General features: G+C 41.1%; 2 protein-coding genes across 3 annotated transcripts; both read left to right on the top strand.

Moving 5' to 3' along the window:
• The first annotated feature begins 33,649 nt into the window (after window positions 1-33,649).
• LOC147887526 (RmlC-like cupins superfamily protein) lies at window positions 33,650-37,317 on the top strand. The gene is made up of 7 exons (XM_087394177.1): window positions 33,650-34,010; window positions 34,098-34,147; window positions 34,708-34,746; window positions 34,833-34,861; window positions 35,003-35,065; window positions 36,417-36,520; window positions 36,601-37,317. Exons 1-7 carry the CDS (start codon window positions 33,694-33,696, stop codon window positions 37,097-37,099), a joined length of 1,101 nt encoding a protein of 366 aa, XP_087250303.1. The 5' UTR covers window positions 33,650-33,693; the 3' UTR covers window positions 37,100-37,317.
• Window positions 37,318-41,492: 4,175 nt separating this feature from the next.
• On the top strand, window positions 41,493-57,058 carry CTF7 (protein). 2 transcript variants are annotated; one of them, XM_087394696.1, is made up of 7 exons: window positions 41,493-41,839; window positions 42,061-42,156; window positions 42,813-43,146; window positions 43,881-43,976; window positions 45,970-46,044; window positions 56,053-56,552; window positions 56,679-57,058. In XM_087394696.1, exons 1-7 carry the CDS (start codon window positions 41,574-41,576, stop codon window positions 56,800-56,802), a joined length of 1,491 nt encoding a protein of 496 aa, XP_087250822.1. In that variant the 5' UTR covers window positions 41,493-41,573; the 3' UTR covers window positions 56,803-57,058. The 2 variants fall into 2 exon arrangements, with proteins under 2 accessions (XP_087250822.1, XP_087250821.1); XM_087394695.1 differs by having other exon boundaries at window positions 56,026-56,552.
• Window positions 57,059-72,089: the final 15,031 nt, after the last annotated feature.

Raw genomic sequence — 72,089 nt, 5'->3', positions numbered from 1 at the left:
GGGCAGTATATGCTGCGAGAAAGGGCGAAGCCATCGGTGTCTTTATTTTTCAGATTCGAGGCCATTTCGGGGCCCGCTGTTTTGAAGGCGGAAGTTCTTTGCAGGCACTCAGAAAAAGGCCCTGTTTTTGCTGTGTAACCACTGCTCGGCTGGTCGATGGAAAGTTACCGCAGAAATTGCATCGTATGCCTGTGTGCAGAGATATTAGAAGTTGCAGAATCATGCTTGTTGCCTGTTGATGCAAAATCATCACTAGAAAGTGACTGTGTGGTCAAATACCACTTTCGTCAGTTTTGCAGATCTGCCTGTGTGAGGCAAAAGTTGTGTTTTTCGCAGTGACAAACTATTTTGCAGTGTTCTGTAATGGCGTCTGATTCTCTTTCGCAGATTGTCACTGAAAAGCTTGACAAGAACAACTTCCAGGCATGGAAGTTTAGAATGACGAATTTCCTTATGGGAAAAGGCTATTGGGAGTTCATTATAGGAAATGAAGAGGAACCAGTTCTTCTTAATGTTCCCAATCAATAGGAAATGCAGGCATTTAAAGGATGGCATGAGAGAGCCAGAAAAGTTATGTATTGGCTGTCTAACAGTATTTCAGATTCTATGATTGTGCATATTCATAATGCAAGTACGCCAAAGGAGGCATGGGACACTTTGGCAAAAATGTACAGCACAAATACACAAGCCAGGAAAATGCAACTCAAACAGGAGTTGCACAATGTGTAGAGAGAAAATTTGAGCATAAATGACTACCACATGAAGTTGAAGAAAATTGCAGATGCACTTGCTTCCATTGGGTCACCAGTGGAAGATGATGATCTGGTTTCTGTGACCTTGAATGGTCTAGGAAAGGATTATGCACAGTTCCGGACATCCATTGCCGTCCGTGAAAATTTTCTTGATTTTGAAGAGTTGTTTGCTCTTCTAATTTCTGAAGAGCAGAGAAATGGGGGTGCATCTTCTTTAGGAGGAACTTCAAAAGAAACTGTCTTCTACTCAAATGCTGGAAGAGGTAGAGGTAGAGGTAGAGGTAGAGGAGGCCGATCTGCAGGCCGTGGTAGAAATCAGAATATGCAGCAAACTCAAGAAAACCAGTCCTATGGAGGAGGACGTGGTAATTCTAGAGGCAGGGGGAGCCAAAGAGGCCGTGGTGGATGGCAGAGAGGCCAAAATGCAAACAGCAATGTTGAATGCTACTACTGTGGTAAAATGGGACATATGGCTAAATACTGCTACAAAAAGCAGAATGACATTATGAATGGAAAATTGCAGCAAGGCAATTATGCATCTTCTAGTAGACAGGGGGATGACAGAAATTAGCATCTATTTATGGTACAGCATATGACCAATTCTATGACAAGTGCAGAAGAACGAAATGATGTGTGGTATGTTGACTCAAGTGCGTCAAACCACATGACAGGTCATGCAGAATGGATGCAAGATGCAAGGAAAATGGAAAAACCAAGATTTGTGGAGACTGGTGATGATACTGCACATCCTATTGTGCAGATTGGTAAAATTCAGTTGTCTATGCAGGATAGGAAAAAGAAATACCTATCTGATGTATTTCATGTCCTGAACATCACCAAGAACCTGGTTTCTATTGGTCAAATGGTTGAGCAGGGCTTGCAGGTCAGATTTAATCCTCATGGATGCTTTGTTGAGGATATGAAAAATAACGGTCGCTTGATAGCAAAAGGAAAGAAGAAGGGCAGGATGTTTACATTGGATGCGGACATGCCTGAATTGAGTGCAGCAATGTTTGCACATGGGATTGGTGTAGTTGCAGGTATTGATATCTGGCATAAACACATTGGTCATGTTAATATACAGCGACTTAAATCAATGCAAGCCCAAAATATTATTGCAGGATTGCCTAAATTCAAGGTTGTAGAAATGCATAAGGTTTGTGAAGCCTGTCAATTTGGAAAACAGGCAAGGAAACCATTTCCTAGGCATGTTCAAGAGAGTAAAAAGCCATTGGAATTAATCCACTCTAATGTGTGGACTACTAAAGCTGCATCTATTGCAGGCTGTCACTATTTTGTCACATTTATTGATGACTTCAGCAGAAAACTTTGGGTGTATTTTATGAAAAAGAAAAGTGAAGTGTTTGGGCACTTCAAAGCTTTTAAAGCTATGGTTGAAAAAGAAACAGGCCTGCAAATAAAATGCCTAATGTCAGATGGAGGGGGAGAGTACCTCTCAAATGAGTTTGCAAGGTTCCTGCAAGAGCATGGCATAAAGCAGCAATATTCATGTAGTCATACCCCACAGCAAAATGGACTTGCAGAAAGGAAAAACATGCATATTGGAGAGGTATCTCGGGCCATGCTAAATGAAAAAGATCTACCAGATTATTATTGGGCTGAAGCAGTTGCTACAACAGTTTACATAATGAACAGGACTCCCACTGCAGCAATACATGGCATGACGCCAGAGGAAATGTATACTGGTAGAAAACCAGACATTTCTCATTTGAAAATTTTTTGTTGCATTGTCTATGTCCATGTGCTAGATGAGTTGAAGTCCAAGTTGGATCCAAAAGCTGAGAAGTGCATCTTTATTGGTTATTCTCTGCAGCAGAAAGGGTATAGATGCTATAACCCTTCTACTCGTAAGTTTACAGTGAGCAAAGATGTTGTTTTTGATGAGATGAGCAGCTGGTATAAACCAGTAAATGTGATGATTGATGTAGATGCACAAAATGGTAATGCTAAATCTCCTCAAAGCAATGCAGATAGTGGTACGTAGGTATCACGAAAAGGAAAAGAGAAGGTAGATCAGCCCATGTTTGATGTGAATGCAGGTCACTCTTATGTGGATGGTGAATCTAGTGGCTCAGAATAGAGCATTGATGATGAGTTGGGTATTCCTTCTGTTGTTACACCTGGAGTAAGGAAGACCAGGGATGTTTTAAGAGCACCTAGAAGTGAGCCTATTTTGCACAGGTCTACCAAGGTTAGGTATCCTGTGGATAGGTTGAAATATGATGGATTTACAGCCATTCACTATGCCTATATGGTCAAAGTGATACAGGAACCAGAACCCACTTCTTTTGAGCAAGCCATGGGAAATGAAAAATGGGAGAAAGCCATGGATGAAGAAATGGATGCCTTGGAAGCAAATGCTACATGGGAATTGGTGCCTTTGCCTAAAGACAAGAATGCAATTGGCTGTAAGTGGGTTTACAAGATCAAGCACAATGCAGATGGTTCTGTGAATAGATATAAGGCAAGATTAGTTGTCAAGGGGTATGCACAGACATACGGCATTGATTATGAAGAAACATTCAGTCCGGTTGCAAGGATGGCAACTGTAAGAGCAGTCATTGCTATGGATGCATCAAAGGGATGGTCTTTACATCAGATGGATGTAAAGAATGCCTTCTTGCATGGTGATTTGCAAGAAGAGGTCTTTATGGAGCAGCCAGCAGGTTATGTTCATGCTATTCATCCTGAGTTTGTTTGCAGGTTGAAGAAAGCCTTGTATGGCTTGAAGCAAGCACCTAGAGCATGGTCTGACAAGATAGGATAGTATCTTGTCACTATTGGCTTTCAGATTTCCAAGGCAGATTTCTCACTCTATGTGAGAAAAACAGAGAAAGGGATTATGCTGCTTGTCATTTATGTTGATGATTTGATCATCACAAGTGATACTAATGAAGATATCCTTCATGTGAAAATGCTATTGAAGCAGAAGTTTGAGATGAAGGATTTGGGAGAGCTGCGTTATTTCTTGGGCATTGAGGTGATTAGATCACCAAGTGGAATACAGCTCTTGCAGAGGCAGTATGGATTGGACATGCTGTCCAAATATGGGATGACAGGCTGTAAGCCTATTTCAGTTCCTTTGGAGCAGAATGTGAAGCTGAGCACAGATGCAGGTGAGCTTCTGGAAGACCCTACTATGTACAGACGCATAGTAGGAAGTTTGATTTATATGACTATTACCAGGCCAGATTTGAGCTATGTTGGATTGGTAAGTCAGTTTATGCAGGCTCCAAGGAAACCGCATTTGGATGCGGCTAGACGCATACTCAAGTATGTGAAGTCCACATTGCAGTATGGACTATTTTATGAGGCTGGGGTTCAGATACAGTTGCATGGATACACTGATGCTGATTGGGCTGGTAGTATTTCTGATAGACGATCAACCAGTGGGTATATGTTCTCTTTTGGGAGTGCTGCAGTCACTTGGAGCAGCAAGAAACAGCCTACAATTGCCTTATCGAGCACAGAGGCTGAGTACAGGGGTGCAGCAATGGCTGCATGTGAGGTAGCTTGGTTGCATAAGCTACTCTATGATATGCATCAGATGGGCCAGTTGTCATTTATTGTGACAACATGAGCAGTATACACTTGGCAAATAACCCAGTCTATCATGCTAGAACAAAGCACATTGAGGTGCATTATCACTATGTGCGGGAGAAGGTTTTACTAGGTCTTATTGATCTAGTTTATGTTAGCACAGAGGATCAGGTAGCTGACATATTCACAAAAGCATTGGGTGCAAAGAAGCTGCGCAAGTTCAGAGACCTGCTTGGTGTGCAGGAATTGGGATTGAGCTCAAGGGGGAGTGTTGAGATATCGAGCTCCACTCGGGATATGCCAGGGTGACCATTGTGCATTTATGTCACCGACTTGTTAGCTACAGATGCGGTTGGTACACCGCCCATGAATAATAGCTGGATGATAGCTATCCTTATCTACAGTAGTTTGTGGCTCAGTTAGTATGCCACCTTAGTTAGTTGAGTTTGGTTTGAGATTCACATATAGGGTTCTTCTATTTCTTTGTACTAGAGTTCTTTTGGCTTTCACAACTAAGAAGAGAAAAACTGTTTTCAGCCTCCACCTTTGTGTGTATTCCCCCATTGTGTATGTGAGAAAGCCACGAGTGAGACTCCTTCCCTCTCTCCCACTATCTTCACATTTCTATATATCGATGAAGGATTATTTGTATATGAAATATAATGTTACGTTTTTCAAGTACTTAAATTGGTTGAATATGAGGGTTTTATCATCTTTTTTTAATGAATTATTGTAAGTGTGGCTAGAGAGTAATGTAATGCAAAGGTAAAGATAATATCCCTCAAGAAGAGCTTTAGGTCATGCATGGTAAAGATTCCCACACTTTTATTGTAACATAAAAGCACTAAATGAGATAAAGAAACTTTCAATGGTGAATAAGCTCCATAACCCTAGTTGAATGGTCAAGCAATGATCTTTCATGAAGTGATGCTCTATTATATGATGTAGAACAAAAGCACAACGTTTAAACATTGTTATTTGTATAGAACATAGGTCTCATAGGCACATAACTTTAACTAGGGTGTAGCCCAATGATAAAATACACATAATTATTCAATGTTAAAGACCATAACATAATTTTTAGCATTGAACATTTCACCCAATTGTATTTTCTATACTAAAACTATGTTAAATAAACTGATATCACTACATCTAGATTTTTTTAATAGAGCTAGATATGCTTGAATTTTGTTCATCCACCAACTTATACGAGTCCAAACAAAAGCCACACAATTGTTGCAAAGAAAACGAAGGTATTATCATAGCTTTTTGTCTACATAATTATTGTTCCCATGCTTAAAAGGATACTTTTATGTCATGTTGACTTACGAAACTAGTGTTAAAGTTGATAATGTTGTGAAGAGAGTGGGAGAGAAGGAAGGAGTCTCACTTGCAGTTTTCTCACATACACAATGGGGGAATATACACAAAGGTGGAGGCTAAAAACAATTTTCCTCTTCTTAGTTGTGAAAGCCAAATGAACTCTAAGTACAAAAGAATAGGTGAACCCTATATGTGGGTCTCAAACCAAACTCAACTAACTAAGGTGGCATACTAACTGAGCCACTAACTAGAGTACATAAAGATAGCTGTCATCCAACTATTATTCATGGGCGGTGTACCAACCGCATCTATAGCTAACAAGTCGGTGACATAAATGCACAATGGTCACCCTCATATCACGAGTGGAGCTCGATATCTCAACACTCCTCCTCAAGCTCAATCCCAAATTCCTACACACCAAGTAGGTCTCTGAACTTGCGCAGCTTCTTTGTGCCCAATGCCTTCGTGAATATGTCAGCTACCTGATCCTCTGTGCTGACATAAACTAGATCAATAAAACCTACTAGAACCTTCTCCCACACATAGTGATAATGCACCTCAATGTGCTTTGTCCTAGCATGATAGACTGGGTTATTTGCCAAGTGTATATTGCTCATGTTGTCCCAATAAATGACAACCGGCCCATCTATAGATTGATGCATATCATAAAGTAGCTTATGCAACCAAGCTGCCTCACATGCAACCATTGTTGCACTCCTGTACTCAGCCTCTATGCGCAACAAGGCAACTATAGGCTGTTTCTTGCTCCTCTAAGTGACTGCAGCACTCCCAAAAGAGAACACATATCCACTTGTAGATCATCTATCAAAAATACTACCAGCCCAATCAGCATCAGTGTATCCATGCAACTGTATCTAAACCCCAGTCTCATAAAATAGTCCATACTGCAATGTGGACTTCACATACCTCAGTATGCATCTAGCTGCATCTAAATGCGGTTTCCTTAGAGCCTGCATAAACTAACTTACCAACCCAACAACATAGCTCAAATCTGGCCTCGTAATAGTCATATAAATCAAACTTCCTACTATGGGTCTGTACATAGTAGGGTCTTCCAGAAGCTCACCTACATCTGCGCTCAACTTCACATTCTGCTCCAAAGGAACTGAAATAGGCTTGTAATCCCATATTTGGATAGCATGTCCAATCCATACTGCCTCTGCAAGAGCCATATCCCACTTGTGGATCTAATCACGTCAATGCCCAAGAAGTAACGCAGCTCTCCCAAATCCTTCATCTCAAACTTCTGCTTCAATAGCATTTTCACATGAAGGATATCTTCATCACTATCACCTGTCATGATCAAATCATCAACATAAATGACAAGCAGCATAATACCTTTCTCTGTTTTTCTCACATAAAGTGAGAAATATGCCTTAGAAATCTGAAAGCCAATAGTGACAAGATACTGTCCTATCTTGTCAGACTATGCTCTGGGTGCTTGCTTCAAGCCATACAAGGCTTTCTTCAACCTGCAAACAAATTTAGGATGAACAACATGAACATAACCTGGTGGCTACTCCATATAGACTGCTTCTTGCAAATCACCATGCAAGAAAGCATTCTTTACATCCATCTGATGTAAAGACCATCCCTTTGATGCAACCATAGCAATGACTGCTCTTACGGTTGCCATCCTTGCAACCGAACTGAATGTTTCTTCATAATCAATGCCATATGTCTGTGCATACCCCTTGACAACTAATCTTGCCTTGTATCTATTCACAGAACCATCTGCATTGTGCTTCACCTTATAAACCCACTTGCATCCAATTGCATTCTTGTCTTTAGGCAAAGGCACCAATTCCCATGTAGCATTTGCTTCCAAGGCATCCATTTCTTTATCCATGGCTTTCTCCATTTTTCTTTTCCCATGGCTTGCTCAAAAGAAGTGGGTTCTGGTTCATGTATCACTTTTACCATATAGGCATAGTGAATGGCTATAAATCCATCATATTTCAGCCTATCCATAGGATACCTAGCTCTGGTAGACCTGCGCAAAATAGGCTCACTACAGGTGCTCTCAAAACATCCCTTGTCTTCCTTACTCCAGATGTAACAACAGCATCATCAAGGCTCTGTTGTGAGCCACTGGATTCACCATCCACATAAGATTCACATCAACCATGGGCTGATCTACTTTCTCTTTTCCTTTTCATGATACTTGCATACCACTATCTGCATTGCTTTGAGGAGATCCTCCTGATATCAATCTGCCTGTCCATGGTAAAGTATATGAACCATTGCTAGAGGACAATACAGATCCACTAATATTTTGTGATTGCTACTGTGAATTCTGTGCAGCATTACCATTTTGTGCATCTACATCATCAATCACATTTACTGGTTTATATCAACTTCTCATCTCATCAAAAACAATATCTCTGCTCACTGTAAACTTACGAGTAGGAGGATTATAGCATCTATACCCTTTCTACTGCAAAGAATAACCAATAAAGATGCACTTCTCAGCTTTTGGATCCAACTTGGATCTCAACTCATCTAGCACATGAACATAGGCAATGCAACCAAAAACTTTCAAATGAGAAATATCTGGTTTCCTACCAATATACCTCTCCTCTAGTGTCATGCCATGTATTGCTACAGTGGGAGTCCTATTCATTATGTAGACTGCTGTAGCAACTGCTTCAGCCCAATAATAATCTGGCAGGTCTTTTTCATTGAGCATGGCACAAGATACCTCTCCAATATGCCTGTTTTTCCTTTCTGCAAGTCCATTTTGCTGTGGGGTATGATTGCATGAATATTGTTGCTTTATGCCATGCTCCTGCAGGCACTCATTTGAGAGGTACTCTCCCCCTCCATCTGACCTTAGGCATTTTATTTGCAGGCCTATTTCTTTTTCAACCATAGCTTTAAAGCTTTGAAATGCCCAGACACTTCACTTTTCTTTTTCATAAAACACACCCAAACTTTTCTGCTGTAGTCATCAATAAAAGTGACAAAATAATGACAGCCTCCAATAGATGCAGCTTTAGTAGTCCACACATCAGAGTGGATTAATTCCAATGGCCTCTTACTCTCTTGAACATGTCTAGGAAATAGTTTCCTTGCCTATTTTCCAAATTGATAGGCTTCACATACCTTATGCATTTCTGCCTAGCTTGCCATCGAAGCTTCTTTCACAAGAGCGCACGGTTGGGAGGCTGTGTTTATGCCAGATATCAATATCTGCAACTACACCGGTCCCATGTGCAAACATTGCTGCACTCAATTCCGGCATGTCTGCATCCAATGTAAACATCCTGCCCTTCTTCTTCCCTTTTGCTATCAAGCGACCTTTATTTTTCATATCCTCAACAAAGCATCCATGAGGATTAAATCTAACTTGCAAGCCCTGCTCAACCATTTGACCAATAGAAACCAGGTTCTTGGTGATATTCGGGACATGAAATACATTAGACAGATATTTCTTTTTCCCATTCTACATAAAAAAGGAATTTTACTAATCTGCATAATAGGATGTGCAGTATCATCACCAGTCTCCACAAATCCTGGTCTTTTCATTTTCCTTGCATCAACCTGCATCCATTCTGCATGACCTGTCATGTGGTTTGACGCATATGAGTCAACATACCACTCATCATTGCTTTCTTCTGCACTTGTCACTGAATTAGTCATGTGCTGCACCATAAACAAATGCTCATTTCTGTCATGACCTTATCTACTAGAGGATGCATAATTGCCTTGCTGCAATTTTCCAGTCATGATGTCATTCTGCTTTTTATAGCAGTCTTTAACCATATGACCCATTTTACTACAGTAGTAGCATTCAACATTGTTGTTTGCATTTTGGCCTCTTTACCATCCACCACGACCTCTTTGGCTCCCCCTGCCTCCAAAGTTACCACGTCCTCCTCTATAGGACTGGTTTTCTTGAATTTGCTACATATTCTAATTTCGGCCATGGCCTCCAAATCGACCTGCTCTACCTCTTCCAGCATTTGAGTAGAAGACAGCTTCTTTTGAAGTTCCTCCAAGTGCATCTACAATCTTCTTCACCTTCATGTGGTAGTCATTGATGCTCATATTTTCTCTCTGCACATTATCCAACTCCTACTTGAGCTGCATTTTCTTGGCTTGCATATTTGTGCTATATATTTTTGTCAAAGTATCCCATGCCTCCTTCAGCGTGCTTGCATCCTGAATATGCATAATCATAGAATCTTAAATATTGATAGACAGCCAGTACATAACTTTTCTGGCTCTCTCATGCTAGCCTTTAAATGCCTACAACTCCTGTTGATTGGGAACATTAGGAATAACTGGATCTTGTTCAGCTCCAGTAATGAACTCCCAATAGCCTTTTTCCTTAAGGAAATTCATCATTCTAAACTTCCATGCTTGGAAGTTGTTCTTGTCAAGCTTCTCAATGATAATCTGTGAAAGAGCATCAGACGCCATTATAGAACACTGCAAAATATTCTGTCACTATAAAAAAACAAAACTTCTGCCTCACAAGGGTAAATTTGCAAAACTGACGAAAGTGGTATTTGACCACACAGTCACTTCCTAGTGACGATTATGCATCAACAGGCAATAAGAATAATTCTGTCACTCCCAATATCTTTGCACACAAGCATACGATGTAATTCTACGATAACTTTTCACCGACCTGCAGAACAGTGGTCGCACAGCAAAAACTTTTCTGAGTGCCTGCGAAAAAATTTTGCCACCAAAACGGGCCCCAAAATGACCTCGAATCAAAAAAATAATTTCACCAAGGCTACGTCCTTTACCGTAGCATGTACTGCCCTCTCGCCACACCACAAAGGGCATCCCAATCTGAGACAATGCACTCTTGCACTTTCTGGCTGTGCTACCTATAGAGATTTGCTCCCAAACTCGAAAAAAAAGGAAAGCGACACTGATCCTCTTACTAGGACACCATGAACTTGGTTTGCTTTCTTGAGCTCCTTACCACGAACCGATCTCTGATACCATGTAAAGAGAGTGGGAGAGAAGGAAGGAGTCTCACTTGCAGCTTTCTCACATACACAATGGGGGAACATACACAAAGGTGGAGGCTAAAAACAGTTTTCCTCTTCTTAGTTGTGAAAGCCAAAAGAACTCTAAGTACAAAAGAATAGGTGAACCCTATATGTGGGTCTCAAACCAAACTCAGCTAACTAAGGTGGCATACTAACTGAGCCACTAACTAGAGTACATAAAGATAGCTATCATCCAGCCATTATTCATGGGTGGTGTACCAACCACATCTGTAGCTAACAAGTCGGTCACATAAATGCACAACGGTCACCCTGGCATATCATGAGTGGAGCTCAATATCTCAACAAATGTGAGATGATACTACCATCTTCCTTACTTTACCAAAAGTCCCACTTTTTAATGCATCTTCCCTAGTCTCATTCGAACCCATCTTTGCCTAACCACTAGTGCCTATCTCCACACTTGTCTCTTTATGCCCACCTAACCTTGTTTCCCCACATATCCTTGTATTATCCCTGCATGTCCTTGTATTATCCTTGCTTATCCTTGTATCCCCATCTATCCTTGTACCCTTGCCTATCCTTGTCTCTTGCAATCCTTGTGAACTTGTTCCTTTGACTTCTTGCATCTAAGGAAATTCTTCAAGGTAGTTCTACTCCTAGTCTTGTCTTGCTGTATCTTATTCATTAATATGGAAAGAGCATTTATAATTTGAGTGTTTCTACAATTATGATAGTCAAGGTTAGAGCCCCTAGTTGCCATGGTGTCATCTCCTATGGAAATCATTCTCACATGTTCGCAACATGTGGGATCTAATTGAAAAACGTCACTACAATTCGCATGGACATTGAGGGGAGACACATCAGTATTTTCTTGAACACCAATTTTAAACTTGTCCCACACCTTCAAACTATGGAAGACAAGGTAGCTAATAGTTTTCCATGACAAAATTGTGAAGCCAAGGCTGAAACAATATCCACTAGTGGATCTTTGGTCATTTACACTTCCTGCCCAATCGGCATCAACATATCCATGGTGGAAATATAAGTCCAATGTCTTGGCATAGTGTAGTCCATAATCCCATGCATTGTGGAGGTATCTAAGTACTTTCTTTCCTATACTGAAGGCTTTTTCCCCATGTCTACATGAACTAATTGACCACATCAGCTACATACGAGATATTGGGCCTAGTGATAGTCAAGTCAATTAGGGTGCTGATGAGTTATGTATATAGAAGAGGGTCCTAAGGTGAAGAATTGTCAAGTGCTCACAATTTGAGATTGCATTCAATGGGAGTAGGGAGTGGCTTGTAGTCATGTAGAGGATACTGCTTAAATACCCTCTAAGTGTATTTATTTTGAGAGAGTATGATCCCTATGTGATCGAGCTTCATATTTCATCCAAAGAAAATCATGGAGCTCTCCCATATTCTTCATGTCAAAATCCAAGGCAAATTCAATGCTCACTACAAACACTAACTCCATTATCAACGCTTCTTTTGGCAAAAATTACATTGGGACATTTTTTTCTAACTCTAGAAAGCATTGCATTTTCCATTAATATTAGCATCAATAAGAAAGCGTAGAAAGCAATGTCACAAATAATGTTGATATTCCGATCGATAACTACTATTTCAATGGAAATCATAACGTCAATATCAATGTTTTCTTTTGTAGTTGGGAAATTTTTCCAATAGCTATTTTTTACACTTCTAATATCAACACTAGTGAAAAATGTCAAAGCCTTATCGATGGAAATATTGATGGTGGATTATAGCTTGGCCAAGCCCTAATCTACCCTTTTCTCTGAAGTTCTATATTACACTGTAGTGGTCATTTTATATGGTTTACATTATTTGACTATAAATTTCCTATTACATTGTTTGAGTGCAAAATCTTCCTACTCTAGCTTACTCATATCTACATCCTACACTTCTAGTTGGACTCATTGCTCCCATGCTCCTCTTTGTCCTCTCCCATTACCTTCATCTTCACTCCCATCACCTTCCCCTCCTCTCACTCCTCCACTTTCTTGGTTTGCTTGTCGGGCTTGTGCCAAGTATTCATATCTGTCCTCCTATTCTACAAGCATACATGTCTGATTTTAGTATACCTTACAGTTGTTCAATTTTTACATTTGCAAATAAATTGGTGTATTAAGGTCTTACATTAAGTAAGGGCATTGCTACCTGCTCTCTACAAGACAAGTCAAAGAGACCTTGCGTACCATTCTCATATGCATATGAGTAATTTATTTAAAAATGATAAAATCAGGCCTTGTCGCCCGAGCCCATGTGGGATTGGTGCACTTTACTCTTCCTCGTAGCCTCACCTGCTTTTGTTGAACATATTTATTAGGATCCTTTAATTATTTATTTATAATTTTCCAATCTTCTTGGTGGACCCAAGTCCATCTTATGCAACATCTACTAGTGGGAGTAAAACTCCAACTCCTCATGGAGCACTGGGAATGTAGGATTACCAGAATTTGAGGGACTAGGTTCGAGCAAGGTTGTGGTTCGAGTGAAGTCTTTTGCTGATTTTTACATTTGGTGCAATGATCTACATTAAAAAGTAGCATGCAGTGCTTACTTTAATGGTTCATGTTCTACCTAGTATATATGGATAATTATTGTTCTTACAGACAAACAACAATCTTTTCTTATAGATTAAAAATTCAAACCCAAAGAAGTACCTACATCAATGGGAATATATACAAATCAATTGTAGATATATCCCTAGTTAAATTTATTTATTTTTCAACATCTCTAAATATAGCCCTCATTGCCTTATTTTTTGTCAATGCCTTTCTAGTGATATTTATGGTCGATGTCTTGCTCGTGATATTTTGAATGTAAAAAACTTCAAGGATGCAAAATGGAACACTTAGTTCTCCTACATTTAAATAGAAATAGTCTCTTAAAGATTGAAATTTTGAAACCACTTGAGCATCTAAATCATTGGGAATAAGTACAAATCAATTCATTTTCCTCAAGTCATTTATGTTCCAAATATAGATATCTCTCATTTATTTATCTAAAATGACATGTTCACATGATTTGTCAATACAAAGAAATCCATACACATGTGGAAGAAAAGGTCCTTGGTATACCTAATATCAAAAGTTTAACTTGATGTTTTAGCTATGGACACCTTGCTGCATCTATATGCTCCCAAAATTACATTATAGGTATATCAAAACTAGTATTGTTTTTTTGAAAAGGTTCTCTAAAAATAAGTTAATGCATCCTATTATCTATCCTGAATACATTATATTGGTCCAAAATGAACCTATATAGTCTAAAAATGTAATCAATTGGGTGCCCAATACTTGGTTGGTTTCTATAAGAAATTACTGCTTGCAATAACTCAGCCTTTGTAAGAGCTGCTTGATGCATAAGGTCGTGCACTTTATCACTCAACCCAAAACACCAATGAAGATAAAGTAGGTATGTTTACATGGAATATAGATCCCTTTCTTTGCATCTTGTTGCATGATGTCCTTGCTGGAATAGTGTGAAACTCTAATATTGTCGTTGTGTATGTCAAACCCTTAATAATGGAAAGTTTTGTATGCATTTCATTTGGACTTAGTATTTCCTCTTGGACCACTTCAACATTCAAACACTGAGCCTTTTTTGTCCTCTCTTGAAAATCTTGAACAAATATGGAGAGAAGAGAGGAGAAGAGTGGAGATGAGGAGAGAGGGCACAGCTAGAGAGCACACCACAAATGACTAACTATACACTAGATTTAGTTGAAATGTAGAATATATACAAATCCCTTTAGGGTTAGGCTTAGGGTTTCTAACCCTTTCCTTTCTAGCACTCTATTGGGTTAGTCTTATGCACGTATCAAACATATGATGTTGAGATGGTTCCTCAACACCTTCCCTCAAGGTCAACATCATGAAGTAGGCCTTCCCTCAAGATGATGATTCTAGGGAATCGCAAAAGGACTGAAAATTACATTCCATCACACCCCTTTAATGGGAGTGTCCTTCCTCTACATCAAACCAAGAGCTTGTCGGTGCTTCTCAAAAAGCTCTTTGCCAAGTGGTTTGGTAAAGATGTTTGCAACATTCTCTTTGTTATCATAATCTTGTAGTGTGATGTCCCCAAGAAACACTTTCTCGAATGAAGTGCTCTTTGACATCAATGTGCTTTGTCTTGGAGTGATATACTAGATTCTTGGCCAATGTTTGAGCCGATTGATTATCACAGTATATTGTTGTTGGCTTTGATTTATCAAAGTAATTTGTTTCTGACAATAGTCTTTTGAGCCATATAGCTTCACATGCACTTGTTGTGAGTGTCCTATATTCCACTTCTATTGAAGACAAAGAAACAGTTGGTTGTTTGTTTGACAACCATGATATAGCACCTTGAACAAGGAAAAATACATATCCTTGTGTGGATCCCTTGGTCTCATGATCTCCAACATAGTCACTATCACAGTATCCATGCAACCTTCAATGACTTCCTTTATATTCTATTCCAAAAAACTATCTTGTACCTCTGATGTATCTCAAGACTCTTTTGACTACATTCCAGTGAGATTGTTTTGGATTTGCCATAAACTGTACTAGTGAGCTTACTGCATAACAAATATATGGTCGTGTGATAGTCCTATATATAAGAGATCCAATGAGTTGCTGATAGTACTTGTCATTGACTGTAGGTTTTTCTGAATCTTTTGTAACTTTCAAACTCTATTCCATGGGAATGGCTGCAATCTTACGATCTGCCATATGAAACTTCTTCAGGAGATTATCAACATATTTTAGATGACTCATGAAGGTGCTGTCTGAGTCTCTCCAAAACTCAATACCAATACAATAGTGCTTAAGTCCAAGATCTTTCATGTCAAACTCTACTGATAAGTCTTGTTTTAACTTTGTAGTAGAGAGTATGATCTACATTGGATTTTATATGATTCTGACATGTACTATAATTAAGGTGGCAGGTTAGACAGTAGACAATTGTCAGGTCACAGGGATAGGGGCTATGCCAATGGGTCAATGCATGTTTGACTATAGGGATAGCGCTATGGCGACGACCCATGGGGATAGGAGATGTCTTAGAACATGAATTCCACCGACCTTTGTTTGGTGATTTTTGGTGATTTTTGAGTTTTTATTCCTGCTTTGAGTGTTTATGGGTGGTATACACTACCTACATTAAGCAAAAAAGAGCAAAAAACAACCACTTTTGATGCACAAATAAGAGATTCCTACATGTGGGACTGTCAACACTCAAAAATCACTTTGAATTTGAGCTTCAATCTTCATTTTTGGGTGTATTTGCCTGAGTTTACTATGATGCACACCTTAGCAATCCTCTACACTAGCTTCCTATCGATTCAAAACACTCAAAAACATCAAAAACAAGCTTCGCATGATCAAAAATGCTTTCCAACAGAAAATGATAGTTTTCATCTTTTTTCCGTCCAAACACACACTTCTTCACTCATTTCACTCCTAAAACTCCACTATCAAAGCTCCAAGTTAAGCTTGAAACGATGAGAAATGGGTTAATGATGAGAGAAGGTAAATGCAATGCAAAAGCATACCCTGAACTCCCCAGGAAATGATGCCAAAGATGTGTAGTCTCAACGGTGACTCACGTGTGGTGGGGATCTTGAAGGAATGCCGATGGGGCCTCCACTCCAAGATACTCCTTGTGGGAGCAATTCAAAACATGAGCCATCCACAAGTGTCACTCAAGTGGCTCTTGGATTGTTGCAATGTGTTTCCATGAGAGAAAGAGGGAAAGGGGAGAAGGGAGGAGAGACGAAGAAGGGAAGATAGGAGAAGAGAGGGAGAGGGGAAGGGGAGAGTGAAGGGGGATGGAGTGGCAAACACAAAGACACTACAAGGGAAACAAGAGAACACCCAAATACACTCTTCAATGAGAAGAAGGAGCTTGTATTCCAAACTTGTGCATACAATAGTGAAGACCAAAGTCAACCATTTGGCCTTTTATACAAGTCACCTTTTGAAGGGAGGGCCAACCCTTTTCCTTATACCACTCTCTCTTGTCTCTCTTTTATTACAACCACTTGGGTCCATATGGTGCCAAGGCATTCTCTCAACCTCTTCTTGTCTTCAAATGGCTCTTGTGTTATCTTTATATGGGATCCAAATGGCTCTTGTGTTATCCTTGCCAATTTGGACTGCTTGGTGCCTCCCTTTTTCCTAAGCCATTTGAGGCTCAAAACCCACACGACTGGGTTGATGTTGATCCATTTATGACTCAAACCCCATAGGACCAAATCTGTCATTGTGCTCCATGGTTGTGGCTATTAATGTATGCAATCTTAATGATAGAAGTGCATGTTGCTACATATACGACATACAAATGATATACTTGAAGGAAGATCTTAATCGTGTTCACATAGCTGCATTTGGTTACAAGGAGTTTCATGTTCTTATCTTTGCAGTATATGCCTTTAATAAGTGGTAATAGGCAAATATGGTTAGGAAAATGTAAAAGGTGTGTTAAAAAAAAACTTGCAATCTTCCCACATGAGGAAGTACATGAGCCAAAAAAGGTGATGGTCCAAGTGTTTGAGGATTTAAATGTCAGTCTAAATGAGCAAGAGGCCATCGAGGTCCTATGGAATGCATTACAAGCTATGGACATGGCTTACTTTATACAATATGATGTTTTCCCATCAAGGTTGGAAAAGTCTCTAGGGGCACCTAGATCAAGGAATGTAAGTGTTGAGACCTAGAAGCATCATATTCTCAAGGCATTATGAGTGTTTGTTTTCATCTTTTGAAGGTAGGGGGGAGGGCAGTTGTTACAAAGTACCTAAATGTGAACCAGACACGAATGTTGAACATTGCTAAAACGTTCAAATCAAATCATTTAGAAAAAGGTTCAAGAATATTGAGTTAAGGATTGTTTTCCCTCAAAAATCATGTGCCTTTGACATGTTAGAGAATTTCTAACCAGAATGAAATGCCTCAAATGCAGATTGTAGTTTGACATGCACCTAGATCAACCTTGGCTACAAGATTGTGGGAGCAGATTTCAAAGGGCCTTTCAACTATGGTTTTGAAGTCCATAAGGGCAAATTGTAGAAATAATTTTCAAGTTGAAGTTGTTACTTATAGGGAATTTATTTTTAAGAAGCTAGTCAATATGTTGAAATTATGAGCTCTATCAAGCAATGTTTTATTTACAGAGAATGCCTCGTGGATGGTGTGAGAAGTTGGTTGATGTGGTTGAAGGTTCTAAGTAAGAATGGTTGTTGCTATGAGAACATCATATCTTATGCTCTACACCTTGGGAGATGTTTAAATTGCTACACTGTCTTTATGTCTGTGTACCAAGAACTCCTTGGGAATTATGGATTGGAGGTCACAAAATCATCTAAAGGTGCCAATTGGGTTGCTTCACAAAGAGCATAATTGCAAATCGAGAACTTGGTAGGAAGCAACAGACATGGGTATCTAGCCACTCCATGAAGGCACCTCAAAACTCTCGTAGAATTGTGAAGCCTAAGCACGTTGAGGTAGGGGTCTGATTTGCATAAGTTAAAAGAAGAAAATGTTTACTCCCCTCCCTCTTGTAGACTTGGAAAATCTGATAGGATAGGTTTCACACATGTCCTTGTTAGCAATAGAAAAACAAAATCACATGAACAAAATAGTGCGCTTGAACATTGAACCGCAAAGAGTGGGAGCTTCATTCTATTATATACGTTGGTCTCTACACAATTTATAGGTACCTGCAGGGTGGGACCTCTTTTGCAGGGGACCTTTTGGGCAAGAGTCCCTCCACTTTTTGGGGGACCTCTTGGGTCTCTACACAAGGTGGATGAACCTCTTGGGTCCCCCCACAAAGTGGGGGAACCTCAAGAGTCCCACCACAAAGTGGGGGGACCTTTTGAGAGTGGGGGGACCTCAAAAAGTGTAGGCCTTTAGTCTTTCTCTCTCTAGTTTTAGTATTTGTCTCTTTAGATTCTGATTTTGCAAGTATGATTAGATCTTTTCTAGAGAGGATATGCTATGGAAAAGGTACTTGAGGCACACAATGTAGACATGCATCATGTAACCAATGTAGACATGCATCATGGTGAGGGAACCAAAGAAATAGGAAATACTTTTATGGCATAGCTCTTTGATAGTCGTGACGCATTGTATGAAAGCATTCATTAGGTTAGGGTCCAGAATAAATCAAGCAATTTCATTTTGCACTTTAATTTACATTTTTTTTTACCTTGCATGCCAATGTTTTCCTATGGTGTTTGGATTGTCATAGCCTTCAAGTGGTAGTTACCAAAATCATCCAATTGAATTTGCCATTTTATTAGTTGTATGTTGTTCCTTGCATGCAAGTGTTTGCTTATCAATCTTACCTTATCAAAGCATTTAGGTACCTCTCCACCAAGAGGCAGCTACTTGTCTACCACACGACGTACTACGTATCACGAGCTAGAATGTGACATCTATCTATCTATCAAGTGCCAAGTACATTCCCATGAAGTTGTGGATATCTACTAGGCATGTCCACTAGATGGTAGCTACCAGACACAAGAGGGTGGCCAACTTCCCTCCAAATGGTACCTACCAAGCCATCCCACAAGAACCTGCCACACACACTGTGGTAACTACTTCTCAATTTGCTGGCAACTAGTAGAAAAGATATGAATTCTATAATAGAGTGGTAGCTATCTACTATCAATCTACTAACAACTACTAGCAAACAAGAGATGGTAGAAGCAACACAGTGGTATCTACCTTTAATCAACTAGCAAGAAGTAAATAAAAGATGGTAATTGCAACACAGTGGTAGCTACCTAACTATCAACTAGCTGCTAATAGACAAGAAATGGTAGCTGGAACATAATGCTACCTACCTACTAATTTGCTGACAACTAGTAGACAAGAGATGGTAGTTGCAACACAGTGGTAGCTACCGCATGGTGGATAGACAGCTACAATAAAATGTCTGCTAGCTTCCTCATGGTGGATAGATAGCTACAATGGTGGAGTAGTAGCCACCATTTAATACAAGATATTGCCACCTAGTGGGCTCGCCCTTTTGTAGCTACCAAATTCCTTTTGTAGGTACCTATTAATAGTGTTGGATTCTATATATAGTTATAGCTACCTATAATGATGTAGTTACATTCATATTTTTGATTTGGTTGGTAGGTAGATTTTTGTCTAAGACCTACCTTGTGTGATAGTTTATCATTCTGTATCTCACAACTATCATCATGACTACAGAACCATGCAATCACCTAAAAAAGAAAGCTGTGAGTAGATACCTATCTATGATGAGGATCCTTTAAATGGTAAAGGCATGAGATGTTACTTGTACATGTTTTTGCAACATGATGTGTACATAAAGATGCTATTTAAACTATCACTTACATCTTTGGGTTTGGTTTTTTAGTACAGGGATGAAGCACTGCACTAGTGGTGTTGGTCATTGAGAATTGTTTGATGTTCTCAAACACGTGACAGATAATATCCCTTTAGGTGAGAAGGATTCTCTAGACAAGGTAGATGGGGGTGCTACTTGTAGTAAAATGGAGGGGCTAGAAGTGGATGCAACAAAGAAGCTAGCTCTTTCCAATAGCCTAGAGGTGTTGGTAGACATTGTGGCAAAGATGCTTTGTACTTCAAATTTGGGAAATATAAGTAACAGGATCCCTATGATTGTGAAGATCTTCATGCTCCTGTGGAAAGGATTTAAAAAAAAGTTTCGTAGAGGAGAATTTAGTTTGACTTTTATTTTCTTTGGCATTTATGGAATGAGACTTGTGTCCATTCATTAACTCATGGTTCTTGTAGGAGAAACTTCCTTGATAAATGGACCTAGCATGAAGGATGAAGCTAGTCAAGATGCTAGGGAAGGTGCTGCTACTTCCAGAGCCAACAAATCCTTGCCTTCATAGTTGTTTCATAAGGAATCCAATGTACTTTACCTAGTCTATATCAAAAGCCTCAAGCCACTCTTGCCTTTGTAATAGCCCACGTAGAATCATTTTCAATGAAATTTGGTGTTCTTTCATATAGTCCTACTTCCATATTGCCTTCTCTAGCCAATTATTAAAGGTGGCATGTGCATTGTAATGCAGCCCTTTTCTATCACACATGTTCCTTGCATTCTTTACCCTGTACATGATGAATATGTAGCCTTGATTGTATAGAAAGTTGTAAAATAATGGCTTGTATTATAATAGAGAGATTTTTGTTCTAGACTATTCCTAAAACCTTTATGGGGAGCCAGAGGCATGGCCATGCTCCGAGACACTTACAAGGACAATGGTTTTGGCTTGGACATGCATTATCAAGGTGGAGATGTACACAATGCAAGAAAAGTTGCAGGCTACTGGGTGTGATCCACATGGCACATGAGAGGAAGGCATGGATACATATCGGCAAGATAATGAACAAGAAAAAATGTTTGAGGATTTCTCAGAAGGCACATCAAAGAATGCAAATTAAGAAAAACAAGAGAAAATTGTGCCAATGCTTGTTACTGTGGAAAAGACTGCTCATATTGCAAATGTGGATGAAGGAATATAAGAGAAAAGAACACAATCATCTCCTATTCTAGAAAAGACTATTTGTATTGCAACTCTTAAAGTGCTAGTTCTAGATATGAAAAGTTTGCTTTTGGTAAGGTACAAAACAACTTTGGGGCATGAAGCCCAATGTTGATTTCAAGAGCTACATCTAAATTCAAGGTTCACAATGTAAAAGGGAAATTTATCTCTAGCCATGGCTTCACTTACATCATCTGGCTAATGTAGAGTAGCTTATTGAATCTTACTTTCGGGAGTTCATACTATGCTTATGGTCATCTTGCATGAAAATAACATTGACAGCATGATGGAAGATTTCTTTGAATATCTGTGCGGCAATATTTGGAGAGCATCTCTCACATTGGATCTACATAGAAGCATCTTTCATAGTCATGCAAGTGCCAATATTGGGTCTTTTTCACCACCAAAATCTAGTATTCCTAAAACATGTGCAACACTTGATTTAGAGGCATCCTGAGTGAAGCTATGAGGTGTTGATAGCTGATGACACCAAGTACAAGAACTTGATGAATTTATCTTGGTCAATGATTTGCCCAACATTGTTTGACCCAATAGATGATGAGCAAGACCCATTCTTCCTCACCAACACTCTATTGCCATGGTTGCTTAAATGGAAACAAGAAGATCCAAGAGCATATGTGCAGCAGATATTCTAAGTAATGAAAAGGATAAGGATTCCATGAGTGTGATGAAGAATTGGTAGGATTTGGAGTCACGTCACAATTTTAAAGAAGAGGCTTACATTTTGTTGATACTTTTTGTAATGACTTTTTAATACATCCCTATGGGGACTATGTAATGTTGGGCCTTGAGTTAAGGCCAACAAATCATAGGAGTGGGTATAGTTCTATAGGTGGTACCAAGTGCCACATTGGTTAGAACAAGTAGTGGTGTGGCTTAGTTTTCTAAACTGAGCACTAGTAGTAGTACGCAGTGAAGAAGATGATTTAGGGAGGTCAACCAATAGTGAGTAGCGGTGTGACGAGCTGAGCACACCATCTTTTAGAGGGTGGGTTTATTTAGTGTAGAAAAGGCTTTGTAATAGGGAGAAGGGCAAAGAGAACCTCTCACCGAAGCTTCCTAGTTAGGAAGCTTGATACCAAGTGTTCATTGCAAGCCGATGATGCGGCTTGGATGTACAAATACTTTGCATCAATATAAGTTGATTTCTTTACGTGTTTAAATGAAGTATTGTCCAATCAGTCTACTATTAATTCCTAAGTATTTCAACTCAATTCTCCCATTGCCATACGGGTGCCCCTTCAATAGCTAAACTCAAACTCTATGTGTTGTGTTGACCACTATCTTGTCACCGCACTAAGGATTGCAAGAGCGAGCACCTTCACTTGAGAACTACATAGGTTTGGGACATTTTTGAGCACCAAGAGCCTTAACGTTAGTCTATTGAGAGTGTGAAAATCAGAGAGTCAACATTTTGGCAATCCTATTGGGAAGTAGTCAATTGAGTTGTGAGTTGATGAGTTGTTACTTGGCAAATCTAGAGGATTGAAGTAGCAAGCCTAGAATTGAGAGATCATTGAAAGGTTCATGTTTTCCACTGACAAAGTAAAAACAATTGCTAGTTTTGTGAAATATTACAAGAAATTTTCTTCGAGTAACCCCAGATGAGTGGCGTAGTATGGTGAAGTTCTTGAAGACTAGCGTGTAGAATACCAAAAGTTTTTAGACAGCTACTCAGATCCTTTTCTCCTTGGCCAATGGATAACACGTGCTTAGAAAAAAGAAAAAGATGCACAACTTGGGACAATGAGTTTCCAAACCAAAGAATTGGCTACATCCTACCATGAGAATTGGTGCATTCTTAGAACCAGAGTTCAATGCCTGAAGGAGACTGACAAAAGCACTCCAAAAGCATCAACTACCCAACAAGAGTATAGAGCACAAGGAGAGAGACTCAGCCATGCTACCTTAGGGTGGAAGTTGATTACTATGCAAAGTTAGGACAGAACACTGGATTTGGATTCAGGCATCCTAAAAGATTTGGCAAATGAAGGCCATGATGGGTAGGTGTCTTATCATTTTTCCACAAAAATCTTGGGTTTCAAGCAGTTGGCCAATTCCTCTATGGAACACTAGAATGAGCATGAGGACCATGCTATGGAATGATGAGAAAGACTTTGAAAATACTTGACTGATATTCCTTAGGGATCACATCAAGAAAGACACAAACAAAGAAGACCAACCACAGTAGATGGCCAAAGAATCAATCCACAGGAAGAGCGACGTGCATCTAATGGAGAAACACACCATCAAATACCTAAAGAGGTGAATGTGGAGTAGCTAAGGCAATTTTTTTGAGTTCCTATCACCATGGATAGAAGTTCTACTCGGCCTACTGATGTACAATAGTCTGCACCTCTAAGGCCTGAGGTAGCGCAATGGACCTATCATAGGTTGGTCGACAGTGAGCTCATATGCATGAAGGTACATATGATTAGGTGGAGAACCAATTATGCACTTCTTTGAAGTGAAAGACCTATTTACCTTGAGTATGGAGCAAGTAGAGTGGAAGAACCTCTGGAACAAATAGAAAGTCTAGGTCTAGCACCAACATTAAGGTAAATTTTCAAAACTCCAAAGGAACTACACCATTGATTATTCATATTTCGACTTACTCGGTATCCATGGCATATCCCTATCTTTCCATTGCACGTAATGCTAGTCATTCAATTGCTTGAGTTGTGATTCAGACTAGAATAGCAATATGTTCTTCATCACTCTACTTTCATGCTAGTGTTGGAGACTTGCCAATAAATCGTTCCTGAGGTCTCTTATTTGACAAAGTTGAATCTTATCAATCTCAGAGTTCTTTGCAATCTCTCTGGTTGCTATGGGAAGTAGCCGGTTGCTCAAAGACAAGTTGATGATGAACCCAGAGGCATATTCATCTTCAACATATTTGTTTTTCTGTGTGTTTTGGCAAAGGTTTTGTACATAATCTCTGCAATCAACACATGGCAATATGATCTTTGGCCCCTTATCTTCTTTCCATGGCTAGAACCATCTAAGATCTTTTGTTGTAGCTCACACAGCCACACTATATTCTGATGGCTTTATCTCCTCATCAACTGGCATTATCTTTGGTAGAAAATTTCTCGGGAATTGGATCCCTACATGGCAAAAAAAATGTAGCTAATTCTTACATGACAATGCCTCTGGGAGGTTGCCTCTAGAGAAGAAGGTGAGGCTTCAAGCTTAGAATGGGCAAAATGTAATCAAAACACTATAGCCATTATTGGGCTAGGACTTGATGATTCTTTGTTACACCATATCAACATCAAGTCCACAGCCAAACTAATTTGGGCAAAACTTAAAGGTATTTTCGGCGATAAAGTCACCAATTCTAAAGTGTTTTCAAAACTCAAGTTTTAGATCTAAATATGTATGATAGTCAAGAAAGAACTGAGTGACCATTTGGCTAAATTTGGCTCAATAGTTCAACAATTGGCTAGTCTCAAATGTGAACCTGATGAGGAAGACAAAGTGGCTGTGTTACTTAAAAGCATGCATGGTACTTATTGTTCTTTAGAAATACTCTGCGTGGTAGTCACCAAGTATGAAGATCTTGTTGCATTGCTCCTTGAGAAGGATTGCAGAAACAAGGACACTCTAAGTGTCAGCAACTTAGAATCTACTCCAAATTTTGTAAGCCAAAATAACTGGAAGAAAGGTGAAACCATCCGGTGATGATACTGCAAGAATTTGGGACACAATGAGGCCAAATGTTTCAAGAAGATGGAGACCAAGAAAGAAAATCATCATGCTAATCTTGTCTCTGAAGACCAAGCAGAGGAGATCTCTACACTTGAAGAAATTCGTGTTGCTATTGCCCAATTCCATCTTCACAAGGATGATGATCCTTACAATGATGAATGGGCTTTTTGGTTTATTTTTGAGTGACTATGTCAATAAGGGTACTCAACCCTGGGTAGTCCCCCAAAAATGAATTTCCCTATTTATTGTGTGAGATCCTTAGTTCCAAGCTTTAAATTTATACCTCTTACCCAGTTCAAAGTAAGGGGGTGACTGAGAGATGTTCTCCACCATCGGCTGCCTGCTGAAGCTGACTAAGAGGTTTGCTGTCACATGGGAGGTGTTGGACAATAGGACCTACTCTTTGCAGTGTTGCAGTGGGGTGTGACTCCTTGATTTTTTTAGGTTAGTTTCATTATAATAAGCTAAACTTTTATATTGGTGTCAAAAGTTTGTATGCCCTATTAAAAATAAATGTTTGAAACATTCCCCAAGATTTGAAATTTTTATGCAACAAAATTTCAAGTTTCGCCAAAATTTACTTTTTTACTTCAAAATTCAAAAGAAAATATATAAAAACACACTACATTCAATCAATATTGTAAAACTAAAAAAATGAGCTTGATAAACTTTCACCAAGATTTTATATTAATATATTGCATACCTTTGATAAAAGGTCTTGAATCATTTATAATCTCCTTGAATCACATCACATGCTTATACCAATATTTTGAGACCAAGTTCAAGGTGTAAGTGCAGCACACTCATGCATGCAAAAATTGGAAATCTCTTAGCCTTTTTATAACTATTTGCATTGTCCATGAACATCTATGTAACTAATGGTTTTGAGCCATTTCCAAGTCCTACGGTAGAATACTCTCAATAACTAATGGTTACCTCATGCTCAAACATGCACTTCTAAGGAGTAACTTTAGTTTTATCGTGTAGATATTGGTGATTCTTAATTTTTTGATTGTCACCAATACTATTAAAATGGACTTGTGTAGCCTCACTACTTGTGTGAGTTTTTTAGTTTTTTTAAATTTAGTTTTTTTTTTGTTTTTAATGATTGTAGTCTAAGATTGTGTTGGAATGATGTGAGATGGACTTTGTAGCTATCACTCATAACTTCCCAAATTGATTTTTTTTGTCTTTTTCTATTTGCCTTCTAGTTTATCTTTTAATTGTCGAGTGGTTGCAATTGTCCCAAAACATCGCAAAGTGCAATACATTTATCTCTACAAAACCACGTACATGACCCCTTCTAATACAAGGGGCACATCTAGATTTCTCCTCTTGATCAATTTTTCATTTCCATTCATTCAAATTAATTGCAAACTCCCATTTTGGGCCAACAAACTTATGTTTTCCACCCCCACCATTTTCTACTGTGCTTTGCTACTTGAGAAGCCTCAACAAATGCTCTAGTTATACCTTATCAAGAACTCTAATGATCAAAAAATGTAGGGATGATACTGTGTCCAATTGCATTTTGGTTTGCATTAGCATTAACATCTTTAGTCATAGGCTCATCAATCACTTTTGCATAGTATGGAGCAAGGCTTTTATGTTGTCCGTTACATTTGTAACTTTCCTCTACTTGAAGCTCACTCCATCACTTGTGCAGCACTTTTTCTAGCTACTGATAATCCTCTTGTTGCACTTCTAGTATCCATAAGTCTATTTGTTGTCTTTGCACTTATAGCTTTTCAAAGTCTATTTCTTGACTTTGTACTTATAGTTTCAAAGTCTACTTGAAGCTCACTCCATTACTTGTGCAGCACTTTTTCTAACTACTGATGATCCTCTTGTTGCACTTCTAGTATCCATAAGTCTAATTGTTGTCTTTACACTTATATATTTTCAAAGTCTATTTCTTGTCTTTGTACTTATAGTTTCAAAGTCTATTTCTTGTCTTTGCAGTCATAGTTCTTCAAACAAAATGCACAAATGCACAAAACATGTCAACCCAATATCTCTAGATGTTAGTGGCACCTTATAAAGTGTGGTGCATGCAAGTTTCAAATCCTATAAAAAGGAAAACATAATTTCTTGGAAAACTAGTTACCTCACTCTCCTCCATAATCTTAATCTCATTCATTGCAAGTAGTTGTGGTAAACCCTTAGCCTAATATGCTAGATATTGGAGTAGCCGACCACTTTCATAGCCACAATGAACACTCTTTCCCTCCCTCATCCTCTCATGATTCAATTTCGATCCACCTTACCCTAGCATGCTAGGTTTAGGAGACTACAATCTTGTTGAATGAAGAGTGCTTGCCGCTCTCACAAGACTTTGGTAAGCAAGAAATTGGCAAGAAACTAGGAAATATTACTATTGGTAAAAGTCATACTAATACATGTATTATCCATATACTAGTGGTATTGATAATATTACTAGTAGTCATGGTTAAATAGCCTAGTAAAAACCATATTACCAATATTCTTAAGATTACCGCGATAATCAAGAATGTAATGATAGGGATTTTATCTAGTTTATCGATTATTTTGGTTGCCAATATCATGATGTTATTCTCACACTATTTGTGAATGACACGTTATCACAAATATCAAAACCTTAATGAATTCTATGTGCCTCAAGGAGGTGGGCTTGTTGCATTATATTGTATCACGAAATTTATGCTCTCTTTTAATACATGGAAAGAGTCCCAACTTCTGTCTCAAGAGGAAATGCCATTTATTTTAATAGTCATACAAGAAATTAAATAAGTGCTACAGGAGAATAATAATTCTAGCTTGTATAGGTTGCCATTTGCATAATATATAATAGAATTCATTAATGTAGCTTTAAAAATCTAGAACATGAAAATGTACAACAGTTATATATTTGTATATAATCAATGTAATAAATCATGTATATTGTTTGTTTCAAATTGGAACGTTCATGAGTTTCTCTTTTAGTAAAGAAATAGATATTGGTGTTTTGCATGATAAGAAATCGATAGTATGGCTTCATTTATTAATCCTATACATCATAAACTCAAATTTGTATACCAACCATTGCAAATAGCTCTATTTCAAACCCATAAAAACTTCATTGATATGATATAAATAATGAATATAGATAAATAAAGATGTCATCATTATCTCATCATTATTTATTGTATGATAAATACCTTAGCTCATTAAACATCAATGGTGATCACTTGAAGTAAAGCAAGCAACAAAGTGTTCAAAACAATTTCTCATAAGATGGCGTTCAAAACAATTTCTCACAAGATGGTGAATGATCATCACCAACTCTAAATAACATTATGAGCCTACTAAATGGTAGTAAAAGTCATAAGGAAGCACACTCTATTCTAGTAGCTGGAATTCCGACTTGAGGCAATCATACCACTAGAATTGCTTGTGGACGAGCCTAAGGCTACCCATCCAACATATGAATGGCCAAGAAGAAGCCCTTGAGAAGGAGCAAATTGTCCACCATCGATAGATTGAGGCCTGTGGTAGCCTAAACGCAAAGCATAATCTAGTGGAGGATAAAGGCATTGCATGATAGCCATCATAACAAGAAATAAACGTTCAAAGATGAATGTTCACGTTGCCATAGGGGCAATGGGTATAGGTAGGGCCATACCAAATCAAGAAGTTCTTTGACAAACTGACCATCTCTTTGGAAGTTTTGAAAGGAAACGAATTGCCAAAGAGAGTCAATGAGATGAAGATCAAATTGTTCATCTAGGAAGAATTCATTTGAGGTAATCACGAAGAGCCACCTAATAGGAGCCAACTTGAAGTAAAGATGGGACAAAACATAAACATCAATTGCAATGACTAGAAATAAAGATGGGTGCAAAATAGAGGCCTAGCATCGTGACCTTTCTAAATCTACATCAATTGGTCATTGATATCATGAAAAAGAAAAAGAATACTTGTTTGGGCACAAGAAATCTACAGCATGATATCCACATGTGAATGGTCAGGTCGAAGCAAGCAACAAAGTGTTCAAAACAATTTATCACAAGATGGTGAATGATCACCAACTCTAACTGTTTTTTGCTGTGCCAAATGGTAGTAAAAGTCATAAGGAAGCACACTCTATTCTAGTAGTTGGCATTCCGACTTGAGGCAATCATACCGCTAGAATTACTTGTGACGAGCCTAAGGCTACCCATCCAACATTTGAATGGCCAAAAAGAACCCCTCGAGAAAGAACAAATTGTCCACCATCGATAGATTGAGGCCTGTGGTAGCCTAAACACAAAGCATAATCTAGTGGAGGATAAAGGCATTGCATGATAGCCACAACAAGAAATAAACATTTAAAGATGGCGGATGCTCATGTTGCCATAGGGGCAATGGGTATAGGTAGGGCCATAACAAATCAAGAAGTGCTTTGAGAAAGTGACCATCTCTTTGGAAGTTTTGGAAGGAAACGAATTGCCAAAGAGAGTCAATGAGATGAAGATCAAATTGTTCATCTAGGAAGACTTCATTTGAGGTAATCACGAAGAGCCACCTAATGGGAGCCAACCCTAAACAGATGTTAAACATCAAATCAATGTTAATCATGCAAATGGAAAAATGACGATGGAGGAAGTGCCACAATGGGTCATAAAATCATAATAGCTAATTCGAATATATTATAATTATTTAGTAATAAATATTCTCATATAGCTAGTTCAAATATATTATATATATTTTTAATAAACTTGAGGAAAATTATGTTCATATCCATAGTAAAGAAACAACGCCAAAGCAAATATATATTTGACACTGAAAGCAAGAACAATCCTATATAAAATAAATGTTCAAATTGCCTACTCTAGAACTTGGATAGTTTTATTCTAAAAAATGACTAAGAAAGCAAGACATGTAACTTTTACCAACAAGGGGGGTTTATTTTGATTCTTGACAACCCCAAAGAACCTTTATATACATGAGTTCCATAGACACACCAAAAGAACCAATAAGATACCTAACGATAGATGGAAAAATAAGTCTTCTACATAGCTCCATGCAACAACACGTGGAACTTTTTGTATGTTGACAAAACAAGGGGGAACTCTAAATGCACTATTAATGGTGGATTATGGAAACAAGGTTGTTTCTTGTGCTAACTATTCCAAGTAGTATAAACATGTACTCAAAATTGTGTGCTTGATTATCCTCTAGAGGTATACCTCAAGGCAACCCCCTTTCTTCAAAGTAATCATGATATATAGTAAAACTTTTGTGGCAATAACAAAGGATGATGGAGCAAGCAAATAACTCTATCATATGGATATCTTCCTTTGAAAGCATCCCAATATGCCCTCATAACTCAATTAACGTGTTTAGAAAAGGTAATAAGCGTTTTAGTCATAAGCCCTTTTAGTGAAAGCTTTTATTAAATTCAAGAAAAAGCTATACCTGATTATTCTAAAGGCTATTTCAAGACAAATAAAAAGTGACAAATCATTTTGATGAAAGTTTTTGAAATAAATTCCATTCATGTCACCAATTGCCCAAAACATCTCCACTAGAATCTCCCATAGGCCTCATCAGAGTGGCTAGCACTGCATTTTCCTCTACCATATATAGATGTCTCCAATATAGTATCTTTTGAAATACAACATATGACAAGTCCACTTTGTCTCTCAAGGCCTGAGAGAAAAAATTTATTGTGGGATAGCTCTATTGTAAGAAAGAATTGGTTTATATGATTTGAAAAACAAAATGAGAGGTTTTCATTTTGGGAGATTTGGAACATCTCTCAATAGATCTCCCCAAATGAAATAAGGTGAATGATAATAAATCATTCATAAGGCCTACCGGAGATCCAAAGAGCGAAAGAGGGAGGAGATGATAAATTGGAAGGGATGAGAGAGAGAGAGAGAGAGAGAGAGAGAGAGAGAGAGAGAGAGAGAGAGAGGCACCCTGAAAATATGGAGGAGAAAAATAGCAAGAAAAATTCATGTTTTAAAAAAGATTAAAAATTGCCATTTTCGCTTCTGAATCGCCTTCACCTTCACTTAGGCCTCCCTGTGGCAGGCCAAAAAGTGAAGCATGATGGCTACAAAGGGGTATGGAAAGGGGAAAGAAGGGGAAAATGCAAATGCAAATTTAAACGCAAACACAAAAAGAGAGTCCCAAAATAAATAAATAAATAAATAGGTATTTTCGCTTCTACTAAGCATTGCCTTCACTTAGGCCTCCTTGTGGCAGGCCAAAAAGGTACAAAAAGCTTTCTATTTTCATAGTCCTAAACATATATACGTCATGAAAATTTTATTGGGGAAAAAAATGCCTCATAAAAGGTTCTCAAGTATTTTTCTTTCCATCTTCCCCCATAAAAGAAATTTACATTATGTAAGCATGTGTGAATAAAGTTTTTAATAATAGAATAGGCCTTCCACAACTTGATGAGAAAAATAAAATTGTGCAAGAATTGTTGTTAATTTCTCAATAGAGTTGCTTACATGGCATAATTCCTTGGCATAGATGATAAAAGAGATGGAGCTTGACTTTGCATTGTATGACTTTTTCTTATAGTCGTGCATTAATTATTTTCATGATGCTCTCAAGACATTATTGTGAAGTTTGGCTATTCAAAGCCCACTTTATGACGTACTTTGGTGTCACAATTCTACAAAAGCAAGCATGTATAAAATCTAGTACGTGTCAAGGACTTCATTTGGCCCAAAAATATGACTTTTGGTCTCACTCTTCCTAATTTAACCATTATGCTGTGAGGCTTCTATGTAAACAACGGAAGAGGGAGAGTAGATATTGATATGTTATAGCATGTAATGCTAAAGGACGACTTTTATAGGTGAATGTCCAAAATGGAACATTAAAGAGGCATGTTTCTATTAGATATCTATGCTTGAAGACTAATTTTACATTCTTAGGGGAAGTTGTAATGACCCCTGAGTTTATATATCATTGTTGATTTATACTTTGATGTTCCTGGTCATATGATTGAGGTGACAACTCATCATTACCTAAACTAACATCCTACTCTAAAAATAACTACCGGTGGTCCAAAATGGCACATTGAGTACTGAGACTTAAGCAGAGTAGTTGGAGTGTGAAGATGCATACACAGAGTCATAAGGGGAAGGAGAGTTAATGTAGGCATTATAATGAGTTGGTGGGGCATCTAGAGGTTAGGGTTTACATTGGGGAGGGCCAAAGTTGTACCATATTGTCGCATATTGAGGGCACACAAAATTGTTGCTTGATCGTGATTAACAAGCTTTAATGAGGTTTGACCTTCCTTTGAGACACAAGTCTTTAGAAGGGCATGAGGTGTATAAATGAGACATGACAAGTAGGTGCCACACATTTTACAGTGATTTTGTTTTTACTAGCATTACATCGTTGAATGCCTTGTTATATCTAGAATGGTTCTCTCTTTTTGTCTCAAAAAAATGCCAATCCTTCCATTGGAGGGAGGCATTTGTCACTAAGCATTGCTTTCTTTTGTGTCTGGCTCAACCTCACTCAGACGACTCTCTCTCTTTCTCTCCCCTCCCATTGCTTCATTTGCACTTGTGCTTGTCTTGGACTCTCGCATGCTCTCTCTCTCTCTCTCTCTCTCTCTCTCTCTTTGTCTCTCTCTTGATAGTAGTGGATGTTACCAAGAATGTATAGTGCACGTGGGTGTTGCCTGCGAGGACAATGGTGGTAAATTGGGTGCTTTTGGATGCAAAGGAAAAGCGCATGAATATTCTTACTGCATTGGGCTAGTAAAAGGCAATTTTCAGCAATGCGATCTCCATAATGTAAAGATAGTTTGAGTAGATTAACTTTCTGGCCTCCTTAAGTAAAGAGTGTTGTGAAAGGCAAAAATCCCTATTCGTTAAATAAATACTTGTGGGTTATTTGATTGGCCAGCCTTGGTTTGCTTTGAATATGCATAGGCTTCTACTGCACACTCAATGCGAGGCTGGGGCTAGTGCCGTTGATTTGGGAATAATTGTTGGCGTGTTGTTGGCATGTGGTTCTTTTGATCACAAATTTCGTTAGTGGCATTCTTTTGGGAGTTGTTTGTTTGATAGTGTGCTTTACATCTCCACGAGGGAGGCCTAATGAATCTAATTCATTTTGAAATTGAGAGGGCTTGTTTTACACGCGCCACCGGAGGCAAGTGTATGCTTGAGTTCATGTAGTGAAGTGAAAAGGTTGTGGTAGTAGCCTTTAGAGCATCGGTGCTGGAACAAGTCCGCACTTGCTCGGTGGATCCATTCGGCCACATGGGTGCTGCTTGTGTCGACTACGATGTGAGGTGATGAATCGGGTGCCATGGCGGCTATGTGAACGATCCATTCCATTCAACAACGAGGAGAGCAAATGCACCCGAGCATCCACGTGCCACCAGAGGCCTGGCAAGGCACGGCATCATCATGGCAGTTGTGTGAAAGATCCATTCCATTCAACACTGGGGAGAGAAAATGCAAGCAAGCCGTGCCGGCATCATCTCTTGGCAAAGCACGTGAGCTCATAAGCCCGTCATCTCTCTATCCTCCCGAGTCCCTCTCACTCTCGGGTCTCTCTTTTTCTCTCTCTCTCAGCGACATCACGCGGGCGTCAGGGTGACGTCACGGGGAAAAGCGTGCGGGGGGTACGAGCGTGTGGTACTCTCTCTCTACGTCAGGGAGGACGTTGCCATTTTCTCTCTCTTCGGGAATGAGCATATTGGGGAGTTTGTTGAGGCAGCTGGGAGGTTTCCAGGCCATGGCTGCGTTGCTTTGCGGATTCCTATTAAACCCCGCATGGCCTTCCTCTCTTTCCACTCCTTCTCCCTCTTCTACCTCGCCTTCCTCCTCTTCATGCTCGCCCTCCCCTCCTTCCTCCTCTCCAGATCTTCTCGCCCTTTCCTCCCCAAGCTCTTCCTCCCCTTCCCTCACCTCCATCGCCCAACTCCCTACCTCATCTCCCACCCATCCCCTCTTCGCAATTTCGCACAACCCACCATGACCTCTCCCTCTTCCCCATCGCCCTTCTCCAACTCCCGAACCGTCATCAAGAAGCTCCTCTCCAAGGAGCAGCCTGAGGGCGACGGAGCCCTCGTCCGACGCAGCATCGGCAGGTCCGATTTGCGAATGATTGTCATCCGGGTGGTTTTTTCTTCAGTCTGTTAGATGAGACCTCTAACTGGGGCGCTGTGTGCGTGCAGGCCGGAATTGAAGCAGTTAGACCCGTTTCTTCTTCTAGACGAATTTTCAGGTGAATGGTGCTCCCAAAACTTTTATTAGAACCAGCGTGCCACTTTTCTTTCGAGCCAGTCTACCACCCAGAAATTTCAAGTACATAATTGCATGCCCTCTTCGGCAATGGACCCATCCTCATATCATCGCGTACTTAAGTCGTTTTCTGGTTTATGAATTCTGGTTGCATTTTGCCACAAGGCTGATTGATCCTTCTCGAGGGGTCTTTGTTCTTATCATTTTAGTTTGAAAACATTTCTTCGTACTCTGCATCTGCGAAATGAGCCTTTATTACGTAAACATATATTGAGGGAAAGATTTATTGTCAATGCAAACACTTGTATAGCTCTAAGCGTAGTATATCAAATTCAATAAGCAAGAGAATGGCTATCACTTCTTCAAGCGGGAGGCCAATTTATGTCCTGCCTCGCTCGACTTTCCCCTCTCTCTCTCTCCCCTCTCCCCTCAATTTTAAGGGGTCTGTTGCACGTGACACATAGGACTGTGCAGTAATACATTTCTGCGTCTGTTTTGAATTGCCGGCAATAAACTTATGGATTGCATATTCTTGTGATACAGTCTCTGCTCCAGCTGGGTTTCCAGACCATCCTCACAGAGGTAGGCATTTTGGACTCAAAAGGCAAATTTATTTCTCGTGTAGACATCTTTCATGTATATGAACATGTGTACTATTTTGTTTACAGGTTTTGAGACAGTCACCTATATGCTTGAGGTGCTTTTCAATTTCCTTAGGGAGCTCTCATTTGAATAAGACTCTCTCTCTCTCTCTCTCTCTCTCACTCACGATCAAGTACGCTTTGGGTTTCGTTGCTTCATCTGTATTAGCAATCATTGTTTATTTGTTTTTTTACAGGGAGCCTTTACACATCAGGATTTTGCTGGTCATAAAGGCACTATCAAGCCTGGAGATCTGCAGGTTCGCTTTCTCTCTCTCTCAAACTTGCTCTTTTGCAACCTCCCCCCCCCCCCCTCTCTCTCGAGAAGTCCTCTTGAGACCCCTTAGGATCTATGGGTGATCACTATCAACAAATAGGAAAATACTATAGACTTGCTATGTAGTTAGTACTTATTGAGCTAGCTTGTGTGCTAGTCCAAGTACCTGGTTGTGGTGTTCCAGAGAGAGAGAGAGAGAGAGCACTTGTACATCAGGCATGCATGTATGTGTATGTATGAATGGCATGAAACAGTTGCGTTTCAATGCAGTTCCAACTTTTTGTGACCTTTTGTGAAAATGGATTGATGTTCATGTGGTTAAACCCCATCAAAATCACCTAAAGGATGTCAGGGGTGTGCAGTGACATTAAAATATCAACCTCCCAATATATGTTGACCAAGCTCTCGCGAAACCAGGGTAACATGCTGGCAATAGTCTTGGTGTACACTGTTTTGTGAGTGGCATAGGTCCCTGTCATATAACATGCTGTGTGCTACCATGTTCTAAAATCCCTCCTCAATGTATACCTCTTAACAGCTTCAGAAAAAACTGATTTGCCCTTTTGCCAGAAGTCTTTTTATGTTTTGTGTGTTTGTGTCTCCATAGTAGAGCTGGCATGACACGCAAATGTTGTAGTTGTTGTTTTTATTATTATTATTATTATTACGTTGGGGGGGCAAGGGGGGGATCATTTAACATCACAGGATACAGCCAGCACCTATGGGATAGAACGGGCTATGCATGCATGCACATGTGCTTGGGAAGACATGCATACAGAGTTTATACCTGAGTGAACCTCCCTTTGCACAAGCTAGATCCTAAGACATACATGTCTTTCAACGATGTAGAGCATAACCAGGAACCCAGAGTATAAGATTAGAGCTGCTCATGCAGAAATGGAGACACTACTATGGATGACGCGGATTCTGTGCCAGTTGTGCTATCCCTCCCTTAAAATCTTCAGCTTAAGGATTGTACTTGTAAGCTCGTCTCTTTGTCGGCAACGTCTTGTCGGTTGCAAAGTTTTTTGCACTTTATATTGTTTCCATGGTCAACATTACTTCCATTTGGCCTTTTGGAGGCATTTTATTCTCTCAGTGTGTTCCTCCCCCCCCCCCCCCCCGCCCTCTCCCACACACCTTTTTCTCTTTCTCCCCCTCCTCCCCCCTATTCTTGACACTCTCTTGCCCCAATGCTTATATCTATATTATAGACTATATGGAATGCTTCTCATAAATTGAGCGATATTGGAAATATCATTTTGCCCTGATTATCTGATGCTTTGTTTGGATATGCTCTTCTTCTGGAACTAATTTTTTGTATACATTGACAGTGGATGACTGCAGGCCGAGGAATAGTGCATTGTGAGATGCCTGCAAAAAGGGGGAGGCAACATGGTCTGCAACTTTGGGTGAATCTCTCTTCAAAGGAAAAAATGTAAGATTTGAGTATAGCAATTGCAAAATCTATGAAATTTATTCCAGGTCATATATTCTAAAAGTATATTTAAATTGCAGGATTGAACCAAATTACCAAGAACTAGAGGATGAAGATATTCCCAAGGTGCAGCGAGATGGTGTCAGTGTCTCTGTTATTGCGGGAGAGGCCTTGGGCATCAAGTCCCCTGTCTACACACGGACTCCTACCATGTATCTAGATTTTAAGCTGGAACCAGGGGCTGTGTTACATCAAGCTATCCCTGAAGGTTGGAATGCATTTGCTTACATTTTAGAGGGTGAATCAAATTTTGGATCTCCAGATGCTGTGGCCATCAATGCGCACCATACAGTTCAATTGGGATTGGGTGATGGAGTCAGTGTCTGGAATAAGTCAAAGGGCATATGCCGCTTTGTTCTAATCGGTGGTCAACCATTGAATGAGCCTGTTGTTCAGTATGGGCCATTTGTCATGAATACAAAAGAGCAAGTGATGCAGGCTATTCAAGATTATCAAAATGGGAGGAATGGGTTTGAACGGGCTCGTGGATGGCAATCTGATCCTGTTCTTCTTGATTAATGGTGATGTGGATGCTGGACAGATTCTAATGGCTGGAGCATCCCCTTGTGTACAGGCCAATTATCTTCATTCCTTTTTCCAAACAATTCTTCTTATCACCTTGTAGAGCCTGTGTCTAGTTTGCAGTTTTGTTTGCCCATATTTTGTAGCCCTTGTGAGAGTCATGATTTTTGTATACTTCTCTGAAATCTCTATTTAAAAGCTGTGAGATTATATTTTTTTTCTGGTGCATTGTGTCATAGACAGCTTGTCATTTTGTTCATAGGTGGGTGCGAATGCTGCCATTGTATGTTTGTGGTGATTGTACAAAGGTGTCTAGTAGTGTCATAGATGTGAAAAATGTTTATAACTAAGATTATCAGCACTAAAAGAATCAAACGTCACCATGTCCCCTTGTAGGGAGGGGTCCATGGTGCGCATCACTAAAAATATATAATGGGATAGGTATTTTAAGCATTTGTCTTAAAATATTAATATCAAACTTAATCCCAGGGAAATTACCCATCTGAGTCTGGGTTCTCTACATCCATTTTTTACAAAATGTTGTATTATTTTTTTAATCTTGCAAGCGGCTGCCTTTGCATCCTTGCAAATATATAAAATGGGAATAATTTGTAAACATGTTTTCTTATAACATATGCTGTCCTTGACTCACAATTCCTCTTTTAACTTCATTTGCTTTTGTATATAGCGTTCAAGGCTGCATCTGTGACTGTGTACTTTGGTGAATTTCATGACTTCAATCCGTAGCTGATCTCTCTTATCAATTTGTCAATGTAGAAAGATCCATCAAGGACAAATGTTACTATAATTTCGGTGTTGAGGAAATCTCGCACTAGTGCTAAGTATGCATCCATTACCCATGCGACAAAATGTGCCATGATTTGGACAAAATTCATAGGGTATATGGATAGTTCTCCATCCTCAATAAAAAATCCTAGGTTAGGTATATTTACTAGACAAATATCATCTATGTACCGACTCAACGATTGGATATATCCCATTTATTTTGTCTAGCCATTCGAATACAAAGTTATATTCGAAATAGAATAGGTATAGATTATATCATATGGGGGAGCAAGAAATCAGAATTGGGATACCTTTTACCTTTGTGCAGATTTTTGAATTAAACAATAAGTACATATTTGACACGAGCCATGAATTGAGATCAATGACTTGTTTCGCATCAAAAATAAGATGTTTGTCTTTATTAGTCCGTGCTTCTTGATCTGAATGGTGAGGCCGTCTTTTGAATGATATGTATGTATTATTAGACTGTCAAAAGACATATATATGATTTTGGTTATTACTTGAATAAGGCCATCCTCACTGTTAATAGGTGTACTTTCATAGCAATGAGCAGTGTGTGTCGGAAATATGCTTTCATAAGATTTTTACTCCACCTCTTAGGAACAATTCTATTTGCTTTTGAGCCGCTCTTCTTTTTAGTTGTCACACATGTTTTAAGAATACATGTGTTGATGAGTCCAATCTCATCATATATACATCCTTTTGCATGAGTAATCCATCTAAAGGATCTTTCGTATGCCTTATACATGCCCATCATGAAAGGACATTTATTATCTTCAAGGAATATTGAGATTTTTTTATAGAACATCTCAAGCGTACTTCTTAGTGCCAATATGTTAACATCTACCATCTTAAAGTCATCACTTTGAAGACATTGCTTTGCCATATCAAAGGCAAATATTTTACATACAAAGGCCACATTACTCGAGGCTTATGAATCCCATGTATAAAGAATGCATCCTTAAGTTTCTTAGTTTCTACTTGGACTAAATCCTCATTCCAAAAATCTATACAATTACTTTTGTATGATGGAGTTTTTAACAACCCTTTATGTAGTAGAGCATAAGAAAATTGTCTAAATGCACAAACTTTAGTTGCATCTAGTTCTACGCCAAGTATGTGACATAAATCCTGCCATGCACATTCCAAGGCTACAGGTGCACCTTTTACACATGGTTTTTTAATCGGAATATGGTTAAGACCATTTCTCAGTTCCTTTCTCAAAGGTTCATATTTGACAATTGTCGTATCATGTGTAACAACATGTTTCCGTTCTTTATTGGTAAAACTATGAAAAATATGGCAAGAACAAAGTAGTACCCCATAAGCACATAAAGTGTATAGTGGTGCATAGACCAAGTTCTACATACTTTTGTGAAACTCCCATGCAATTATAACATTTTCAAAAAAACTTAGTTCTATCGTAATGCCACATGATTTGTATAGACCAAGTTTTGCATACTTTTGTGGAACTTCCATACGCAATTATGATTTTGTCAAAAAACTAAGTTCTATTGTAATGCCATATGATTTGCATGCCTCAATAAGGAATAATTTTATGTCAAATTTTTCCATGATGGGATTATAAAAATATTTATGATAATGTGGAAAATGTCATTTTCCCTAACACTATTCAACAAAATTCTGCCATACTCTAACATGGTAATTGTCTTGATAACTTGCATCAATTAATACCCAAAAAAATTAATAGGGTCATCTAGGTCAATATTGAATTGGATCTGCTCCCAATAGTGTTGTTAGGCCTTGATTCTCTAGTTCCATCATGTCTTGCATCGTTTGTGACAAAAGACCCAAATGGTGATGATAATTCCACCATTTGTTGCCTTTTCTTCCATCCCTGTATATGTTATATCAAAAAGAGTCAATAGCTCTCTATCCACGTCTTCTACCATTTGGAGGCCGAAAACCTCCTCTTCTTGGTGCACCACTGCATCTTCCACCTCGCGAAGACATGATAGTTCTAGATCCTTCTTATTGCCTCTCATCACTGACCCTTGCCTTTTTAGGGCTAAGCATCTTTATTAACAAATTAATTCCGGTCCATGTAGATCCCCTATGTCAAGGGCTAGAGTTTAGGGGATTAACTGTGGGTGAGTTTTTTAATTGTGAGAGCTGATGCGAGTGTGAGTACCTTAATTGTGGGCAAGTTAATAGGAGGGAGTCTGAATTCTATTTATAAAAGTGCTATCATCAGACAGCTCAAGGTGCAAATTAGATTTCAGAGCCAACCTCGGCACTTTACATTGATCGGGAGCATCATTTTGCAGGTTGTGATGGTGATTTGGTGCTGATTCAAATGTGTGATAATGCAAGCCTTAGCCTTAAAAGAGAATTGAGCTTTTTGGGTTAAGGTTGGTTACACACTACACGGTGTACGCCATGATGTCAAGTCAAAAGGACTAATCAGAGAAAAATATTTGGCTTGGCGAGTGCGATGTGCTGACACACCACTCCCTGGACATATATTGAATGCTCTCCTCGTCCTCTTTTCCTTCAAAAGGGGGTGGAAGGGATCATAGTTGATTGTGTAGGGGTTAAGCAATCATCACACTCCTGGCAGATCATGTAAGCAATAATGGATGCCCATTGTGTTTCTCATGAGCCTACAAACTTTGGGTATGGGCTAGTGGATTGTGAGCTTAGGGTGAGCACCGTGGCTCTTTTTTGTCCTGCCCCTCGAGGGGTAGGCGTTAGTTACGATTTGCATTTCACAAAAGAGAAATTTGGTGGTATGTGTGGTCTTTTTTTCGGTGGGTCTTCGACCTTATTCAGTGTCCACTTGCTATTTTTTGGGGCGGATCTTCGACGAAATTAGTGCGATTCATTCACAGTAGCAGCGCCTCATTTGCTTCTTGCACATCCCCTTCTCTACCACCCTTGCGCTGGGCTTTCTTGAGTGTGGCCATCAAGGAGGCCCTATGAATGGGCCATGCCCTGTGAATGTAACTTGGCAAGAGCTCTATAATTTAGATGACCCATTCTCTCATGCCGAAGATGAGTTCCAGCAAGCTGTGAATTTGAAATAGCAAATGCTTTAATAGAAAGTGCAGCTGAGTGATAATCAAGGTGATAAAGCCCCTTTTGCAAAGTGCCAGTGAGAACTATGACATTGTAGGCATCTGTATCCATCAAATATCACTCTGAAACTTGAAGTGGCAATTGCTGAACTTGAAATCAAGCTGACTTAAATTCCAGGCACAAAACAAACATTTGTCAAAGTGATAGGATGGCTTGAAATGGATGCGAGTTGCACATCTCCAATTGCTTTTACAGCATAGGAAGCATTATTAGCACATGCGACAGTCCCCCCTCGAGGTGCATTAGCCAAGGAATGAAACAACTCTCTGGAAGAGGTTACATGCTTGGAAGCACCACTATCAAAATACCAAGACGGAAGGTATTTTAGATTTTGGGAAGGCCTAATGAATGATTTAGTATAATTGACCTTGTGTAATAAAAAGGATTTGGATAAACGAATTTTGGCGGGAAACTGAAAGAAGCATTTCCTCTAATATCTGTGTGTCTCTGTGTATGAAATTGCAATCCTCTTGCAAAGCTCTGCAGGCTATGGTGCTCGCCATCTTCGCTTCCCTTCCCAAGGATTTCATGAAATGTGGTTGAATCCATCCTCCTCTCCCTCCCCATGGCCTTCCGGAAAAAGCTCTCCCAGCCTTCCATCGCCTTCTACCTTTCCCCTCCTCCTCCCTCGCACCTTCTCATTCCTTCAGAACCCTCCCCACTTCCAGCATCACACTCCTCTTCGCAGCTTCCTCGCATTCAGACTCCAAATAATCCCAGTGACCCGCTGGTTTCTGCCCCTGTCGCGCAGCTGGAGCCCTTCGGATCTGACGACTCCTCAGCGCTGGAATGCACGCAAACCGATCATCGTCAAACCTTTCCGACGCATGTGTATGTATATTCCTCAGAGTACTTGATTTCGTTGCTTCTAGAGATTTGCCTTCGCAGTCCAAGTGCGGCAACCGTACGTTGGATGATGAACAATTGCGTAGAGGCAAAAAGGGAGAGGCGTGCGTTTACATGACAGCAGGCGTGGGTGAGAGCGCTTCTCGTCTTTCGTCGCAAAGGAACGATTCCATTGCTTTATAACCTGGCGCACGCATTTTTAACAGACCTGGAGCAATTGAATCCGTTGCTGACCCATTGCGGGATTCCCTAGCGACTGAGGCGCATACTCCTGTTATCACTTATCAAAGGCAGAAAAAGAGGTGGATATTCTCATCCTACTCTCACACCACGAGGACGATTAAGATTAGTTCAGTAGTCCCTTATACTATTGCCACGCTCTGGATGGAAGTACTCAAAATTATGGATATTATCGAATTGCCGCGAAATTAGTCTGATGATTATGCCTTAGAATTCTGATACGTGACTACAAGCGTATTCTTAGGAAAGCGACTGCCTTGTTTTTGTTGCTGGGCCCAAATTTCCGAACGAGCTCTCTCTAACGGGTCTTTAGGGCCTCAATCTTGTGAATATGCGAGGTTTTATGTGACTTGAAAGTAAAAATCGTATTTCGACATGTCAAAGAAGTTGTTATTTCTGAAAGATTCCATGCAAGCCGTATATCTCTTAAAGGAAGTAGCATTTCTTTTAAAGGCCTTCTAGCTTGATCTACTCATATGATTCCAAACACAAACTGTTATTTTACTCGGAAGGTACCTTTGCTTTCACATGCTTAAACAATGAAGTCCTGTTCAAAGATTCGGTGAAAATGCTTTCAACTCTTAAAACGTTGCTCTCTCAAGATATGGTGTTTTCATGGTTAAAAGATTCACCCTCCATTCACCCTAAATTCTATTAGAAAGAAGGGTAAAGCGTTGGGTAGAGTGCTGAGATTTTTTCCATTTTTCGTGATGCTCAGGAAAGAATTCATGGTTGGCGATGCCGTGGAGGCTAAAAATCAATCTCAAAAAAAGGAAACCAAAACACTATTTCTGGATGAGATACCTGAAGAGCATGTCACATCATCCTGTTTACCTGGCATTTCCTGTTACAAGAAGTGCTCCAACAGTCCCATTGTCCACAAGAATACACCTTATCGTACTCCCGTGCAGTACTTTCTCGACTTGGGCCAGTCTGATTTCTCTTACTCAACTTGCAAAACTTGCGGGCTATTCTATGCTCGTGGCCATGAGAACGATGAGAAACTACACGCTGCCTTCCATAAGACCTATCTGCATGGAATTCAGTTCAAGGTAACACACCTTATGTAACAAGTTATCTTTTCAGGTTCAATATTTCTTGTTGAACTTTATTTTAAGTCAAATTTCTTCACTAAGTGTGTGCTTTTTATTTTTTATATTTAGAATTGTGTATGCTTCAGTTTATTTCAGTTGCTGACTCAGCATGCTTAAGTGATTAAGAACTCTGAAGTGATGAAATGTCTTTCTCTAAGATGGTTGTGTTGGAATGAGGTTGTGAGGCCAGTGGTTGATGAGCTCTGCCTCTAGTACTAGCTGTCATTAAGATCGAGCCTGCCCTTTGCCTTTGGAAACGTGGATCGAAACACATCAGTCTTAGTCTACAAGTTACATGTTATAATTAGCTGATTTGGGCTCTGCAGTATGCTATGTTCTGGGGTATGCCATAGCATGTCGTTGATGACTGCAATGCTTATATTCTAATTCTTGTGACTGGACTCCCATAAAGTCAAGACCATATTTGTTTTGTTTGTGCTTATGATGCCAACGTGGGATTAAGCCAGTCTTTTCATTGAAATGTGCTCTTTTGCTTTCGTTCTGTTGAGTTGATGTTCTGATTTGTAGATAATTTGTTTTTGATTAAAACCATCTTAAATAACTACTAGGAGTCCTCTTAGTCTTGTTTCAGATGCCTAGTTTCAAAGTACAACAAGTATTCGTGTGTTCTATTTGTGCACTTTTCTAATATGAAGTTGTTGTGCTTGTTTCATGCCAATTGGAACCATCAGGGCTGGCAAAAGGAGAGGCTTATTATGGACTATGGCAAGAATGATGAACGTATCATTCTTGTGCTGCCCAATGACCCTCTTCATCATCAACTGAAGGTATGATACAGCTGATCCTGTTTCTCATCATGAATGTTTGAATTGGGCATTCTGATCAATTAAGCTTGCTGTAATCATTCATATCAATGTAACTTCTTCTGCTCCAGTATTACCCATTTGTCATGAGCATGATCTAGACCATGGACATGCTGACTACTCGGCAGCAGCAGTAGGGAACAGGTGGACAGCAGCCATGGGCCTGTCACAGGAGCACATAGCAGGGCACAGGTCCATGCAAAGCCACACAGGCTGCCATATCACATGCGGGATGCATCAGCAGCAAACAGTACCTGGCAGCTGTTGGCAGCAGCACAGGATTGTAGTGCCATGTGGCTGCCAGCTGTCAGTAGCAGCAGAGCAAGGTTTTGTTGACTGATGTGGCAGTGGCCACATCAGTGTAGTTGGCCTTTTTCAGACAGAGTCAGCCTTGTCAGTATCTTGGTTGGCCTCTTCCAGGTTGGTCCACCTGTTTTTGTCAGCCTCTTGCATTGCACAATCTGGAATGTGGGCCATGATGCAAATGCAGGCTCAATAGTAAAAGACTCATCATGTGGGGTCTTACAGCTTGAGAATGCTGGTGTTATTGAAGAGTGATGGCATCAAAAGGCCAAAGAGGCAAGGGATTGTGCTGCCCAGGAAGCCTTTGCGGGCTGCTCAAGAAGCCAAAGAAGAACTGGGCTTTGAAGTTTGAAAAAACAAGGAAGAGCTGGATGGAGCATTAGTTCTATCTCCTGTCAAAACCAAAACATCAAGGACAGTGGAGGCTATTTTACTGGCAGCCAAGTATGTGCTTTGTTGGAAACTCAACTTGTAGAGGTATGATGGTAAAACTGACCCTATAGTGCTCGAACCTAGTTTGTTTGAAAGCTACTTTTCAATTGTCAACACAGAGGACAAACAAGATTTGCATCCTTGCTTTCATGGACTTGTTAGGTGAAGTTGTCACTTACCTAGATATGGAGGTATCCAGATATGAATTTGAACGTGGTTTTCACCACCACAATATTTGGTTGTTTGGAGATGCAATTCTCCGAGCTCTTTCAAGGACCCAACACGATGGTGAGTCAATATGCCAATTGGCTATATAGGTCAAATGAAGGAAAACCAGTGTCTAAAGTAATCAGTGATCTGTGATTAGACATTTAGGGAGATGTTTGTAGTTTACATCAGGAGATTACGGCATTCTCTGTAAGCTCAAACAATATTTTAAGCTAATGAGCAAGGTCAAGGACTAGAGGCTGCCCTTACCAAGACTTTTTTGAAAGACAATAGCTCTAAGAAGCCCAGGAGTGGGAATGGCTCGCAAGCAAACAAGAAGAGTTTGATGTATTGTATTGATGTCAAGGTGTGGATTGTATAATGTGCAAGAAACATAGGAGACTGGCTTGAAAGTTTGATGCTGATCATAGTTTCAATTTGGCATATAGTTAAGATTTGTTCAAGCTTGGAGATTCTATGGCGTTTCTTTCAAGTGTGTTTGTTATAGGGTGGTGCCCCTTTCCCCTTGTGCCTTCAAGGACTTGGACTTCAAGCTTCATCTTTCAAGTTTGATGGTCGTTACAAATGAAACAATTGTTTTGTTTTGTGAGTTCATGAATGATAAATTTTAAAATTGGACAATTCAAAGTTCATTCGTTAAAGTAGAACCACAATTATAAGTCTACATGGATGATTGTATATAATATCTTGGATCTTAATGAATGTTACATTGTCTTCCAACTCGTTTTGGTTTCTTAGAGGATTTTTTGCATGAAGGCTGGGAATAATTTCCTTGGTTCCTTTTGGAATTTGTATGTAGCACTCCATTTGTTTTCTTTGAGATATCATTTTCTTCTTTCCTGATATCTTCTTAACTGCTCTTTTTCTTGGCTAATTCATTTGAAAAACTGAGGGCGGATTCTAAATTATAAATGTCAAATAGCTATTCATATTTGTGCATCTTCATGCCATCTCACATATTTGAAGTAGGATTTAACTCTTTTTATACTTTCAGGTCAAAGAGGTGGCAAAAGTTATGGAGACAGAGCTTGGTCTTGTGCCTGGGTGGTTGCTTCATAGCCAATGCAAGGTAAAATTGTCGATACATGATTACATTTGTACTTTATGTGTGAAAGTCTTCTCTATAGAGAAACCTTGTGATGTGCTAATGGTTTACTATGATACTAGCAAAGGGAGAGGGACTTGTAGACCACATGAATGCATGAATCCCACAAAAGGGTTCTTTCTCCACCCAAGTTTGGGGCATAAAGAGAGAAAATGTCAGCTTAGTCTTTTGTGTCTGAACAGTGAATTTTATGCTAACCCCGTTCTTTCCAAAAAGAGGGAAAGCTCTGCTTGTACAGCTTGCCAGTACAGCTTGCTAGCTTCTTGTTCACTCCTAGCGCCCACTTTCCCTGCATCATGATCTGTAATAAACCATACCCTTTCTCTATCCACCTTCTGTAGTTACCAATGAAGTTAGCTTTTACTTCTTGTAATCCTAGGAAATTAGGATTTAAAAATGCAGAATCTAACCATCTCTTTGGAATTGCAGGTCTAGAGTCTTTACACTAAGGAAGGAGAAAATTGTTTGGCTGTGTCCCATGGATTAACCAGATTATTTCTTTTTCTTGAAATGACTTGGGTCTTGCTTGGGAGATAGGATGGATTTATGGGATGGTTTTTTTAGTCTCTACCCTCTAGTCCGTTGAGTTCTTGAAAGCAGGCCTCTCCCCTCTATTCCTTCTTTTCTTCTCCTTCCTTTTCACCTCTATAAAAGAAGCTTCATCCTTCTGCGTATCTAGTGTCTTTCAGCCATCTCCAACTTTTCCTCAAAGGCCTGGGTATTAGAGACTACCTCAATTGAGTCATCCGTTGAACCCGAATCCATCTCGTTTTGTCGAAAGGATTCTTGTTTCAGTACCTCTATAGATGGGGTTGGATCCTCTGATCCATACTAACTACAATAGCATGAAATCATAAGACTGACTATTCTAACGCTTTCTTGTCAATGAAGGTTTCAATAGGAGCTCCATGAACTTCTCAAATTTCAATTGTGGCAATGCCTTGGTGAACATGTTTGCCAATTGATATTTAGAGAAATAATGGACATGTAAAATTACTCCCTCTTCAATTTGATGTTGACTTGAATGATAGAAAATATTGATCTACTTTGCTTTTCCATCATCTTTTGGATTCTTTGCTAAAGCAATTATATTCATGTTGTTACAAAAGATCATCGTAGCTTCTTGTTGTCTTGAAGAAATTTTACTTAGAAGCCTTTGTAGACATATTACTTCATGTGCACATTTTGATAAATCAATATATTCTCTCTCTATTGTCAACACTGCTAACCATATTCTGAGAGACGTGGCTCTGTGGTTGGACTCCAATGTCTTATCATCAAACTTGGGGTGACTTTGCAATATGCCTTGGGTGGACTGATAATCATGTTGTCGATCACGCTTGACCCTTGTGGGGTTTTACATGTGTAGCCTCTTGTATCCTTGAAGAAGGGAAAGCCATTGCATATTTTAAGTCTGAAGCAACACATAGGGTGAGCGACTTTTTCCATGAGTGCCGTCTCTTGCATCCTCTGATGTCCTCTTCTTTCTTCACTATCCTCTTCCATTTCTTCCATCCACCATGGTCTTTCCCTTCTATTGTTATGATGGCTTGCCTTGATCCCCTTTGTGCATTAAAATCTCTTGCTAGGAAGATTGCATGATCCTTTGAGTACTTGGTTATATTCTCTCCCAATTGCATGAAGGGTTCATCTCATGATACGTTACCATTTTTGTATATTAGAGATTGCGATGACACAAAATGGAATATTGACATGCCTATACTTTCTTCTTGTGTTGTGATTTCTAGCCAAATATATATTGTTTATGTGGGTCTTCTTTTATTAACTTAACTGAGTTCTCCTGTTACGCTCTAGTCGAGGTAGCGTGACCTCGGAAGAATCAGTCGACATTTCCCTTAAAGGATCTATCTTTGTAATATGTTTGTTTGCGCTTCATGTAAATGATCGGGAGGGAATTAATGTCAAGGTCCTAGGTGAGGGCTGATAGCACCAGACTAGGTAGATCTAAGGCCAAGGGCCTAGTGCAAAGATTGTGCCTAGGGGCAAAGGATTTAATGCACCTCAAGAGAGGGGTGAAATGTTGCATTAGGAAGGCCCTATATGGATGACATGTGGCATCTAGATCTATCTAGGGAATTGGGGCTTGTTGAGGCTAGAGAGAAGAGAAGAAAATTATTCACGTTGATTTTTGAACGGAACATCTCTGTCTGCTCGTTAGCCTCAGCGAGATATGGCGGGGAGGTGATTCATGGTGCTGCTCCCGTGATACGAAGTAGAGAAACGGAAAGAGTGCTTTACAATTGGTATCAGAGCCCAAGGCTACGATTAGGATGGGATTGACGAACATCACGGTGATCCTCTGACGCTGGCCTACGAACGGGCCTACGCAAGCTGGTATTGGGAGATAGAAGGTCTTCGACGTAGAGAGTGGAGCTGCCGTGACGACGGACAATAGGTCGGGAGCGTAGGTGGCGGGTCGACAGCTGATAATCCGCGAGGTGTTCCACGAACGGAAAGAGGGCTGTTGACGAACGTAGCTGGAACTCGGGAATTAGGCAGGTCTTTCGACGTTGACAGTCTGTGATCGAACGGAAAGCCTGGCACGGGAAACGTGACGTGCATGGAGAGGGACACGCAGGCGTCTAAGCTGGAGCGCAGGTTGACAAGGATCGGCGTGGGCGTGAGATGCATGTGCGTTTTTCAATGGTCACTGGATCTGGCCGTCTCCTCCGTTGACGCCAGGAATTCGTGAGCAGGGAAACCATGTGGCCCGACTAGCCCGACAGACAGAGAGAAAGAGTGCCTAACATTGGTTAATTTGTAAAGGCGCTTGATCAACGCAGAGCGCTAGTCGAACGACAAAAGATGGGCGAACGTCATCCGTCTCATCTTAACACCGTTGGGAGCGAAAAGGTGACGTAGAATAGGCTGGTGGCCCGCAGCCTGTACCTCAGCTATGACTGCAGACTGGTCGCAAGAGTGCGAGGGACTATTGGCTGGAATTGCATGGAACCAAGAGGGAGGCGACGAAACCGTTGACGACCAGGGAGCTCTCTTCGACCTCCATTACTTTCGTGTTTTTTTTCTCTCCTCGATTTAGTAGGGTGATGCACTACTTTCATAGATAGGATAACGTGAATGATCAGCATGCATGAGGCTTCAATGTTGTAGCAGGGACAGATTATGCCTGTGCATATGCCTGTGTGCTTCAGTCAGAGTCAGTTTGCAGGAATTTCTCTAGTATAGGGAAAAGCGCCATCTGAGATATATGCCTGATCAGTGTGAATGTGGGATTGCAGGAATTCCCTAGTACATTGAATTGTGTCAGCTTGTAAATACAACTTTCTAGTGGTGTTTAAAAAAAATAGAAATAAAAAAAATAAAATAAAAATAAATATCAAAACAAAACAAAACAAACCAAAACACCCATTGAACAGAATGGAAGCAGAAGAAGGAGCTTCCAGGAGGGACCTTGGTGAATCAGGAGTCTGGCCGACCCAGCAGGTGTCGCGCCCAGTAGCTCATACTTTATCTGGCAGGATTGCATTGTTGGAGGATGCCTTGCAACAGTTGTTAGCGTAGCAATTACAGGCCAATGCAGGGCAGTTCGAACTTAGGAGAGCGATACATAGTATGTCTGCCATACCTTCTCGAGAGGAGAAGGGAAAGGCTCCAATGGAACCGGAGTCCAGTGTTCATACGGTCGAGCCTAGGAAGGCTCAAGTGCCAAATATTGCCAATTACAGACCGGAAAAGTATTCTGGTCGGATGAACGACCGTAGCTCCGATGTCATTGAGACCTGGTTACACAAATGGGACGAGGCGTTCGCCATTTGTGAAATCAGAAATGACATTAAGAAGATCCGTGAGGCTACCCACATGTTTAGTGAGGCAGCGGATCGGTGGTGGATTAAACAACAAAAAGATGGTATAGCATCCACTACTTGGGAGGGGTTTAAAAGAGAGTTCAGGAAACACTTCTTACCTCCTGACAAAGCATCCCGAGCTTGGGATCAATATAGGAACCTTCGTCAGAGGAATTTATCAACGGCAGAATACACTGATAAGTTTCGAGAGAGTGTAATGAAGGTTGACGAACCCCTGCCTCAATCAATCCAAGTGAAAGATTTCATATTTGGATTGAATGATCGAATAAAAATGGACGTTCGGGCTAAGTACGCGAACACGTTAGATGATGCAATAGCTATAGCCCTGAACTATGAGGATGCCAAGGGCAGCAAGCCAAGTGGGTTTGCACAGGTCGGAACCCAGTATGGGTATCCGAAGAAATCTGGGTTTAAGAAGAAATGGACTAGTAGAGGGAGTGGTTCGCAGCCGAGTGGTCAAGCCAAGCAGGCGAGACCGGTTGAAACTCCCAAACCAAGTACCACCATTGGAGGAGTGAAGAGGAAAGTAACCCCAATGGCAGCCCGGGCTTGGTCTAAGTCTCCCTTGAACCCAGAACAAAGGGAAAAAGCGAGGAGAGAAGGCTTATGTTTTGGTTGCCTTCAGCCTCATCAGTGGAAGGATTGTCCACGTAACAAAGATCGTCGGATGGCTGAGATGGTGATCTTAGAGTGCGACGTGGAGATGGAGGGAAGTCCCAGAGCGGAAGAGATGCAGATTCAGCTAGCAGGATCTTCTCAGAGGTTAGTACCTTGTTTGTTATGTGTGTCTGTTGCTAAGCTAGTGACGAGTGCATCTGATAATATCCTATCTAAGCCCGCAGCAACGGGGTATACAGCCTTTAATGATACGGAGTTAATTAAAATGAAAGGGCAAGTGGCCAATCATGATGTCATTGTGTTGTTTGACTCGACGTTAACTCACAATGTGATTAACTCCAAGCTCGTGAAGAGGCTGAAATTAAAGACAAGTCCATCTGACTATGCGTATACAGTCAGGATGACAGATGGAAGTTCAACTGAAGTGTGGAACCAAAGGGTTACCCAGTTGGAGCTTCGGATTCAGGACTATGCTGAGAAGCTTGATTTTGAAATGACCAAGCTTGCTCATGTAGATATAGCCCTGGGTATGGCGTGGCATTCTAGGAAGAATCCAGCCATTGATTGGAAAAAGCACGTATATCAATTCAAGATGAATGATGTGCTTTATGTCTTGCGAGGTGAGAAAGATATACCTCAGGGACCGTTGGTTTCCGTGAGTTTTTATTCCTTTGCACAGCATCGGTAGAGCCGGTTGATGATTCTTCGGCTAGCACTGATGTTACGCAAAGTGGTGAGATGGCCAAGCTGGCTAATCTTATAACAGAGGAGTTCTCTGAATGTTTTAGGGATGAACTACCTTATGGATTACCTCCAGAGCGGAAAGTTCAACATAAGATTGAAATGATCCCGGGGGCAGAACCTGTAAATAGACCTCCCTATAGAATGAGTTTTACTTAAGAGGCGGAGGTGCGTAGACAAGTGGAAGAATAAAAACTCAAGTAGAGTTTTTATTCCTTTGCACAGCATCGGTAGAGCCGGTTGATGATTCTTCGGCTAGCACTGATGTTACGCAAAGTGGTGAGATGGCCAAGCTGGCTAATCTTATAACAGAGGAGTTCTTTGAATGTTTTAGGGATGAACTACCTTATGGGTTACCTCCAGAGCGGAAAGTTCAACATAAGATTGAAATGATCCCGGGGGCAGAACCTGTAAATAGACCTCCCTATAGAATGAGTTTTACTTAAGAGGCGGAGGTGCGTAGACAAGTGGAAGAATACCTTAAGTTGGGGCAGATTCAATCAAGTTTCTCATCTTTTGCTTCGCCAGTGATATTAAAGAAGAAAAAGGATGATACGTTTTGCCTCTATATAGATTACAGAGCATTGAATAATATCATTGTTAAGCACAGGTATCCGATGGCTCGGATTGATGATTTGCTAGATGCATTACATGGAGCCGTGATTTTCAGCAAGATAGATCTTAAGTGTGGCTACCATCAGATCCGGATTAGAGCCGAGGATGTGCATAAAACCGCTTTCAGAAGCAGGTTTGGTCATTATGAGTTTTTGGTAATGCCCTTCGGACTTACCAATGCTCCAGCGACCTTAGTCATGCTTATGAACGATTTACTACGTCCATGTATCGGAAAGTTTGTAGTACATTTTATTGACGATATCCTGATATTCAGTAAAAGTATTACTGAGCATCGTGAACACTTAAGAGTAGAGTTCAGTACTTTGAGGAAAGCCAGTCTTTATGTAAATAAAAAGAAAACTATATTGTGTATGGTTAGGCTTGAATATTTAGGATTCATAATTACTCCACAGGGGGTAGAAATGGATCCGAAGAAAGTGGCTGCGATACTAACTTGGCCAATCCCTCAGAGTTTGATCGCGTTGCGATCATTCTTGGGATTTGTCCAGTTTTATAGAAGGCATATCAAAGGATATTCCGGAATAGTATCGCCATTGACTGATTTGACCTCAGATAAAGTACCTTTTATTTGGGGACAGAATCAACAAGAAAGTTTTAACACCATAAAACAAGCTGTGGTCACAGGACCGGGGTTAAAAATAGTTGATCCCGAGAAACCGTTGTTCCTAGAAACCGATGCAAGTGGCATTGCGGTAGGAGCAGTCCTCCTTCAAGAGGGAAGGCCAGTAGCCTTTGAAAGCAAGAAGCTTTCTCCCTCTCAAAGGAATTGGCCAACTCATGAATTGGAGTTGTATGCTGTTATCCATGCTTTGAAAACATGGAGGCATTACTTGTATGGTTCAGAGTTTTATGTGGATGTGGATCATGATACTCTGAAACATTTTTGTAAACAGCTTGACTTGAGGGGCCGCCAAGCTAGAGCTCATGCAGGAGTTTAATTTAACGATTCGGTACCGAAGAGGAAAAGATAATAAGGTGGTTGATGCGTTGTCTCGCATTATGCACAACGTGAGTTTCACGGTATTAGAGAGTGCTCTAATGACCGAGATTAGAGAAACTCAAAAAGTGGACGAGTTTGTCCAGAGCTTATGGCCTAAGGCTCATGTGTGAAAACCCGGGGAAAATAAAAAGGATGACCTGGCATCCAGAAAAGGCCAAACTTATGCAAGATATACCATAAGGGATGGTATGCTAGTTAGAAATGGCAAGGTTGTAGTACCTAGTCAGAATGATCTTAGACAGAGAGTCATTCGACAGTGCCATGATAGCCCGTGTGCGAGACATCCAGGGGTCGAGAAGACGTATGATCTCGTGAAGGGAGATTTCTTTTGGCCAAAGATGAAAAAGCATATTCATGAATATGTGACACGGTGTTTCTCGTGTCAGGTAAGCAAGGCCGAGCGGGTGAAGCCACCCGGACTTTTACAGCCCTTGGAAATACCACTAAGTAAGTGGGAGAGCATTTCCATGGACTTTATTGTAGGGCTGCCTACAACATAGGGAGGGTATGATTCTATCCTTGTGGTGGTTGATCGTCTAACCAAGATGGCTCACTTCATTCCGACCAGAGAGTCTGTTAGTGCCCCGCAAGTGGCGGATTTGTTTATTAGACATATATTTCGTCTGCATGGATTGCTGCGTAGATCCATAGTGTCAGATTTACCGGTCATTTTTGGACAACGGTATTTGAGACACTAAGGACTGAGTTGGGAATGAGTAGTGGGGATCATCTTGAGACGGATCGTCAGACGGAGAGAGTCAACCAGACTTTAGAGGATATGTTGAGGGCATATGTGTCATTGAGGCAACATATATGGGACAAGTGGTTGCCATTGTTGGAGTTTGCCTACAATGATAGAAAACATTCCTCTACCGGGTTCAGTCCATTTGAGCTGAACTATGGTTATAGACCAGCAAATCCAACTATAGTTGGTGTACCTCAGAAAGTGCCTAGTGCCGCGAACTTTGTGGTTTAGATGCGGGAGATGCTAGCACTTGCGAGAGCTAATATCCGCCAGGCTATGGATAGAGCCAAGGTGTATGCGGATGAGAACCGGTCTATAAGAGTATTTAAGGAAGGAGAAAAAGTTTTTCTCAGAGTTCCTTCGCACTCGAAGTCGTTGACTTCAGGAGAGTGTGCTAAGTTATCACCTCGATACTGTGGGCCGTGGTTAATTCTAAGGAGAATAGGCAGTGTAGCCTATAAATTAGAATTGCCACAGGGGTGTAAGGTGCACCCGGTTTTTCATGTTTCGCGCTTAAAGAAATTTTTACATACAGGTGACTCACTAATCGAAGGTGTGGTTTTGTTTCAGGAGATAGAGGATATTGCAAGGCGCAAACCAACAAGAATCTTGGACCGAGGAACAATGCAAATACGAAATCGGAAGATATCCACGGTGTTGGTTGCATGGCATGGTCAGCCTCTATCCGAAGCTACCTGGGAATCCGTATATCAGTTGCGGAGAGTGTTCCCAGATTTTATCATCGAGGACGCTGATGTCTGAAGAGGGAAGGATTGTTACGCTCTAGTCGAGGTAGCGTGACCTCGGAAGAATCAGTCGACATTTCCCTTAAAGGATCTATCTTTGTAATATATTTGTTTGCGCTTCATGTAAATGATCGGGAGGGAATTAATGTCAAGGTCCTAGGTGAGGGCTGATAGCACCAGACTAGGTAGATCTAAGGCCAAGGGCCTAGTGCAAAGATTGTGCCTAGGGGCAAAGGATTTAATGCACCCCAAGAGAGGGGTGAAATGTTGCATTAGGAAGGCTCTATATGGATGACATGTGGCATCTAGATCTATCTAGGGAATTGGGGCTTGTTGAGGCTAGAGAGAGAAGAGGAGAAAATTATTCACGTTGATTTTTGAACGGAACATCTCTGTCTGCTCGTTAGCCTCAGCGAGATATGGTTGGGAGGTGATTCATGGTGCTGCTCCTGTGATACGAAGTAGAGAAACGGAAAGAGTGCTTTACATCTCCCCTTTCTTTGTTAAGGTAGCATGCTAGCCCCTCGAAACCTCACCCTCTTATCTCTTTTTTTGTTTTGTTCCATGGTGTCTGATCGTTCTGTCTGATCGTTCTTCATAAACTTAGCTGCGTTAGGAGATTCATAGATTATTTATTTGTCCCAAACATTCCTAATTCTAAAGATTTTATGTACAAAGATCCACTCTCTTTTGGTGTAGAAATTTATCCTCAAGAGTTTTGTGAACTTAATTGTACAGCCAGTGGAAGCTATTGTAGTTTCTTGATCTTAGCATTACTCAATATTCTTTAGGTTTAGATGTTGACGTCTATGATAAACAACAACCTAAGTATGCTATGTTGAATATCATACGAATACGTCTCATTGACTTCATCTCTGATATGGCTAAATATGGAGTGATTACTTCCCAATTCTATAGGTTTTCTTGTCTTTGCACAAGTAAGAGTGCACCTACGTCGTAGTCGTTATATCTTTGGAATTTCAGCTCAGGGTATGTTAGAAAATATCCAACAGAGGGTACGCACAGCGGAAGACTTATAGTAATGCCCAGGAGCTCACACAGTGTGCGTGTGGGGTGTGGAATCACAAACTTCTTTACTTAATGTGCGTCACATAGATTTGCAGACTCATCAATAGACAATGAACCAGCCAGATAGAGAAACCACCGAAATATTAATTTTACCTAAAGTAGCTCACAAACTGTCTTCTTTCCTTTGTTATTTCGTTTGCTCCATAAAAAATTTGAATTTGTAAGATTGGATATTCTCTATATATACGACATAGACTTTGTCAAGCAACCTTGCATTTTTGGGATTTCATTGCCCTTGTACTTCCCTGTTTCCAGGGCTTTGTCTAGTGACCATTGGCCCTCGTTCCATATTTTGTACTGAGTGTTGTTTGTGTGAGAGAGAGCTTTCAAAAACAGGTCTACTTATTTCTATTTTAACAAGGTGATGTTGAATCAACAATAGATTAGTCTACTTATTTGTATTTTAACAAGGTTGTATTGAAGCAACAGCAGATTGGGCTTAGCAATAGCTCAAAGTGGAAAGAGAGAGAGAGAGAGAGAGAGAGAGAGAGAGAGAGAATTTTGAAATGCTTCACCTCACAGGTTTACTTTTTCATATCTTTGAAAAAGGTAGTGGGATGCATCGTTGCAGAGTCAATAAAGGAGGCATACCCAGTGTTTCCAGGAAAAAGACATGTTGGAGATAGCAGTGAAAATTTTTCTTTGAAACCTACTGATGTACAGACAAACGAGAATTCCCTTTCACGGTCAAAAAGCAAGTTTGAGCATGTGACAAATTTGGGGCCATCCACTGTTCAAGAAGGTATTTGCTCGTCGCAACTGGAGGTTTGCCATTTACAGGCTGAAAGACAAACAGCACAATTGAAACAGGCTGATTCTGAGGAGGGAAACAAAACTGGTTCCAAGATTTTGGTTTTTGGAAACGTGAAGTTTGAGAGGGAAGTACTTAAAAGGTCAAAGTGCAAGAGTCGTGAGAATCCAGCAGCTTTTGAACAGGCGATCATTTGCAGTAAAAACCCAGTGCCTGCACTCTGTGGGGTTAGGGGACTTTGGGTTTCCCAAGCAGAGAGGAGGAGAGGCATAGCTACTAAACTGCTTGATGCTATGCGGTGAGGCTCATGTGGCGATGCATTAGAAAGAGAAGTTCTCTCTACTGAAACATAGTTCTCTCAGCAATTCTGCAAGTAAGATTGTAATTTCAATTCGTAGATGATCATTTGATTGTTTCTGTGCAGGACCACATTTTTCTATGGTTTTATCATGGGATTTTCTGAATGTGCATTCTCTCAACCCACACCCGATGGGAAGGCATTTGCTGCAAAGTATTTCAAAAGAGACACCTTTTTGGTCTACTCTTGACCATCAGCTATCTCCAGGATGGGATGCCTAAGATCATTCACACTCAATTCTTTTTCTCATCATTCATATTCAAGTGTAAGATATATAGCTTATGGATCTTGATGTGAGGTTGGTCCATATTATATGGGTAGCCCTTAAAAAAAATCTAGAAGCCTGCACAAAAAAATTTTAACATTGCAACCGATCCTCGGCTACTATTTTTCCTACCCTTCATTGTATCAAGAACATGACATATAAGCAACAACGTCAAAATTGCTGTTCAAGAAACACAATCATTGAATTCTTTCTATAATTTTTGTCAGACTTGCACTATATACTCTCTCCCTCTCTCTTCCCCCCCTTGTTGAGAGGGTTTGTGGCATTCGTGCAGGCCTTTGAGATGCACCTGCATTCAAAATTGAGGATGGTTCCAATTTGTAAAGATCTTGTTATGATGCTGTTGTATTTTTTTGTTGTAACTCTGCCATCTCGTGTCGGAATATAGTAGTCACCTCCACCTACGAGCCCCCAAATGAGGACATAGGGAGGACAGGTTAAGGGGTTAGAGAGGTCATGTGGTCTGAAGTTAAGAGGCCATGGGGGCTGAAGTGAGACAGATGGAAAGGGATGGCATGTGGGCAGCAGACTGGCTGCTGCATAGGCATTCGTTGGAGCTGCAATAGCAGCAACTACAGCAGGGAGCTGGTCAGCAGAAAATGCGTAAGGGCAGCAGGGACAGGTCTGCAGCAGATGCCTGGAGCAGAGGTTCAGGTGCATGGTATGAACAGCAGGTATGGCCGATTTATAGGCTGTACTGCAAGGACAGTGGGTTGAATCAGCATGCACACACATGGGTTGGCCCAGTCTGCTGGTGGGTTGGAATCTGATCCGGTCAATTGTATGGGAGGCCAGGAATCCAGAGAGTGAAGTAGCAATCAGCCTGCAGGTCTTCACTAGGAGGAGCAGTAAGGAGTGTCTAGAAAGGCAGCACTACAGCCAGTCCATTGAAGCTCTTGGTGAGCCCTCAGGGTGATGGAAGTTGAAGGGTGCCAGGAGGAGGTAGAAGATCACTTTACGAGTTGCCAGGGAATACTCGACTAGCTAGAACATGGATTGCTAGATGGTGGCGTATTGAGCACACTTTTGTATCAGGTTTTGCCCACCTTTGGAGCAATCAACATTGCTTGTGTTGTTCTACTCAACTATGCAACATTGTTCAAACTGTTTGTCTGTGTCTACATCTTTATACACTTGTGCACAACGGAATGGAGTGAGATTTGATTTATGGTCTTTCGCCAAGTAACCTCCTCTTGTTCTTGAAGGAGTCTCTTAAGTCCATGTTCCTCAGAAGGACCTCTGTGTGATAGGATGGTGACCTCAATTTAAGACGTGCGGTATTTGAGATCGACTCAAGGATGGGTACCTTGCGAGACAGAAGGTGACCTAGATTCAAATAAGTGTGCCTTTGTCAAGTAGGGATTGCAGAATTCTTGTTTGGCTACATGGTTGCTGTTCCCAAACTTCAAAGAGGGAGACAAAGCTAGCTTGGGATAATTATCCTATTTGGAAGGTAAAGTCTAGCTTTGGGATAATTATCCTATTTGGAAGGTAAAGTTGCAGAGCCACATAGTGGCAAGGAAAGTGTGGAAGGTAATGATGGGAGGTGAGCTGAAACCCTAGGACATAGCGGATTTTGTTGAAAAGATAGTGCCACTTTCAGATCTAGAAGGATGGGAGAAGGATGTTTATGATCATTAGGATGATAATAGATCCAACACATTCATCAGTTGGTGAATACCTTGAGAAGTATGGGATATCTTGAAGGACATACACCAGACAAACAACTTTACGAGAATCCTCGACCTCCAGAATGAAATTGTCACCATGAGGATGGAGAAGGGAGATGGTGTGCATGATAACCTCACAAAGGTGAAGGCTCAGAATTGACTGCTGGTAGCAATTGCTCACAAGGTGGACCCAATCCAATTGCCTAGGCACGTGTTGAATATGCAAAAGAAGACCTTTAGGATCTTTTTGACCAATATTACAACTTCAAGAAGATCAAAGGCACTCACTTTTTAACTAGGGGAAATATTGGAATGGTAGGAGGCTAGGGTAAAGATCTATGCCGCAGAAAGGACAAGCTTGGCAATGATAAGAACAGCCTAAAGAAAGATGAAGAATTTGATGAGAGGGCACTTTATGTCTTCAAGAGGTGGAAGCAAGAAGAAAAAATACTTTAGTTGTGACGAGCTTGGACATTATACAAGGATTGTAGAAAGAAGGTTGACCAAAAGGAAAAAGAGTCCAAGTAAGAGTTAGAGGAGTCAATCGTTGGCTACTGTGGTAGCAAAACAATAGGGCTTTTCTTGGTAATGACTATAAGTATCATTGAGAACGGATAGTAGGTCTAGGTGATGCTTTAATGATCAACAGTGCCGGATGGTCTGACGACCAAGAATCTTTGTGATGGTGGAGTACAAGGACCCTGAAGATTGCTATGCAGGGTTAGGATCCATGCTAATGATAGTACCAGGATTGCTCAAGAACATTGGCATGTTCATGATCGAGAATGGTGGTACCATGGATGGTTGGTTCTATGTGGATTGTACTTGTGTTTAGGGATGACTTACCTAAGTGGAATGGGACTTGGGGGAATAGAAGCTTTGTATTTGAGGACCAAATATGAAGGACATCTCCAACTTGTGCTTGAGAGCTCCTTCATGGAAAGTTGATGGGGTGATTGCATTGGCCAGTGGGTGTAGGTTCACCATGGGTTAGTGAGAGGGGGTGTTGGAATATAGTAGTCACCTCCCCACCAGTGCAGTCCCAAATGAATGGGGAAGATGATTTATAGTAGGTTAAGGGGTCAGAGAGAGATCATGTGGATTGAGGTTGAAGAGGCCATGCGGGTTAAATTGAATGAGGTGAAAGAGATGCCATTAGGACAGACTGTGGGGTTCCATAGCAACAAGTACAATAGATACAAGTCACCAAGGTCTCTGAGATGGTTGACAAAACATGTAGAAGAGCGGCAATAGCAAAACAAGTTTGAAGCATTTGACTTGAGTAGAGATGAATAGATGTGCATGCAAGTATGGCTTGTTTATAGGTTGTATTGGTTGGTTTTATTGCAAGTACAATTGATTGGCATTAGTTTGCTTAGAAACTGCGTTGGCCAATTAATCTGTTCTAGTTTGATTTGGTCGGCTAGATTTGGGGAGACTTTAGGGCAATTGTTGTTAAAGGGTGCCAAGATGCCTCACAACTAGGGAGGGGAAACCCTCATAATAACCCAAGAAGGCAAGGACATGCGAATCTTGGTGAGCAAGAGCATGATCTGAAAGAACTTCAAGACCAATTTTCTCTTGACATATGGTGCCATGAGCACATGAATTAGAGGCTAAGGTATGGTATAGGAATGTATTAAAGTAGCCACCCTAGGATGTGGACTACATGATGTGGAGATATGAATCAAGGATGTCCACAAGGAGAGATGTGGATCAGAGGATCCCACGTGTTGACTATTCTAAGGCCACTCTCTATATAAGAGGCCTATCATGTATTGTTGATATAGCACATTGGAATAGATTGGGTGTTTCATACTTCCTTTCACTCTCCCCATGGCTTTCCGTACTTGGTTTGATCCTCCGTGATCTTTATGCTCATTTAGTGATAGATTAGGCTAGTACGATCCGCACTTTGATATGGTATTAAAGTGTAGGTTTAGCTCATTAGTAGTTCACTAGGAGTGCTCCCATTCCTAGATTAGTTTTAGAACCTAAGATTAGTTTTGAATCTCAAAAGTTCTTCATTTAGAGAGATATCTAGTCTTCTTCTTCTTCAAAAGAAAGAGAGAAAGATTTCACTTGCGATAGAAAGAAGGGAAGTTGTTTCTTGAGTGTGCTCTATTCTTTGATTGTAAGGTTCCTTAAGGTTCAAAAGGTTCTATTTTGAGAGATAGCCTCTTTACACACAGAGACTCAAAGCAAGACAAGAGGTGACTCAAAATCTCCGGGGCTCATGGCTTCTCCATCGACTTCCCCAAAAGGTGACATCCATGCGAGCTCCTACAACTTAGCTCCTCCCATCTAAAGCCCTTAATCCAACATCAACCCAGCACGCATGCAACAGAGTCCTTTGTCACGGGCAACAAAGGCACAACAAACCCACTCCCGATGACAGCACAGCTGAGTCCAATTGAAGCCTAGAAATCTATTTTTTAGTGACTGCTTTAGCTAAGCTTCTAGGCTATCTAGTCGCCTGGATTCAACGATTCTAGGATAGATACTTGTAGTCGAGTAATGCTATCCCTTCTATCTCCGCCCGGTAATCCACCACCTGCCGCTTGTCTTTTCAAAGAGCGATCTGCTGCATGAGAGCAGCAATTGAAACTGTCCACTGCCTTGGATTTGTTGCAACACAAGGGCAAGGTTTTCTCCAATTGCCAAACACTGAAGTAGACTGGAACATATTAGAGGTGGCGTAGATTGTCAACGCTACTGTTGCTGCTACAACAATGAACCTTTTGCCTTCTTTGCAATGACAACACTTAGCCTAGCCTCACGGTCACCAGCAGTAGCAAGCGGCTGCTCTACACCCGCATCTCCAGCACGCTTCAGCGCTTCCTACAAACTGCAGCACCAGCAAACCTGCCAGCAGGCGCCTCGCCAAGCTCTTCTGTCCTCCAACGAAACCGACCTCTGAGCGACGCTTTTAGTAGCACAACTACAGCCTCTGGCGCACATGTGGCACCTTCTCCAATACCTCCTGCATGATTCACAGCACGCCAGCAACCCATAGCACACCGCTCCAAGCCTGAGAGGCCTTGCAACGGATGAGCTCCGTCTCCATCAGCTCCAAACGTAGCCAACCAAACGGCTCTCCAGATGACCTGACGACATCCACGACGGCAGTTGGCACTAGCAGCAAATGGACGACCATCACTCCAAATAGCTCCCAAGCACCGCCACGCTCAGCCACAGACTAAGAATACATCGGCTTCCATCGACGCTCTGCACAAACTCACGACGTTCTTCAAAGTCTTTCCTCCAAGGTTCTCCACAAAAAGCCACGTGGCAGATAGGATATAACGAGGGTCAGGTGAAAATGACCCTGGGTTAAGTAGTTGGTCTAGAATTGGACACGTGGCACCTTATCCCAATTGCCAAGGTTGTCACATTGACCTTGGGTTTGGTCAATGGTCAAGCAACTCACACTAAACCATGATTAGGTTTAGGTTCAAGATTGGTTAATATGCCACATCACTTACAATGCCACCTAAGCATAGAGCCCCTTGTTAAGCACAGTTTGAATTTTGCATGTGAATCCCTGTGCCACATTCAAGGGCCATTTCTCGATCAAAACTTCGACAAGCCGTAACTTCTAATCCAAGAAGAATTTGAACATGCTCCCAAAAGAAAAAATGATCGTCTTTTTGAGCTCTACGCATGTGTCAGATCAGAATTATTGTATGCAATTAGACACTGCCAATATTGAAAGAAATCAATTGGTAAGACCTTTGCAACAAATGACAAATCAAAGCATGAATGCATACATCGCTATCATAAGCATGCCAAAAGCTCAAGTGCATGAGATGACCATAGCACAGAACATGGCATCCACACATAAAGCATTGAGGCACATGGAAGAACAAAGCATCATGCATCAAGCTACATCAAGCAAAGAAGACAACACCATCGACAACATGTATTGAGAAGCAAAAGCCTTGCCACCTTTAGCCCACACATTTGTAAATCAAGCCTGACCACCTGAGAGTAGCTATGAAAGCACCCAGGGGAGGTATTGACATGTCAAAGCCACACGACTACCTTATGTAGCAAGGTATGCACTAAGGGGAGGTGATGGAATGTAAACTCACATCTGACCACCTTGCAGTAGCCAATGGATCATGGCACCAAGGGGAGGTGTTGAGATATGGTGCCATGAGCACATGAACTAGAGGCTAAGGTATGGTATAGGAATGTATTAAAGTAGCCACCCTAGGATATGGACTACATGATGTGGAGATGTGGATCAAGGATATCCACAACTAGAGATGTGGATTAGAGGATCCCACATGTGTTGACTATTCTAAGGGCACTCTCTATATAAGAGGCCTATCATGTATTGTTAATATAGCACATTGGAATAGATTGAGTGTTTCATACTTCCTTTCTCTCTCCACATGGCTTTCCGTACTTGGTTTGATCCTCCATGATCTTTATGCTCATTAAGCGATAGATTAGGCTAGTATGATCCGCATTTTGACATTGTCTTCAGATCAAAGAAGGCTATGCCTCTGACATTGAGGAGAAATTGCTCACATTGAACATAGTGCCAGTCACAACGATTGATGCACTATGGGTATCCACCAAAGTAATGTGGGAAGTTGAAGAACCATACATGTTTTTTCCCAAGGGCTTCACCAATGATGAAGAAGGGGATGAAAGGGTCCAAGAACAATGGCGAGTCTAATCAACCGGGTCAATGACTTTAGTGGCCATATGCACCAAAGACCATGCAATTAAATATAGACACATACAATGATATGGTGGTGTAGGATAGACTAGGAATTAGTCTATTTTGGTGTGTAGCATTTGGGTACTATATATACCAAGTACTTGTACTTCATTCTCATTGAGCATTCTATTGAAGTTTCTGTGTGGCCACTTCTTGCTGACTTGTGTTTACAACCTTTCTCCATTTGTTCCTTCATGTGATATCAGAGCCACACTAACTAGCTCCCCGTTCTTGTCTTGCTTGCCGTCACTAAGCAAGCTCTCCGGTGTTAGTGTGTTGCTCTGGTCACCTCATCCCACTCTTGGACTTCAGAGCACCTTCATGGGAGCACTTTTGACATGACCCCAACACTCCTGAAACCTCTTATCTATAAGCAAACACAAGAACACACCAAACGTGAGGAAACTGGGTAAGCTGCTCACCACCTAACCACGATATCTATGGGATGTGATCCCGAATTAGGAGATGTCCCCTCCGACCGTGAGCTGAGCTACTGGCACAAATTCCCAACCAGCCTAATGTCCCATATCAATAGGTGGTGCTGTGAAGCCTGGGATCTGCTGCTGGGCCTTAGGCTATGCTATGATGCAGGTGCACATCCGTGACTCAATCCAAGATCAGACCTAGCACCTAGGAATGAGACTTGCTCTCTGAGAACTGAACCTTTGGGCCCCTTATATAGACTTGGGCCCCAAGCGCCAAAAATAGCGAAGACCTCTAACTGGTTCGTACCCTTGCCATTCAACCCAAGAATCAAGCTTGCCTAGCCATAAGCCTCCCCAAGCTACTTGAGCTAGTCTTGTGTACCCAGTACATGTCAGATACCAATCCGTGCACATGACATACTCCCCCTCCTCTAAGAACTCACTCCTGAGTTTGCTAAAAAATCCAGGAATGTCCTATGGAGGTTCTGTAATGTCTCCCATGTTGCATCCTCCTCAACATGATCCTTCCACTTGATCTTGTATTCCGTGATAGTTCTATTACGAATCTATCTTTCACAAAATTCAAGAATACTCTCAGGTTCATGTGGAATAAAAGTCAAATCTGTAACTTCTATTATTTCTTGAGGAGAAACAAGTTGATCATCCGTACCCAGTAACTCTTTCAGTCTGCTGACATGAAACACTGGATGTACTTTAACATCAGGAGGCAATTCTAGTTTTTATGCAATTGGTCCAATTCTAGTTTTTATGTACTTATTGGTCCAATTCTAGTTTTTATGTACTTTTAATGACCTTGAATGGACCATAGTATTTGGGGGATAACTTCGGAACCAAACCTGTATTTAAGCTCTTGGATTCCTTGGGAATATGCAAATATACCCTCGTTTCTTCAGAGAACTCTCTAGGTGAACGATGTCTATTAGCATAAAACCTGTCCCGATCTTGGGCACTTCTAATAGACTCCTTGGCAAACTTCAACATTTCTTGCATGTCTTGCAAGAATGTCTTTGCAGCATCATTTTGGATTCCCTTTAACCCAACCATAATTGGTGACTTAGGTTGAAACCTGTACATAAGCATAAAAGGACTATAACCAGTGCTCGAATGCTTTGCACTATTATAAGCAAATTCTATCATAGGTAGATAATCTTCCCATGAAGACTGTCTCTTAGAAACATATGCCTAAAGCATATATTCAACCAATTGGTTGACCTTCTCTGTATTGCCATCAGATTGTGCATGATCTGAGGGACTCATACTTAGAGTAGTTTCCAACTTCTCAAAAACAAGTGTCCAGAAGTTACTTGTAAACTTTGAGTCCCTGTTGCTATGTTAGAGGGCAAACCATATAACTTAAACAAGTGGTCCACAAACTCGTGAGCCAGCTAAACAGCTGAGATGGTTGTTCTAGTAGGTAAGAATCTAGCCATTTTTGTTAGACGGTCCACTATAACCCAAATGGAGTCATGACCTTTGCGCATTCTAAGCAAATTGGTAATAAAATCCATGGAAATACTTTCCCATTTATTACTTGGGATTTGCAATGGCTGTAATAAAACTGTGCTTCTAAGGCGTTCTGCCTTAGTAACCTGACAAACCCGGCAACCTACCACATAGTTTTCAATAAATGCACGCATCTTAGGCCAATAAAAGGTATGCTTCACAAGAGACAGAGCTCGATGTATACCTGGATGTCCAGCACTAGGAGCATCATGACACTGTTAGAGAATAGGAGGGAATGAATCACTCAAACCTCCACCCAAGATCTCTCCAACTCTTACACACACTCAACTCAGATAGATGATCACAGATGCAATAAACACTCACTCAGAAATAACTTGGAGAGAGAGAGAGAGAGAGAGAGAGAGAGTATATTCATCCACCGGATGGTGGGCAGAAAAATAGCTCACAGGGACAAATACAAAATATAGCAAAGTGCTAGAGAATACTGAAGGACTCTCTCTCTCACAAACTGCTCCAGAACTGAGTGCACACAGCACAACCTTGGAAGGAGGCTTTCAATCTTGCACTCAATGCTGGAAACAATGAAGAAGTGGGCCTTTTATAGGCACTACCCAGGCCCCTTGAGTTGACTGACCAACAGGGTCGGTACCCTGTCTGGTGGCCGACCAGGTGGGCCCTAGAAAATCGACCAGGGTTGGCCCTGGTCGGTGGCCCTGGTTGGGCTAACTTGGCCTGCCACAGGCCCCTATTTAAGGGTGCCCTATTCTGCGCAGCTGCAGGCGCCTCCAAGTGAGGCCTAAGGCCCCTATTTTCCTGATGTTGCAGGCAACAACCAGCCCGTGTGTTGGTTGCCTATGATGCTGGCCTGAGTCTCTCTCTGTCCTAGCCCTCCTACCTCTCACTGCCCCTTGTCACCTCAAATCGGGGGCTCACAGGTGGGCACAGTGAGTTTCTAACACCCCTCCTCAATGTCACAACTGTGGGCCAATCCCCATGCATTTGATGAGGTGTTCCATCTATTCTCGAGGGAGCGCCTTCGTGAAGAGGTCGGTGGTCGGGCAGTACATAAGCTCGATCACGCTGTCGATGATGAGCTCTCAAACAAAGTGGTAATGAACTTCGATGTGCTTGGTCCATGCATGGTACAGTGGATTATTAGCAATGGCTATGCAACTCTGATTGTCACACATCAGCATTGTTGCATCCTCCTGACACACGTCCATGTCCTCCAGAATCCACCTCAACCACAGTGTCTCACAAGCTGATGTACATGCGGCTCTGTACTCTGCCTCTGTAGATGAAAGGGCCACTGTGAGTTGCTTCTTACTCAGCCAAGAGATGGCACTAGATGCAAGTAAGAAACAATATCCTGTTGTCGATCTTCTGGTGTCAGCATCACCCACCCAATCACTATCACAGAACCTGCCTAGTTCGATGCCTTTGGTGTAGGTGATCCCATAGGTGCAAGTACCCCTCAACATCTTTGCTAAACACTAGAATATCATCGAAAAATACTACCACACAATCTTGGTGTTTAAGAAAGATTCGGTTCATCATTCTACTAAAAGTAGCATTAGTTAGCCCAAAAGGCATAACTAGAAACTCATAATGTCCTGTTTGAGTTCTAAAGGCAGTCTTGTATATATCCTCTTCTACCATACGAACTTGATGATAGCCAAATTTGAGATCTATCTTACTGAAGACCTTGGCCCTTTTCAATTTGTCCAAAAGATCATCAATCCTAGGGATTGGATATTTGTTCTTCACTGTGATTTTGTTTAGTGCATGATAGTCTATGCACATTCGATAGGTTCCATTTTTCTTTTTGACTAATAAGACAGGTGCTCCATAAGGAGAACTGCTAGGTCTTATCAATCCTCTCTCTATTAGTTCCTCCACTTGCTTTTGTATTTCCTTTTGCTCTAGCTGGTTGACTCTGTAAGGAGCTTTGCAAGGTGGAGTATTGCACGGTCTTGTTTTAGCTTTTTGATGAAGCTATCCTTGCTTTCAGTCACAATTAGATCATCTACATACAAAAGTGCAATAGTAATGTCTTCCCGTTGAACTTTGTAGTAGAGAGTACGATCTGCATTAAACTTCATGTATCCCAGATCAGCAAAATACTTGTCGATTCTGCTACACCAACTTTTGGGTACTTGCTTTAAGCCGTAGAGACTCTTTTTAAGATGACAAACCTGATTCTCTCTTCTTGGTTCAACATAACTGGATGGTTGTTGCATGTAGACTTCCTCGTCTAGGTAACCATTGAGAAAAGCATTCTTGATATCGAGCTGATACACATTCCATTTGTTGAGTATCGCTAGTGATATCAAAAACCATATGGAATCCATCTTTGCTAGTGGAGCATAAGTCTCTAGATACCTCAGCACCCGTAAACCTGCATCCCAATGACTCTTTTTGGGAGAAGCAGAGAACTAGCATAATAGCCCAACTGCATAACAAATATCAGGTCGAGTATTGGTAAGGTAAAGCAAGCTTCCTACCAATCATCGGTACAGAGGAGTATCGACCGGCTGAGATGTGTCGTGAACACTTAGCTTGAGCCCAACCTCCATGGGAGTTATTGCTGTCCTGCAATTCTCCATCTGAAATCTCTTCAGAAGTTCTCTGCAATATTTCTCCTGTGAAATGAAGATCCTGCCTTTGGCCTGCTTTACTTCTATCCCAAGGAAGTAGTGTAATAACCCAAGGTCAGTCATCTCAAACTCAGACATGAGTAGCTCCTTGACCTGTGAAATTTTCTTAACATGGTCACCTGTCAAGATAAGATCATCAACATAGAGGATGAGTACCAGTCGCAATCCCTTCTCAATGAACATGTAAAGGTTTGCCTCAAAAGGACTCCGACTTAGCTCTATCTTCTGAAAGAATACATCAATTATTTGGTACCAAGCTCTGGGGGCCCGTTTCAGCCCATATAACGCCTTCTTCAACCTGCAGACCTTTAATGGGGACCCTGGATCTTGAAAGCCCAGTGGTTGCTCCACGTATACCTCCTCCTCCAGGGTTCCATTAAGGAATGTGGACTTCACGTCCATTTGAAAAATAGGCCACTGGAATTGGGCAGCAAGGGCAATCACTGATCGGATAGTAACCATGCGGGCTATGGGAGCAAAAGTTTGATCAAAATCCATGCCTTCAGTTTGAGCAAAACCTTTGACCACTAACCTTGCTTTATACTTATCCAAGTTGCCGTTTGATTTGTATTTAAGTTTGTATACCCACTTAGTGCTGATGACTTTTTGTCGCGGGGGCCTGGCCACTAAGTCCCAGGTATTGTTCTTCAGGATAGCATCCATTTTTGCCTGCATGGCAGCCTGCCATTTTGGATTGTCCTTCACCTCCTTGAAGGTCCTTGGCTCTTCAAGTTGAGCCACCAACGCAAAATTCATGGATGGGGTCTTTTGAAGATGTTGGGACCGGCGCAATCCGAAACTGCTACTCTCGGGTAATTCGGTGACTCGAGACTCTTCCAATGTCCTTAGGTACCATTGGGGCAACCTTTTCTGCTTCTCAGTGGGAGGAGAAATTGGAACTGCTTTTGGAACATCCTGCTCTTCCTTAGTATCTTGTGGAACATCAGCTTCTGATTTTGCCACCCTTTGGATGGTCAACCTGGGGCGAGGTGGGTTCGAGGGTTGAACAATCTTCTCCTCCTCAATCTGAGGCTCCTCCTGGGGTTAGGTTCCTTTTCCTCGAAGACAACATCCCGACTGATAAGGATCTGCTTCTTTACTGGGTCGAAGAGTCAATAGGCCTTGGATTCTTTGCTATACCCAACAAAGATACATTTCTGCTCTAGGAATCAAGCTTGTTCCTGTCTTCCTTGTGCACATGCACCCATGCATTAGAACCAACAATGCGAAGATGAGTGATAGAGGGCTTCTTACCATAAAATGCCTCATATGGAGTCTTGTCCTTAACGGCCTTCGCCTTGGTCCTGTTGAGAATGTGTACGGCTGTATTGATAGCTTCACTCCAATAGGCCTTAGAAAGGTCCCTCTCTCAGAGCATAGCAAGCCCTGTCTCTGTGGTGGTTCTATGCTTCCTCTCGGCTACCCCATTTTGCTGAGAAGTATGTGCTGTGGTGAGTTGTCGCTTGATCCCATGCTTGCGACAAAATGTGTTGAACTCATTTGAGGTGAATTCTTCCCTCCTGTCTATGTGGAATGTCTTGACATCCTCCCCTGTCTCCTTTTCAACTCTGGCCTTCCAGTCCTTGAACTTCTCGAAAGCCTGAGACTTTTTAGCCAAACAATATACCCAGGTCATTCTACTGAAATCATCCACAAAGAGAAGTGAGTACCTGGATCCTGCCCACGATGCTATAGACATTGGGCCACAAATGTCGGTGTGAACCAACTCAAGTGGTTTGCTGGCCCGAAATGAGGCCTCTTGTGGGAACTTATCCCTATGCTGCTTGCCTTCTAGACAAGCCCTATAGACATCATCCTTGCCTGTAATTGGTGGAAGTCCATCCACCATCTTTGACTTTGACATTTTAGCCAAGATTCCATAGCTGACATGACCGAAGCGCTCATGCCAAAGTTTGGACTTTTCCTTATCTTCATGAACAAACATTGCACTGAGGCGGTACAATCCGTTCTCTTCAACTCCTTGAGCCACCATCTGTCCATTGACTTTGGATGTCACGGTGACCTTGCCATCTTGAAAGAGAATTGCCATGTTGTTTTTGTCCATCTGACTTACAGACAGTAAATTCTTGCAAAGATTGGGTACATAAAGTACTTTAGAGATATCCTTCTCCTCACCCGCAGTTGTAATGAAAGGAATGCTACTGATGCCCTTCACAGGACACGTCCGGCTATCCTGACAGAAACTTTGGAATCTGGGTGTGTACTTTCCATGGTTTTGAACCAAGTCCTTCTGTTGGACATGTGCTTGGAAGCACTGTCAACATACCAACCCTCTTTACCTTCACTGACTGCATATGCTGAACAATGTTCACTAATTAAAAACAACTGTCCAGTCGTCACATTGGCAGAATCATTCTTAGGCTCTTCTTTGTTCCTGGCTTCTCTCTTCCGCTTCTGATCTGCCTTCTTCTTTCGGCATTCTTTGGCGGAGTGGCCAAGCTTTTCAGAGTAATAGTACTTCATTTTCTTCTTTCGGTTAGCGTCCTCTAACTTCTTGAACTCCTTTGGCTTGCCTTTTCTAGGCTTGTCTTTGGCCACTAATGCCTTCTTATCGGTTTGCGTAAAGAGTTTCTCTCAAGCCTCCTCCTGAAGCAGGAGTGGGCCAAGCTCCTCAAAGGTGATTGGCTTAGTCCATTGACTAGCAGTGACCGTAGTCACAAAACTTTTGAAACTCCGTGGCAACTTGTGGAGTGTGAGCAACGCCAATTGACTCGAGTCCACCTTTTGACCAACCGCTACGAGCTGGTCCCGCATGACTTTCACCTTTGTCAAATGGTCATGCACACTATCACCCTCATTCATATCAAGATTATAAAGCTGATGCTGAAGAGTAATGATACGGGCTGTATTATCGGTTTCATACAGCTCCTTCAGTATGGCCCATGCCTCTGAAGACATTTGTGCCAACTCGATATGAGGAATTACAGCATTTGTTGTCGTGCCAATTAGCATTGCTAAGGCTTGAGCATCCCTCTCCTCCCATGCACTGAGTTCATCCGCATCTGCTTCAACTAAAACTTCACCTCTTTTGTCCACAATGTCCTCCGGCTTCTCCTCGGTCCCAATCACTATCTTCCACAACTTCCATGCCAACAGATGGCTTCGGATCTTGACTTTCCAGATTGGATAGTTCGTCCCATCGAGCTTTCTAGCTTCACCAAAATTGGGAATAAATGAAGAAGGAAGATGACTGGAGAAGGAGGAAGGACGAGCAGTGGGTGTAGAGGCTTCTGAACGCTGATCCATCTCGATGAATAGCAAACTGAAAGACTAAAGCAAAAAAGATGTACTGACCTCCCGTGCTAGCCTAAGAATGGCCTTTTTGCCAAGGGATGCCTTCCTTCAGAGAGTGCTTTGATGAAGAAGAGTTGAAAGCCTATGGCTCTGATACCACGTTAGAGAATAGGAGGGAATGAATCACTCAAACCTCCACCCAAGATCTCTCCAACTCTTACACACACTTAACTCAGATAGATGATCACAAATGCAATAAACACTCACTCAGAAATAACTTGGACGGAGAGAGAGAGAGAGAGTATATTCACCCACCGGATGGTGGGCAGAAAAATAGCTCACAGGGAGCAATACAAAATATAGCAAAGTGCTGGAGAATACTGAAGGACTCTCTCTCTCTCAAATTGCTCTAGAATTGAGTGCACAGCACAGCCTTGGAAGGAGGCTTTCAGTCTTGCACTGGATGCTGGAAACAATGAAGAAGTGGGCCTTTTATAGGCACTGCCCAGGCCCCTTGAGTTGACCGACCAGCACGATCGGTACCCTGTCTGGTGGCTGACCAGGTGGGCCCTAGAAAACCGACCAGGGTTGGCCCTGGTCGGTGGCCCTAGTTGGGCCAACTTGACTTACCACAGGCCCCTATTTAAGGGTGCCCTGTGTAGCCAGTCTGTGCAGCTTCAGGCGCCTCCAAGTGAGGCCTAAGGCCCCTGTTTTCCTGCTGTTGCAGGCAGTAACCAGCCCATGTGCTGGTTGCCTATGATGCCGGCTGAGTCTCTCTCTTTTCCCAGCCCTCCTACCTCTCACTACCCCTTGTTCCCTCAAATCGGGGGCTCACAGGTGGGCACAGTGAGTTTCTAACAGACACTCCCAGAGAATCTTGGATTGAAGATCCAAAACATCTGGCACACATATCTTTCCATTCCAGAATAGGAAGCCGTTCCTAATGATCCACTGACCTCCCGCC

The sequence above is a fragment of the Dipteris shenzhenensis genome, chromosome 23, assembly GCF_047967505.1.
Source record: "Dipteris shenzhenensis isolate YYH24624 ecotype China chromosome 23, Dip_SZ_1.0, whole genome shotgun sequence".
Classification (NCBI taxonomy): domain Eukaryota; kingdom Viridiplantae; phylum Streptophyta; class Polypodiopsida; order Gleicheniales; family Dipteridaceae; genus Dipteris; species Dipteris shenzhenensis.
Note: the sequence above shows the minus strand (reverse complement) of the source record. Positions and strands in the feature narration are given on the sequence as shown.

Bases quoted from the DNA above. Each gene is read 5' to 3' on its own strand.
- CTF7 (XM_087394695.1), top strand. From the start codon at position 41,574: ATGGCCTTCCGGAAAAAGCTCTCCCAGCCTTCCATCGCCTTCTACCTT. The intron at 41,840-42,060 runs GTATGTATATTC...CATTTTTAACAG, and splicing joins CAAACCTTTCCGACGCATGT to ACCTGGAGCAATTGAATCCG. The intron at 56,553-56,678 runs GTGAGGCTCATG...GTTTCTGTGCAG, and splicing joins AAACTGCTTGATGCTATGCG to GACCACATTTTTCTATGGTT.
- LOC147887526 (XM_087394177.1), top strand. From the start codon at position 33,694: ATGGCCTTCCTCTCTTTCCACTCCTTCTCCCTCTTCTACCTCGCCTTC. The intron at 35,066-36,416 runs GTTCGCTTTCTC...ATACATTGACAG, and splicing joins TCAAGCCTGGAGATCTGCAG to TGGATGACTGCAGGCCGAGG. The intron at 36,521-36,600 runs GTAAGATTTGAG...TTTAAATTGCAG, and splicing joins CTCTCTTCAAAGGAAAAAAT to GATTGAACCAAATTACCAAG.